Source organism: Triticum urartu, chromosome 3A (genome assembly GCF_056163025.1).
Source record: "Triticum urartu cultivar PI428250 chromosome 3A, HENAU_Tu73, whole genome shotgun sequence".
Classification (NCBI taxonomy): domain Eukaryota; kingdom Viridiplantae; phylum Streptophyta; class Magnoliopsida; order Poales; family Poaceae; genus Triticum; species Triticum urartu.
The window spans coordinates 277,483,123-277,555,211 of NC_141875.1; the positions used below are offsets into that span (position 1 = coordinate 277,483,123).

Below are 72,089 nucleotides of genomic sequence, written 5' to 3' on the forward strand. Positions count from 1 at the left end.
GCTCAAGACGTAGCATATTCCCAATAGGATTGTAGGCTAGACAGCTTGTTGGATGGTATAGAAGAAGAATTTAGTCAGTCTAAGTGACTGTGTACTTCAAGTGACATATATTGTCCCTAGCAGGATTGTAAATCATTTGTCATGGCGGACCTTTTCGCTTCGACCTCCGGACTCGATAGTCCAGAGTGTATCCGAATACCCTCTCAGTTATGTAAAAACCGGGGTACGCGTGGAAACCAGGCATAGGGGACATAAGTGCTTGAACAGACAAGTACCCAACTAGCTATGTTATATTACATGGATAGTAAGAAACATCTTCCAGGGAGAATAGTTCCATTAATGGTTCCTTTCCCTGGGTACGCATGCATTAATGTGGATGTCCGAACTGCGAAAAGAGAGGCAGGATATAGACATCTGGGGGCATGTATTGCAATAAGTAAAAGTCATCTTTTGTTCACCGACCGAATATTGCCTTAAGAACGCTAGCTTTCGGCTTCACCCAGTCTGAGGTCCACATCCGGCTGATCCCGGAAGTAACAATCGCAGAGGTGCTCCCCTTATGCCCTAGCCGAATTAACGGGAACGTAGGGCATAAATACAAGAGCCAGGCAACCCAGCTTGGCCAAAACTTAAGTCATATCGATGCATATAATGGCGAAGAGAAGGTACATGTGGAAAAGTAACACATGTGCAGGGGGCATAGAGCCCGGAACATAATTATATTAAGCTTCCGTATAAGAAGCCCCCAGGTATAATGAGCACGCCTGTTGCGTCAAGATTGTGTAGTCAAGACACATTTTAACCTTTTAAGGCCGTGAAGAAAAAGGGAAGAAAGAAAGAAAGAAAGAAAGAAAGACAGATAGCGGATATATATATATATAAAAAAGGCGGAGGTAAGGAGACGAACACAGAGTCCGGCACTAGGCGTAGAACCTTCGGAGTCTGGCCGCGTTCCATGGGTTTGGCTCGAGTCGATTGTCCGATGCATCCCGCAGACGGTACGCTCCACCGGTTAGAACTTTGTCAATGACAAAGGGACCTTCCCATTTGGGCTTGAGCTTGTCCTTTTTCTTCTCTGGTAAGCGCAGAATGGGTTCGCCAACGTTATAAGTTTTGGCCTGCACTTCTCTGCTTTGATACCGTCGAGCTTGTTGCTTATATAATGTGGAGCGGGCTTTTGCCACGTCACGCTCCTCCTCCAGGGCGTCTAAACTGTCCTGCCGATCAAGCTTGGCTTCTTTCTCTTCATACATGCACACTCGAGGTGAGTCATGAATGATGTCGGAGGGCAATACCGCCTCTGCGCCATACACCATAAAAAACGGTGTGTATCCGGTAGTGCGATTCGGCGTGGTTCGCAGCCCCCATAGTACGAAGTCGAGCTCCTCAACCCAGTGCGTATCTGATTCCTTCAAGGATTGCACTAATCTGGGTTTAATGCCACTCATAATAAGACGATTTGCTCGTTCGACTTGACCGTTTGTTTGGGGGTGATAGACGGAGGTATAATCGAGCTTAATGCCCATGTTGCCGCACCAAGTTTTTACCTTGTCGGCTGTAAAGTTCGAGCCGTTATCGGTGATGATGTTGTGGGGGACACCATAATGGTGTACAACCCCGGATATGAAGTCTATCACTGGTCTGGACTTGATCGTTTTAACTGGTTTGGCTTCTATCCATTTGGTGAATTTATCCACCGTGACCAATAGGTACTTTTTCTTATGGCTTACTCCTTTAAGGGGTCCGACCATATCAAGCCCCCAGACCGCAAAGGGCCAAGTAATGGGGATTGTTTGGAGAGCGGTAGGTGGCATATGGCTTTGGTTTGCAAAAAGCTGGCAACCGACGCAATGTTGGATGAGGTCCTGTGCGTCTGCTCGGGCTGTCGGCCAGTAGAAACCTGTACAGAAGGCCTTGCTTACAAGGGCCCGAGCTGCGGCGTGATGGTCGCCGAGTCGAGCGTGAATTTCTGCCAAAAGTTGTCATCCTTCCTCTTAGGAGATACACCTTTGAAGTACTCCGGTAGCGCTTTTCTTATAAAGTTCTCCCTCGTGGACCTTGTAGGCTTTAAACCACCGCACAATGCAACGTGCCTCGTTTGGCTCCTCAAGGAGTTCTTGCCTATTTAGGTAAGCCAAGAAGGGTTCTGTCCACAGGGCGATGACAGCCATAATCACGTGGGCCGAAGGTGTTATTTCGGTGGCGGAGCCTCCGATTACGTCAGAGTGCTCGGGAGCTGGTGTTGTGGCCGGATCCGGACTGTTGTTGCCGGTCTCCCCTTCCCACACCATGGATGGCTTAAACAGCCTTTCCAAGAAGATATTAGGTGGGACAGGGTCGCGCTTAGCGCCGATGCGGGCGAGGATATCCACCGCTTGATTGTTTTCTCAGACCACATTGTGGAATTCGAGCCCCTTGAACCGAGCTGACATTTTGAGGATGGCATTGTGGTAAGCCGCCATTTTTGTGTCCTTGGCGTCAAAGTCTCCATTTATTTGAGATATTGCGAGGTTCGAATCCCCACACACCTCTAGGCATTGAATGCCCATGGAGACTGCCATCCGGAGACCATGCAACATGGCCTCATATTCTACTGCATTGTTGGAGTCTGTGTATAATATTTGGAGTACTTATTGGACTGTATCTCCAGTGGGGGATGTCAGGACGATGCCTACCCCCAGACCAGCCAACATCTTAGAGCCGTCGAAGTGCATGATCTAATTGGAGTACGCGTCGTACTCTTTAGGGAGTTCGGCTTCTGTCCATTCGGCGACGAAAGCAGCCATTACTTGCGACTTAATGGCTCGTCGGGGTTTGTATGTTATGTCGAACGGGAGGAGCTCAATAGCCCATTTAGCAATCCTTCCTGTGGCGGTAATTTATTATGTCGTTGAGTGGTACTTCAGAGGCCACCGTAATTGAACACTGTTGAAAGTAGTGTCGTAGTTTTCGGGATGCCATGAAGACCATGTATTCTATCTTTTGATAATGTGGGTACCGTGATTTGCATGGAGTGAGGACAGTGGATACGTAGTATACCAGCTTTTGAAGCGGGAACTTATGTCCGCCCGTCTCTCGTTCAACGACGAGTACTACGCTGACAACCTGGTGTGTTGTCGCTATATATAACAACATTGGTTTGCCGATAGTTGGCGCGACCAAGATTGGGTTGCTGGCCAAGAGGGCTTTTATTTCTTCTAATCCGGCCGTGGCCGCATCCATCCACTCAAAGTGTTCAGTGCGTCGAAGAAGGCGATAAAGAGGTAATGCCTTTTCTCCCAGTCGGGAGATAATGCGGCTTAAGGCAGCCACGCATCCGGTTAATTTCTGGATTTGCTTGAGGTCTGTTGGGGTAGCCAACTATGACAGTGCTCGTATTTTAGCCGGATTTTCTTCAATTCCTCTATTGGAAACTATGAAGCCCAAGAGCTTTCCGGCGGGCACGCCAAAAACGCATTTTTCCGGATTGAGCTTGATATCATATGTTCGGAGATTGTCGAACGTAAGCCTCAAGTCGTCTATTAAGGATTCGATGTGTCTAGTTTTAATGACCACATCGCACTACTAGGAAAAGGGCTATAGATGATATGGACATTACTGGCGCACCGTGTATGTAGCAGTGGCGCACCAGATACAAGTGGACCGCCTTTTCAGTTTAAAAAAATAAAAGAAAATGATGGAAATGTCAAAAAAATAAAAAAAATAAGTTTCCCATGTGATATGTGGTCTAGTTGTTGGGAAAATTTACAAATATGAATTTCGACTTTATTTGCAAAATCTCTTTGGAATTTAGTAAAATGGGCATAACTTTTGCATACGAACTCGGATTAAAAAGTTTTTTATATGAATAATCGTCTACTCGAAAAGTTATATCCGAATTGAACCAGGGGAACATTTGTTCAACATCTTCAAAATCCCCAAAAACCTAACAGAACGAAAGATACGGGGCTTTTAAGATCTAGAGGGGGGAAATGAAAAAAAATCAAACTTACTAGTAGCGCACCATTTGCTAGGTGCGCCACTAGTAACAGAAAAAAATTGGTTTAAAAAAAATTGGAATTTTTTTTCAAAATATGATACATAATATGAACGGGAAGTTTGAAATATTTTTTCAAAATTTCATCATACTCATGAAAATGTACAAAGTCCTAGACATCAATAAGGTTTAATAGGATTAATATGATAGATATATCAACAAGTGCCTGTGAAGTGAGCTGGTGCTGGGTTGGATACAACTGTGAAGTTAAGTGTGCTACCTTCCGGGAAGTTTGACCATAGAGTGCGATTTGACTTGAGATTAAGCATATTGACCCGAGATTAAGCCATAGTGACCCGAGATTAAGAAAAAAAGAAAAAAATAATTTAAAAAAAAATTAAAAAAATTAAAAAAATTGTTACTAATGGCGCGCTACTATGTGGTGCGCCATTAGTATACCAGATACTAATGGTGCACCTGTGGTGCACCATTAGTCAAAAATTCTAATGGCGTGGTCCTAGTGGCGCACCTGTAGTGCACCATTAGTAGCCAAAACAGGTGCGCCACTAGCAGGCCTTTTCCTAGTAGTGTCGTCTACGTATGCCTCCACTGTTTGTGCTTCCAGGCATGTCTGAATCATGCGTTGATAGGTTGCACCGGCGTTTTTGAGCCCGAAAGGCATGGTGTTAAAACAGAAGGGGTTGTATGGGGTGATGAATGTCGTTGTGGCCTGATCGGACTCCGCCATCTTGATTTGATGGTATCCAGAGTATGTGTCGAGGAAACACAATGAGTCACATCCTGCAGTAGCGTCGATAATTTGATCGATGCAGGGGAGGGGGAAGGTGTCACACCCTAGCTAGTTCACGCATTAGAGTGTTGCATCATGTCTACTCTTCCAGAAAACTGAAATGGGGATGACAGAACCCCCAGCACCCCCTGGAAATAACTAGGGTTTACTAAAATCTTTTTCAATGAACCTGAAATGCCCTTCTAAAAAGTCCACCCTTTTTGTTTTGGGTTAGAACCTCTGACAAAATGGGTTCACATTTTTTCCAGGACACATAAGGTCATTGGATTAAATCATTACTATTTGCATTTGGGCAATTTAAATCCTATAAATATTTTAAAATGCCCAAATAATCTTAAGGTATTTTTAGGCTGTTGAGAATAATTTCAAATGTGCCTCTGAATATTTTCAGGTTTTTCCTAAATGGAATAGTACTTTTACTATTTCAAAACACAGAACAGGAACAAATAAAAATGAAAAACAAAAGTAGAAAGCAGAGGACTTACCTGGCGCTCACCTAGCAGGCCCACCACGCCGGCCCAGCCCAGCAACCAATGTAGCGAGCTGCTTGAGTCAGCTAGGCAGGCAGGCAGGTGCTCGACGCCGGCACCAGCACGCGCCACGCAGCTGCCTGCCACCCTGCTTCCTCCCCTCGCCATTCTGCTGGCCCGGGTGGATCACCCATTCCTCCCCCTAGCTCGCAGACACACCCCTTCCTCCCCAGCTCCTCTTCCTCGCTCTCCTGCACCATGGCCGACGCTGCCGCGCCCGCGCCACCATGAAACCCGCGTCTGCCGTCGTCCCCATGCCGCGCTGCCGTGTCCGTTCGCTCCGCAGTCGTCGTCCACGTCGAGCAGGCCGAGCCCCGAGCGCTCGCCCGCTCTGGAGTCGCCCCGACCCCGTCTTCCCCAACTCCGTCCGCCAAGATCGCCATCGTCGCCCCGCTCAGCTCCGGCCTTCCTCGAGCCCGCTTCGACGCTTGCTGCGATCGCTGTGAGCCCTGCTCCGTCCTCCCCCTCTCCGTTACCTCTCTCATGCACCGTCCGCACCGCACCATGCTCACCCGCACCTACCGCCACCGAGCTCGTCGCCGATGTGACTCCGGCCACCCACCGGCCACACTACTGTGACCAACACACTCACCGCACTCGCAGGAACCCATAGCACTACTCCACGCGCCTTGCCGTGTCCCGTAGCCTCGGGTTCGACCTCACCTGAGCTCCGGCAGCCGCACAACTTGTCGCCGGCGACGTTTCCGGCCACCCCGAGCTCCACAACTGCCATCAAACGATGCGGCTTGCTGCTAGCTACGAGTAGATGCCCTCCGCCGTCCATTTGGTCGCCGGAGCACAAAACCCACACTGCCCCACCGCGTCTGGCCACGGCAGTGGCTAAACGCCGGCGAGTTTGACCCCGTTTGACCTTGGTTGACTCCATGTGGGCCCAGGTTGACTCCCCCTGAGTCTATGACAAGTGGGACCGCTCTGCTAATTAACTTAGATTAGCACTAACTAAATTTAGTTAGTTAATTAACTACTGACATGCGGGTCGCACAAGTCAGGTTTGACCTAGGCCGGCTCCGTTGACCACTGACGTCACCCTGATGCAATGCTGACGCATTAATTCAATTACTGGAATTATTCTTATACAGGAAATTTTAGAAAATACTACAAACTTAAAAAATTCATAACTTTTAATCTGTAACTCGAAATGCAAAGATTTATATATGAAATTTGATCAGAAAAATTCAATCTTTCCATCTGTAATGGTTTCATGAATGAGAAAACAATTTAACTTTGCTGTTTTGGTGAAACAAGAAAATGCACTTATATGACTTAATGACATAAGCTTCCATTTGAACCCTTGATTCAAATGGACTCAAACCAACTTGTTTCACAATGCATTAGCCAGGACACTCCATATTGCCATGTCATAGCATGCATCATATTGTTGCATATTGCCATGTGATGATTGTGTTCTGTGATGTCTTTCGTGGTAGGTTCTGCCTCCGAGGATATTCTCGAGTATCCAACTGAAGGGCAGTACCCTACTACTACTCCATCAGGCAAGCAGCCCCATTGATCATATCGATACAATCCCATGTTCTCGCTCCTGCTCTCATTTACTGCATTAAGACAACAACGTTTCAAACTGCTGTGTGCTACGGTAGTTGAACCCTTATCCTCTACATGACCTGTCATTGCCACAGTAACTAGATGAAACCCACTAGCATGTGTAGGAGTTGATTGAGCCATGGATGTGTTTCCTACCTTGCTATGCCTGCTATGCTTCGAGTTGTGTCAGGTCTGGTTCATCTGGGTGATGGGCTAGAGTGAAATGATTACGTCGGTAATGTGAGGGATGTGTTGAACATGTTTTGGTAAAGGTATCGATGAGAGGCCATGTAGGAGTACATGGTGGGTTGTTTCATTGAGGCCGTCCTTAAGAATTGAGATCTGTATGTGTGATTTAAGAATCAGTTACTACCATGCATTGGGATCCTTAATTGACCCTCTCGGCTTCTTAACCACCCTAGTACTCTGTCCAGGAGTTGCAACTAGTTTCTGGTGTTTGTAGGTTATGTGTTGGCGGCCGTGCGTAGCGCTGACCCTAGGGGTGGGCTATGATGCGGTAGATACACCGTGGCACCCGTTTGGTGTCTCGGGAACCCTGTTCACATCATTCGGGGCCGTATGTGGAAACCTCGGCCGGACTACCTGCAGATGGAACCTGGATAGGCGATAAACCTGGACTAGATATTTGAGTGTTTAGGTAGGCTGTGGCGGACACCCTCGTTGGGCTTCCGCTTGAAGGTTGCCGAGTACATGTCGTGTAAACGACGGTAAGTGGTGCGAGCGTGTATGAAGAAGTACACCCCTGCAGGGTTAACATCATCTATTCGAATAGCCGCATCCGCGGTAAAGGACGACTTGGTTGCCTATACAGTTCATAGACAAGTTAATGGTTACTACTAAAAGACTCAAGATAAGTGTGAGTACCGTGGATGGCCCTCTCGTAGGATGGCGAGGGAGGATCCACGGTGGAGTATTGTGTTGGTGATTAGTGGACTCTGTGCAAAACTATTTTACAAGTGGTGTCTCGTAGGATAGCTTAGCCAAGAGTCAAAGCTGGCTTGCTGCAACAACTCCGCCACCTTCTTGAGAATGAGCATGTATAGTAGGATTTGTTGTTAGACTTGTTGAGTACCTTTGTACTCATGTTGCTTTAATTACTGTTTTCACACGACACCACCGCCCCCTCCGACGGGTTTTACGTAGACCTCCACGTCAATGAGTGACTTGCCACCCAGGTGGTGATTCTGGCCATGGAGGGCCCTATGTAGATAGATAGGCTTCGTAAAGCCTTCTTTCTTTCTAGTGTGTGTACTCAGACTAGTTTGCTTCCGCATGTGCTTGTATGCTTGTATGACTTGAGTGTCGGGTCATGTGACCCCTACTTGTATGAACATGTTATGTATGGCTCTCTGGAGCCTTTAAATAAAGTACTTGAGTTGTAGAGTTTTGTTGTGATGCCATATTGTATTTACACATATCGAGCATATTGTGTGTATGATTGAAATGCTTGGTATGTGTGGGATCCGACAATCTAGTTGTTTATCCTTGGCATCCTCTCTTATGGGGAAATGTAGTCTAGTGCTTCCATGAGCCATAGTAGTACACTATAGCCCGGTTTACCGGAGTCCTGCTAGCCCAGCACTACTCCTCAGGAGACTTGACTGGCCAGCATGTGTTTCACTTCGTTCCTGTGTCTGTCCCTTCGGGGAAATGTCACGCGGTGACATCCGGAGTCCTGCCTAGCCAGCTACAGCCCGGGTTCCCGGAGTCCTGTTAGCCCAGTGCTACAGCCTGGATTCATACGCTGCTGACCGACATGCTCGATGTGATTAATGGATGCCTGTCCCCATAGGTTAGTGCCGCTTTGGGTTCACGACTAGCCATGTCGGCCCAGGTTCTCTGTCATATGGATGCTAGCGACACTACCATATACGTGAGCCAAAAGGCGCAAACGGTCCCGGGCCATGGTAAGGCGACACCCGTGGGAATACCGTGCGTGAGGCCGCAAAGTGATATGAGGTGTTATAGGCTAGATCAGTGTGACTTGGAATCGGGGTCCTGACAGCGTTGGCATCAGAGCCGGACTGCCAGTAGGTTCGTTGAGCCAAACTGGTCGATGTCGAGTCTAGAAATGCTTTAGTTATATGTAGGGGAATTGATTGTGGGAGGGAACATAAGGCACTTTTACTCCTTTACCTTATGCCCTCTGTTCTGAGTCATTCTCTTCTCATTCTACGTGGGTTAAGAACTAGGCTCTCTTCTCTCTATCAGGTTCACGTGTTACTAATCCGTAGTAACTTATAGGATTGTGGGTTCAAGCCTTAGTTCAGTTTCTACTACTTTTAGTAGGTTGCCAGTTGAACCAGAACCTTGATATGATGTTTTTGAGTGGTTTTGCAAAATGTTGTGAATGTCTCAAATCTTTTTCTAAGCATTTATAACCGTTATGCTGTCCGATTTCTCCTAGAAAATTCTAATGCCTTTGCATTATTCTGTGCTTTCAGATGGCCACCCGTTCCCAGAACTAAGTGGTTCGTCTGATAAGGTGCCTCGATGTACCTGGTCACACGGCCATGTTGGTCCGAGTGATGGTCGAGACAGGTTACCGATGGTATCCGGAGTATACCGTCGAGGAGCAGTTCCGAGACTTCAATCAGAGCCAATACCTTTGTACTGTCAGGATGTACCCCTCTTATCCTAGATCCACTGAACCCCTTCACTGCTCTTATGGACTTGGGGTTACGATCGAGATGTCCGTGCAGGATGCAACTTACTCAATGATGACTATCATTCGAGCCAGAACTGCCTTTCTTCAGAACACCGATTTCCGCTACATGCCAGCCTCACTCCTTGGGGCACAGGGGTACTATCAGGCTTTGTACTATGACTCTACGCATGAGGATTCACTACTCTGCACCACTGCCGAGATGCTCGAGGACAAGGACCGCGAAAATCAGGCCTTGCGGATGGAGCTTTTCAACTCTCGTTCTGACCACTGGGCCACTTTGACCCGGTTTGAACCTGCTGTGTAGGCTGGATACATGGACATGAGGGACATGTACCCCGTGCGGTCCGGATTGCCAGATTGTATGGACTGGCGTGATGTAGGAGGCATCACCCCTCCTCGTGGTCCCCGTCTGCCACCGCTTGTTGGACCAAGGCCACATCCGAGTCCCTATGGCCCGCAAGCTCCACAGGACCGTCTGTTCCCAGATGATCATGTTCCGCTTCCAGGCTTTGGTGGTGACTTTTATGAGGATTACTACGGAGCTGTCTGAGCTAGTAGTAGTTTCACTAGTACTGTAATAGTTGTATTCTCCACAGTCCTGCGTGACCCGTGGGATACGACTTTGTGTGAATCACGCTCCGGAGGTGTAGAAAATAATGTATAGGAGCTTGGAATGCCTCTGATGAGATGTAACATCTTTCACCGTAGTTGTACTCCAGCCTGGGCTTGTACTAAACTATGTACGGTGTATATGGCCGATGGTATATATATGGCAGTTTTTATATTACCATGTCGTGCAATGAACATCTCAGCATTCCATGTTATCCATTACATTCCGCACTTCCTTGCCAAGATTGTGCCATCCTTGTCTAAACCATTGTCTTGTTTTTCCTAGGATGGTCAACACCTGCAACAACCCTGCTGCCCCGGAGCAGGGGGAAGCCAGTGCAGCTAGGGATGGGAATCTGCCTCACCCGCCTTCTCTGGCAGAAGTTATGCTGGAGGCAGAAAGAAACAAGCGCGAGACTAACCGCTTCCTAGAGCGGATTGAGCAGAACACTTCACGCCATCAGAGGAACGACTCGGTGTCAATCAATGACTTTATCGAGTTGTATCCACCAAAGTTTAATCATTTCGTCGAGCCCCTCGATGCAGATGATTGGCTTTGCAGCATCACCCATAAGCTACGTTCTGCCAACGTAGCCGAAGCTGATAAGGTTACCTATGCTGCCTATCACCTCGAAGGCCCTGCTAACCTTTGGTGGGAAAACTTTGAGGCTATGCGCCTGGTCGGCCAAATCACTACTTGGGCTGAATTCAGTGAGGCTTTCCGTGAGCATCACATCCCGGAAGGTCTCATGGATCGTAAGAGGGAAGAGTTCTGCAATTTCACCCAAGGCGGGCTGACTGTGGATGCATACAACCGTGAGTTTGGAAACCTAGCACGTTATGCTCCTGAAGAGGTATCCATCGTCACTAAGAAGCAGGCCAGGTTCCACAAGGGACTTAGCCCCGAGCTTCGCCGTGATCTTCGTCTGCACGAGTGCACCTCCTTCCAGAAGCTGGTCAATAAGGCCATCAGTGCTGAGACAGGTCAGACTGACTATGACGCTTCACGCTAGCACTCCCGTGATTTTGGTTCCTCATCCGGCTCTGGATCTCAGAAGCGCCGAGTGTGGATTCCAAGCACAGCGCTGCCACCCAGGTTCACCCCGAGGCCATCCTTTGAGGCGCCTCGCCCCAACCAGCAGTTTGCACCACCTAAGGCCTATGGTGGCCCCGCTGCTAATGCTGCTCCACACCCCAATATTGTGACATGTTTCAAGTGTGGAGAGCCGGGTCACTACAGTCGAGAGTGTCTCTAGAACAACAACCCCAACCAGTCCGGAAAGTCCGTTGGCCGTGGTAAGCCAGCGGGAAAGACATTCTACCCCAAGCTAGCCACCACTACACGTGGCCATGTCAACTATGTCTCAGCTGAGGAGGCTCATGATGATCCTAACGTCGTCCTTGGTACCCTCCTTGTTAATTGCCATCCGACATCTGTTCTTTTTGATACTTGAGCATCTCATTCATTCATATCTGATAGCTATGCTCGATTGCATAACACGACATTCTATGACATGCCCACTTCCATGGTAATTCAAACTCCAGGTTCCAAATGGCAAACTTCTAGAGTAAGCCATGGGAATGAAATTCTTGTTGATAGACTTGTCTTCCTTGCATCCTTAATAGCTCTCAAGTCCTCGGACATAAACATCATCTTGGGTATGGACTGGATGTCAGCTCATTATGCTAAGATTGATTGTGCCACTAGAACCGTTCAACTTACTCACCCATCGGGCAAGACAGTCAATGTCTTAACTCGAGTGGCCAAGCGCCAGCTTTACTCCCTAAATGCCAATCCCCTTCCAGACCTTGAAGATATTCCGGTAGTCCGAGACTACTCGGATGTCTTTCTAGAAGAACTGCCTGGTGTTCCACCTGACAAGGATGTCGAGTTCGTGATAGACCTTGTTCCAGGAACCGTCCCAATTTCTAGAAGACCCTATAAGATGGCACCCTTAGAACTAGCCGAGCTCAACTCGATGAGTCCTTGAAAAAGGGTTTCATCCATCCTAGTTCTTCTCATTGGGCTTGCCCCGTCCTCTTCGTCTAGAAGATGGATAGAACGGATCGGATGGATGTAGATTACCGACCTGTCAACTTGGTCACTATCAAGAACAAGTATCCGCTCCCCAGGATCAACGATCTGTATGACCAGCTCACTGGATCCTTAGTATTTTCCAAAATGGATTTGAGGTTAGGCTACCATCAAATCAAAATCAAAAACAGGGACATTCCCAAAACGTCCTTTGTTACTCATTATGGCCAATACGAGTACACCGTTATGTCCTTCGGTTTAACTAATGCCCCAGCCACCTTCTCTCGGTTAATGAACTCGGTCTTCATGGATTATTTGGATAAATTCATCGTGGTATACCTCGATGATATACTCATCTACTCCAAGAGTGAGGAAGAACATGCCAAACATCTAAGGCTGGTATTGACGAAACTTCGTGAGTATCGCCTTTATGCCAAATTCTCCAAGTGTGAATTTTGGTTGCCAGAAGTGACCTATCTAAGCCATATAATCTCTGGTAAGGGTATTGCTGTCAATCCCGAGCGAGTTCAAGCCATCCTTGGTTGGACTCCACCTGAAACGGTCAAGCAAGTTCGGAGATTCCTGGGCTTAGCGAGCTATTGTCGCCGCTTTGTCAAGAATTTTTCCAAGGTTGCTCAACCTCTAACTAAACTCCTCAACAAAGATAAAAAGTTCGAGTAGACCCCATAGTGCGAGTTCAGCTTTCAGGAACTGAAAAGACGCCTGACATTTGCTCTCGTACTGGTACCACCAGATTTCTCCAAGGACTTTATTATCTATTGCGACGCCTCGCGACAAGGACTAGGTTGCATACTCATGCAAGATCGTCAGGTAATTGCCTATGCTTCATGGCAATTACACCCACACGAGGAAAACTATCCCACACATGATCTAGACCTTGCAGCTGTAGTCCATGCAATTAAAACTTGGCGACCTTACCTTCTCCGTAATCGTTGCGAGATCTTCACTCATCACCAAAGTCTGAAATATATATTCACCCTACCGGATTTAAATCTCAGGCAGAGACGTTGGGTCGAGTTGATCTCAGATTATGACTTAGGGATAACCTACACCCCGGGGAAAGCCAATGTTATGGCTGATGCACTAAATCGTAAATCCTATTGTAGCAACCTGATGTTACAACAAGGTCAACCTCTTCTCCATGAGGAATTTCGGAAGCTTAATCTTCACATTGTTCCTCAGGGATTCCTATCTACCTTGGTGGTGAAACCAACCCTTATGGATCAGATCATAACCGCCCAGCGGTATGACAAGGGGATATCTCGGATCAAGCAGAACATTGCTAGCGGAGCTACTACGTGTTTCTCTGTGAACGATCAAGGTGTTGTTTTCTTTGAGAACCGCCTAGTGGTTCCCAAGAAACAACAACTACGGCAACTGATACTTAAGGAGGCTCATGAATCCCCTCTCACCATTCATCCCGGTAGTACTAAAATGTATCAAGACCTACGCCAGAGGTTTTGGTGGACTAGGATGAAGAGAGAAATTGCTCGATACATTGCTAGTTGCGACGTCTGTCATCGTGTTAAAGCAGAGCATCAATGGCCTGCTGGCACCCTTCAACCTTTGGCTATTCCTGAATGGAAATGGGATAAAATCAGTATGGATTTCATTACCGGGTTTCCCAAGACCAAGAAAGGGAATAATCCTATCTTCGTCATGATCGATCGTCTTTCCAAAGTAGCACACTTCCTACCTATTTGTGAGAGTATCACCGCTACCCAGCTAGCTGACTTATACATCTCCCGAATAGTGTCTCTTCATGGTGTCCCATTGGAAATTAACTTAGACCGTGGGAGTCTCTTCACCTCTCAATTTTGGGAAAGTTTAAAAAATGCTATGGGAACTTGTCTCTCCTTTAGCACCGCCTTCCACCCCCAATCAAGTGGTCAAGTAGAACGAGTCAATCAAATTCTGGAGGATATGCTCCGAGCTTCTGTCATCTCTTTCGGTATGGAATGGGAGAAATGCCTTCCATTCATGGAGTTCGCTTATAACAATAGTTATCAAGCTAGCTTGGGCAAAGATCCTTTCGAAGTTCTCTATGGAAGAAAATGTCGAACACCTCTTAACTGGTCAGAAACCGGGGAAAGACAACTCTTTGGCCCGGATATGATTCAGGAAGCAGAAGAGCAGGTTCACGTTATTCGTGAGAAATTGAAAATAGCCCAATCTCGTCAAAAGAGCCAACATGACCGCAAACATAAGCTCATGACTTATGAAGTCGGTGCGAAGGCTTACCTTCGGGTTACTCCTTTAAAGGGAACCCATCGTTTCGGTATCAAAGGCAAATTGTCTCCTCGTTACATTGGAACTTCTCGCATTCTTGCCAAACGAGGAGAAGTTGCCTACCAATTGGAACTACCTCCGCATCTTTCCAGACTCCACGATGTCTTCCACATTTCTCAACTCAGGCATTGCTTCACGGATCCTATTCGTGGAGTGGACCACAAAACGCTTGATCTCCAAGATAATCTCACCTATCGAGAATATCCCGTTCGTATCCTTGATCAAGCCGAGCGTACCACTGGACGCCATAACATCAAGTTTCTCAAGGTTCAATGGTCACACCACTCTGAAAAAGAAGCCACTTGGGAAAGGGAGGATCGTCTTTGACTTGAGTACCCCACCTTCTTCCCAACGGATCCTAAATCTTGGGACGAGATTCTTTTGAGTGGGGGTGAGTGGTCAGACCCTAGCTAGTTCATGCATTAGAGTGTTGCATCATGTCTACTCTTCCAGAAAACTGAAATGGGGATGACAGAACCCCCAGCACCCCCTGGAAATAACTAGGGTTTACTAAAATCTTTTTCAATGAACCTGAAATGCCCTTCTAAAAAGTCCACCCTTTTTGTTTTGGGTTAGAACCTCTGACAAAATGGGTTCACATTTTTTCTAGGACACATAAGGTCATTGGATTAAATCATTACTATTTGCATTTGGGCAATTTAAACCCTATAAATATTTTAAAATGCCCAAATAATCTTGAAGGTATTTTTAGGCTGTTGAGAATAATTTCAAATGTGCCTTTGAATATTTTCAGGTTTTTCCTAAATAGAATAGTATTTTTACTATTTCAAAACGCAGAACAGGAACAAATAAAAAAGAAAAACAAAAGTAGAGAGCAGAGGACTTACCTGGCGCTCACCTAGCAGGCCCACCTAGCCCGCCCAGCCTAGCAACCGCTCCAGCGAGCTGCTTGACTCGGCCAGGCAGGCAGGCAGGTGCTCGACGCCGGAACAGCGGGTGCCACGCAACTGCCTGCCGCCCTGCTTCCTCCCCTCATCATTCTGCTGGCCTGGGTGGATCACCCATTCCTCCCCCGAGCTCGCAGACACACCCCTTCCTCCCCAGCTCCTCTCCCTCGCTCTCCCGCACCATGGCCGACGCTGTCGCGCCCGCGCCACCGTGAAACCCGCGTCCACCGTCGTCCCTGTGCCGCACAACCGTGTCTGTTCGCTCCGCAGTCGTCGTCCACGTCGAGCAGGCCGAGCCCCGAGTGCTCGCCCGCTATGGAGTCGCCCCGACCCCGTCTTCGCCAACTCCGGCCGCCGATATCGCCATCGTCGCCCCGCTCAGCTCCGGCCTTCCCCGAGCCTGCTTCGACGCTTGCTGCGATCGTCGTGAGCCCTGCTCCATCCTCCCCCTCTCTGTTACCTCTCTGATGCACCGTGTGCACCGACCATGCTCACCCACACCCGCCGCCGCCGAGCTCGTCGCCGACGTGACTCCGGCCACCCACCGTCCACACCACTGTGACCAACACACTCACCGCACTCGCAGGAACCCGTAGCACTACTCCACGCGCCTCGTCGTGTCCCGTAGCCTCGGGTTCAACCTCACCCGAGGTCTGGCAGCCGCAGAGCTCGTCACCGGCGATGTTTCCGGCCACCCCGAGCTCCACCACTGCCATCAAACGACACGGTTTGCTCCCAGCTACGCGTAGATGCCCTCCGTCGTCCATTTGGTCGCTGGAGCACGAAACCCGCACTGCCCCACCGCGTCTGGACTCGCCGACGGCTAAACACCGGCGAGTTTGACCCCGTTTGACCCTGGTTCACTCCTTGTGGGCCCAGGTTGACTCCCCCTGAGTCTATGACAAGTGGGACCGCTCTGCTAATTAACTTAGATTAGCACTAACTAAATTTAGTTAGTTAATTAACTACTGACATGCGGGTCCCACTAGTCAGGTTTGACCTGGACCGGCTCCGTTGACCACTGATGTCACCCTGACGCAATGCTGACGCATTAGTTCAATTACTGGAATTATTCTTATACAGGAAATTCCAGAAAATACTACAAACTTCAAAAATTCATAACTTATAATCTGTAACTCCAAATGCAAAGATTTTATATGAAATTTGATCAGAAAAATTCAACCTTTCCATCTGTAATGGTTTCATGCATGACAAAACACTTTAACTTTGTTGTTTAGGTGAAACAAGCAAATGCACTTATATGTCTTAATAACATAAGCTTCCATTTGAACATTTGATTCAAATGGACTCAAACCAACTTGTTTCGCAATGCATTAGCCAGGACACCTCATATTGCCATGTCATAGCATGCATCATATTGTTGCATATTGCCATGTGATGGTTCTGTTCTGTGATGTCTTTCGTGGTAGGTTCTGCCTCCGAGGATATTCTCGAGTATCCAACTGAAGGGCAGTACCCTACTACTACTCCATTAGGCAAGCAGCCCCATTGATCATATCGATACAATCCCATGTTCTCGCTCCTGCTCTCATTTACTGCATTAAGACAACAACGTTTCAAAATGCTGCGTGCTGCGGTAGTTGAACCCTTATCCTCTACATGACCTGTCATTGCCACAGTAACTAGATGAAACCCACTAGCATGTGTAGGAGTTGATTGAGCCATGGATGTGTTTCCTACCTTGCTATGCCTGCTATGCTTAGAGTTGCGTCAGGTCTGGTTCATCTGGGTGATGGGCTAGAGTGAAATGATTACGCCGGTAATGTCAGGGATGTGTTGAACATGTTTTGGTAAAGGTATCGATGAGAGGCCATGTAGGAGTACATGGTGGGTTGTTTCATTGAGGCCGTCCTTAAGAACTGAGATCTGTATGTGTGATTTAAGAATCAGTTACTACCATGCATTGGGATCCTTAATTGACCCTCTCGGCTTCTTAACCACCCTAGTACTCTGTCCAGGAGTTGGAACTAGTTTATGGTGTTTATAGGTTATGTATTGGAGACCGTGCGTAGCGCTGACCCTAGGGGTGGGCTATGATGCGGTAGATACACCGTGGCACGGTGTACCGACTCACCCGTTTGGTGTCTCAGGAACCCTGTTCACATCGTTCGAGGCCGTATGTGGAAACCTCGGCCGGACTCCCTGCGGATGGAACCTGGATAGGCGATAAAGCTGGACTAGAGACTTGAGTGTTAACGTAGGCCGTGGCCGACATCCTCGTTGGGCTTCCGCTTGAAGGTTGCCGAGTACATGTCGTGTAAACGACGGTAAGTGATGAGAGCATGTATGAAGAAGTACACCCCTGCAGGGTTAACATCATATATTCGAATAGCTGCGTAGGTTGCCTATATAGTGGTGTCTATAACGACGGTAAGTGATGAGAGCGTGTAAAGGACTACTAGGTTGCCTATATAGTTCTTAGACAAGTTAATGGTTGCCGAGTACCACGGATGTTCCTCTCGTAAGATGACGAGGGAGGATCCATGGTGGAGTATTGTGTTGGTGATTAGTGGACTCGTGTGCGAAACTATTTTACAAGTGGTGTCTCGTAGGATAGCTTAGCCAAGAGTCAAAGCTGGCTTGCTGCAACAACTCCACCACCTTCTAGAGAATGAGCATGTATAGTAGGATCTGTTGTAAGACTTGCTGAGTACCTTTGTACTCATGTTGCTTTAATTACTATTTTCAGACGACAACACAGCCTCCTCCGACGGGTTTTACGTAGACCTCGACGTCGATGAGTGACTTGCCACCCAGGTGGTGATTCTGGCCATGGAGGGGCCTATGTAGATAGACAGGCTTCGTCAAGCGTTCTTTCTTTCTAGTGTTTGTACTCAAACTAGTTTGCTTCCGCATGTGCTTGTATGCTTGTATGACTTGAGTGTCGGGTCATGTGACCCCTACCTGTATGAACATGTTATGTATGGCTCTCTGGAGCCTTTAAATAAAGTACTTTGAGTTGTAGAGTTTTGTTGTGATGCCATGTTGTATTTACATATATCGAGCATATTGTGTGTATGATTGAAATGCTTGGTATGTGTGGGATCCGACAATCTAGTTGTTTATCCTTGGCATCCTCTCTTATGGGGAAATGTAGTCTAGTGCTTCCATGAGCCATACTAGTCTGCTACAGCCCGGTTCACCGGAGTCCTGCTAGCCCAGCACTACTCCTCAGGACACTTGACTGGCCGGCATGTGTTTCACTTCATTCTTTTGTGTGTCCCTTCGGGGAAATGTCACGCAGTGACATCCGGAGTCCTGCCTAGCCTGCTACAGCCCGGGTTCCCGAAGTCCTGTTAGCCCAGTGCTACAGCCTGGATTCACACGCTGCTGACCGACATGCTCGATGTGATTCATGTATGCCTGTCCCCATAGGTTAGTTCCGCTCTGGGTTCACGACTAGCCATGTCGGCCCGGGTTCTCTGTCATATGGATGCTAGCGACACTACCATATACGTGAGCCAAAAGGCGCAAACGGTCCCGGGCCATGGTAAGGAGACACCCGTGGGAATACCGTGCGTGAGGCCGCAAAGTGATATGAGGTGTTACAGGCTAGATCGGTGTGACTTGGAATCGGGGTCCTGACAGAAGGGATCCTTGGGGCAAGCCTTGTGGAGGTCCTTGAAATCGACACATAGGCGCCATGATTTGTCCTTCTTTGGTACCATCACCAGGTTTGCTAGTCAGTCCGGGTGTTTTATTTCTCTAATGAATCCGGCCTCGAGTAACTTGTCTAGCTATTCTCCCATGGCTTGTCGCTTAGGCTCTGAGAAATACCGAAGAGTCTGCTTGACAGGCTTGAATCCCTTTGGAATGTTTAGGCTATGCTCGGCCAGCCTGCGTAGGGTCCGTTGGGTGGACCAATTTGACTATTTCATCCACTGGTTTAAAAAGAGGTGGACTTGGGTCTTTTGTCAAGTATCACGTTGTCCCTGTCCACTTTGGAGCACAGCGCAGTTAGTTCTTCGGCCGCAAGGGCTTCGGAAAATGCCTTGAGGGCCAGTGCGGCGGTTTTATTTTCGGCGCGGAGTGCTATGTCTGGATCACTAGCGAGAGTGATGATTCCATTTGGCCTGGGCATCTTGAGCTTCATGTACCCATAATGTGGTATAGCTTGGAAGATCGTGAATGCCTCCCGCCCTAAAAGGGCGTGGTATCCGCTACTAAACGGGGCCACTTGGAATGTGATTTCATCAGACCTATAATTCTCCGGCGTGCTGAATACCTCATCTAGTGTGATTTTTCCCGCACATCGTGCCTCCCAACTAGGGATTATTCCTCTGAAGGTCGTGCTGCTTTGCTCAATGCGGCTCTTGTCTATTTCCATTTTGCTAAGAGTCTCCTCCTAGATGAGGTTTAATCCACTGCCACCGTCCATGAGCACTTTAGTAAGCCGGAAGCCGTCCACAATTGGACTGAGGACCAAAGCGGTTGGTGCTCAGGCTGTTCGGAATTGAGGTTCGTCACTGGCATTGAAGGTTATAGCCATGTCGTTCCATGGATTTATTGTTGCAATGTGGCATACTTTGGCGAGGCTACGGAGTGCTCGCTTGCGCCTATTATTTGAGGAGAAAGTCTCGAAGACTGTCAGTACTATATTATTATTTTCCACGGGATGGTGCTCTGTGGTATTGTTGATGACGAGGTCCTCGCCGCTCTTGGCCACCTGCCGGAGTATCCAACATGCTCTAAGGCTATGTGTTAGCATGGTATCCGGTGTACTATGAATTTTTCATGGTCCATTGAGCCATCCCTCCAATACGGTTCCTCGCCCTGTAGTGGGCTTTGGTTTCTTTGTAATTGGATCGGGTGACTTACGAGAGTACACCCTTTTAGTTCGGACGAAGGATTTAGTGAGAGCCGGAGGATCCCAGAATTTTGTTTGGGTTTTCCAGGTGTTTTCCATCGCACAGTAATTCTGCACTATGGCCGCCAAGTCAGCGAAGTGTACTATGTCACGGCTACTTATGGCGTTGAGGATTCCTTTGTACGTGCAATTTTTGCAAAAGAATGAAATTGCGTCTTCCTCGCGACAGTCCTTGACCTTGCTCATTACAAGGAGGAATCTGGCCCAAAAATGATGTGATGTCTCTTGGGGCTCTTGTCTAATGTGGGAAAGATCACTTATGTGAGGGTGGGTGGGTAGATTTAGGTCCAAACCCTGACCCAATCTGAGACCCAGGGGCAGAGGAGTTTTCAAGCTTGGCACTTCGGGCTTCGGGACGTTGCCCCATAGTTCTGGTCCGCTGTCCGATTCTAGTTTTGAAGCTTGGGCCATATCCTCCCATAGACGGGTATCCGGCTCGGAGAGCTCGGGAATCCGAACATAGTTTGTCCTAAAAATAGAGGAAGAATCGCTCCATCGCTCCTCCACCACCGCTATCTGATGGGTGACCGGCGGAAAGTTAATCTCCCTTTGGTCGGGTTTAAGCCCGATCTGATCATAGTCCGTAGCGACTCCCAAGGCGGCAATGTGATCCAAGAGCTCATTCAAGGAAGAGAGATCCATTGGATCCATCTGCTCGGTGAATCTCGAGTCAACGTGGAGGCTGTTTTTGATGACCCGAGATATCATCGTCGGTGCAATGGCCGAACGGGCGGTCATGACGAAGCCGCCTAGTCGGAGAGTTTGGCCTACAGCCAGGGCTCCCCCAGAGGTAATGTTGTCCTTGACAACTAGATGAACCATCAGGCCTTATCATGACGGCACAGTGGAACTCTCAATGAAAGAACCAATGTTGGTGTCAAAACCGGCAGATCTCGGGTAGGGGGTCCCGAACTGTGCGTCTAAGGCTGATGGTAATAAGAGGCAGGGGAAACAATGTTTACCCAGGTTCGGGCCCTCACGATGGAGGTAATACCCTACTTCCTGCTTGATTGATCTTGATGATATGAGTATTACAAGAGTTGATCTACCACGAGCTCGTAGAGGATAAACCCTAGAAGCTAGCCTATGATTATGATTGTCCTTGTCCTACGGACTAAACCCTCCGGTTTATATAGACACCGGAGGGGGCTAGGGTTACATAGACTCGGTTACAAGGGAGGAGATTACATATCCGAATTGCCAAGCTTGCCTTCCACGGAAAGGAGAGTCCCACCCGGACACGGGACAAAGTCTTCAATCTTGTATCCTCATAGTCCAACAGTCCGCCAAAGTATATAGTCCGGCTGTCCAAGGACCCCCTAATCCAGGACTCCCTCAGTCGACATCGACCTCCAGTACGTCGCCGGTCATCCCGGCATAGATCAGAAGGTTACCGTCGCCTAGTTGTGCATGCACCATCATGTCCTCATCTACCACTACTGCATGGCCACAAAGCCTTGCGACCGTTTCAACAGGTTTGTCGAGAACACCGACTACAAGTTTGCCATGGTGGAAACCACCGATGATGTAAAAGCATTCAGTGTTACGGGCTTCGCCTACAAGAACCTTGTCAAAATTCATGACCACTACAGTGTCTGGGGCAGCATGAAAAAGGACTCCCTAGTCGAACTCGCATCAGCCATCATCGACCCCTACTACGAAAAGATGAAGCAGGATGCCCAGAGAACAAGTCCTGTATCCTGGCACAGGCCCTGGATGCGGCAACTAGATGAACCTCACCTCAGGTTCGCGACCAAGAGCGTGTACACATGCTACGAGATGTACCGGCGGATCATTGACATGCGGAAGTGTCTCGTTAACCAAATCGACGAGCCCGGATCGAGCCACAAGTAGAGCAAGCATCACAAGAAGTAGATGATGATCAAATGATCGTTTATGCTAGTTAATCATGCATGTAATATATAGTTCACTTTATTGGTGTGTGGAAATGTCATTTGTGTAGTAGCCACCTATGTAACTATGCATGTAATAGTTTACTTTGGTGTGTGCAAATGCCATGCTTGTAGTAGCCACCTATGTAAGTGGATGTTTAATTTGGTTATGCAACCATATCCTTATAAGTGTGTGTATATATGACGTTGTTCTGTATGCAATCCCATCGCACAACACACACGTCTTATTAGCAGCAACCGTTTGTGTTATTATCGGTCTTCACACACATTTCGGCTGACCCTTCGGTTATTAGCAGCAACGACGGGTGCACTGTAGCCACGCCGGCCCTGGTCAGCATGTAGGTGGGGCACTGTTGCCACGCCTCGGCTGACCAAAGGAGTTGGTGGAGCACTGTTGTCTCGCTCACCCTTGAATGGAGACTTGTCCCATCGTACGACTTGGATGGGACGGGAGCTGACCCGTGCCGGGTTGAGGAATACGCCAACGGGGAGCTGGCTTGTTGGAGAAGTCTTGATATGCCGGGTTCGGCCGTCTTGCGCTAGCCGTTGGGGCCGGGTAGAGTAGTTTGGCCGGGTTGAGCAACCCGGCCAAGTGCGAGCTAGATTGAGGGGCGTTGTGGGCCCCGATGTTTTTGAAAAGGATTCGAGTTCCATTGCTTGCCCGGGGTTCATCCCCCCGACAGTAATCCCGGAAGCTCTGAAGGTCCACCGTCTTCAAGAGGGAGGGCCTTTGCAGTTTTCCCCCTAAGGAGGCGAAATAGTGACCGTCAGGTCCGGCAACACCCACTGTGTGCCGGCTTCTAGAAGCCGGATCGCGGCATGGGCGGGAAACCAAGGAGTCCGCTGAATCTTGGGTCAATCTTTTGGGCTCTGCACTAGTGCCATGTGGCGCTCGGGAGCCGAAGGGGCCTGACAGGCCACACGAGCAATAGGACAGGACGATGGGCTGGGGCCCGACACTGTGCGCCCTTGGCCCATGCGTGCGGATTTATTGCGGCATTCGCGAGTCGGTTGCCATTCTCGAGGTAGTTATTATGTGCGTATGTGCGCACTTATTGCTGGGAAGTGGGAAAGGCGAGCGCAAATGATCCCACTTCCCCATGTTTGGAGCCGTGGCTTATAAATTGGGGGGAGGGGGCGGCGGAAATCATTCTCGCTTGCACTCCACTGCCTTTTCGTCCTCCCTGCGCTTCTTGCGACCGCCGTGCGCTATGATGCCCACCACTTTGAGCAGAGCTTCACCGTCCATCTTTTCGTCTCTTCCTTTCTTTGCTTCACCAATGGCGCTCATGTCGGGCTCGTGGATGGGCTCATCCATCACCGCAGAGGACATCGTGTACCTCCGCTCCACTAGGCGCTTGCCGAGGGAAACGGAGGTCGCCGTGCGCCTCCCAGAGGGCGAGCGGGAGACGTAGCTGGAGGGGACGGAGCGCGTGGCCTTCGGAAAGGGAAGCCCCCGAGCGTCGTTCTGGGACCCCATAGTTTCATATGGTTACAGAAGGCAGTGATACATACATGCACACAACTAACTGTAAAACAGGCGGAGGAGTTCTGCGTCCCATGGATGGGTTGTTTCTTCGCCGGCGGTGTCTCTCTTGCGCTTGTTTCACTTGCGGGCGTTGATGAGGTAGTAGGCATTGTGGTCGCACAAGGCCTTGCTGATGATGAAGGGGCCTTCCGATGGGAAGGACAACTTGTGTTGGCCGGCTTGCTGTTGGACGAGTCGGAGGACGAGGTCTCCCTCGCGGAATGCGATGGTCTTGATCTTCTTGCTGTGGTAGTGCCTTAGGCTTTGCTGATAGATGGCTGACCGGCTAAGTGCCAAGAGGCGTGCTTCTTCCAGTAGGTCTTCGCCGTCTTCGCGGGATTCCTTGGCTTTGGCTTCGGCTTCAGTGTACATCATGACGGGTGGCGAGTCGAACTCGACGTCGGTCGGGATGACAGCTTCGGCTCCATAGACAAGGAAGAACGGGGTGAACCCGGTCGACCGGTTTGGCATTGTGCGGAGACTCTAGAGGACGGCTGGCAACTCGTTGAGCCAGCTGCCGGGTGAAGGACGAGCGACTCGACGAGCCACGGCTTGATGCCAGATAGAATGAGGCCATTGGACGACTCGACCTGGCCGTTGGACTGCCGCACACGGAAGCCAGGTCGAGGCGGATGCCGGAGACGGAGCAATATTGCACGAGCGTGACCTTGGCGAAGTTGGTGCCATTGTCTGTGATGATGCTGTTCGGGACTCCATAGCGCACCACGATATCCTTGATGAACCGGAAAACTGTTGGCCCGTCCAGCTTCTTGATCGGCCGCGCTTCGATCCACTTGGTGAACTTGTCCACCACCACCAGCAAATGCGTCATGCCACCTCGAGTGATCTGGAAAGGACCCACCAAGTCGAGTCCCCAGACCGCAAAGGGCAAGGTGATCAGGATGGTTCGGAGTGCTGAGGCCGGCTAGTGGTTGTGCTTGCTGAAGCGTTGGCATCCCTCACACTTGAGGACAAGCGACTCGGCATCTTGGAGGGCCGTGGGCCAGTAGAAACTACGGCCAAAAGCCTTGGCCACTAGGGACTTCAAGGCGGCGTGGTGCCCGCACTCGCCCTGGGGTATATCGAGGAGGATCTCAATGCCCTTGTCTTATTCGACGCAGCGCTGAAAACACCCATCAAACTATGCATGACGAGCTCGTTGTTGATAAGGTTGTAGGCAGACGCCCAACATTGCACTTGTCGAGCCTCGGTCTCATCCATGGGGAGAACCCCGTTCTCCAGGAATTCCGAGATGGGTAGGGCCCATGATGGGGCCGTCACCACGGTGAAGATGGCCACCACGGCGGCTTCTGGGACGGCAGCCCCCGAGCCGGTGGTGGTAGCCCCCGGGTCGGGAACGGCGGTGGACGGGTCAAGGAAGACGACGGTCGGGTCGAGTGTTGCAGCCCCCAAGCCAGGTTGGACAGTCCCCGGGCTGGGTCCAGCAGCCCTCGGGCCAGGTTCGGCAGTCCTCGGGTTGGGTCGAGCAGTCCCTAGGCCGGGTTCAGTGGTCCCCAGGCCAGGTTCGGAGTCCTCTGGGCTGGGTTCGACAGCTCCCACACCGGGTTCGACAGCCCCCGGGCCGGGTAGAGGCGCGGCCGGGTTGTCCGAGACGAAGATGGACTCGGAGTCCAGGGCCGGCTTGATGGATGGTTTGTGCAGGTGCTCGAGGGAGACGCCAGATAGGACAAACTGTCGGTATGAGCCTATCTTGGCCAGCGCATCGGCGGCTTCATTTTCCGCTTGCGGGACATGGAGAACTCGCAGCCGTCGAAGAACCAGGATAGCTGCTGGACGAGGAAGTGGTAGCTTGCCATGTTGGCGTTACGAGCATCCCACTCGCTGGAGCACTGCTCCACCACAAGGTCCGAGTTGCCGTAGCACATGATGCATAAGATGTCAAGTTCCTTGGCAAGCCGGAGGCCATGCACAAGGGCTTCATATACGACAATGTTGTTGGAGGCGGCGAAGTGGATCTGGAGCGCGTATCGAAGCTGGTCGCCCTTCGGGAAAGACAGCACGATGTCGACGCCTAAGGCTCGTTGCATCTTGGAGCCGTCGAAGTGCATGCGCCAGTGCATCGAGTCCGGCGGTGGCGGCAGGTACTGGGTCTCGGTCCAGTCGACGAGGAAGTTGGCCAGGGCTTGGGACTTGATCGTGGTGCGGGACTCGTAGAGGATGGTGTGGCCGGCTAGCTCAGTCGCCCACTTGGCAACCCGGCCAGAGGCATCCCAGCAACCGATGATATTGCCGATGGGGCCATCCTGACCACGGTGACAACATGCTCTTGGAAGGACTGCTTCAACTTCTTGGTGGTAAAATACACGTCGTAACACATCTTTTGGTAGTGCAGGTAGTTCTGGTTGGAGGCGGAGAGGACCTCGCTCAGATAGTAGACCGAGCGTTGGTCGGCTTGGATCTTGCCCGTCTTCGGCCGCTCGACCACCACCACTGTGCTGACCGACCACGAGGTGGCGACAATGTAGAGCAACAACGGCTCCTTCTCACTTGGCGTGGCTAGGACAGGTGCGGTGGAGAGCATACGCTTGAGATCCCGGAAAGCGTCATCTACCTAGTCATTCCATTCGAACGGTGTCGTCTTCTTCAATAGCTAAAACAGGGGCAAGGCCCTCTCACCTAGCCGGCTGAGAAACCGGCTGACCGAGGCCAAGCAGTCGGTGAACTTCTAGACATCATGCAGCTGAGCCGGCTTGCGCATGTGCTTGATGGCCTTGATCTTCTCCGGGTTCGCCACAATGCCACGCTCTGAGACGAGGAAGCCAAGTAGCTTTCCGGCCGGGATGCCGAAAACGCATTTCTCTGGGTTGAGCTTAATATGGTACTCGCGCAAGTTAGCAAAAGTTTCCTTCAGGCCGTCGAGGAGTGTGAGGTGCTGCTTGGTCTTCACCACCATGTCGTCCATGTAGACGTGGATGTTGCGGCCGAGTTGCGGCAATAGGTATTTCTGCATGCAGTGTTAAAACGTGGCGTCGGCGTTCTTCAGGCCGAATGACATGGTGATGTAGCAATACCCCCTGAAGGGCGTGATGAAAGACATCTTCAGGGTGTCGTCCAGGTCCAGCTTTATCTGGTGATAGCCGGAGTAAGCATCTAGGAAGGACAGGAGCTCACAGTCAATGGTGGAGTCGATGACTTGATCAATCCGAGGGAGGGCGAATGGATCCTTGGGACAGGCCTTGTTCAGGCTGGTGTAGTTGATACACATGCGCCAGGTCTTGTTTTTCCTTGGGACAAGGACTGGGTTGGCCAGCCACTCGGGGTGGAACACTTCCATGATGAAGCCGGCCGCCAAAAGCTTGGCGATTTCTTCACCGATGGTTCTTCTCTTCTCCTCGGAGAAACGACGTAGGGGTTGGCGGGCAGGCTTGCCATCCTTGCGGACATGGAGTTTGTGCTCGGTGTACTTCCTCGGAATACCTGACATGTCCTTTGGGGTCCATGCGAATATATCCCGATTCTCACGGAGGAAGTCGACGAGCTCGCCTTCCTATTTGCTGTCGAGGCGGGTGCCCACGACAACGTATTTGCTGCGGCTGGGGTCTTCCAGGTTCAGCTTGACCTTCTTGATCTCCTTGGAGGGCTGGAACGAGGCCTCGTTGGCCGACTCCTTGGCCGGGGTCGACACGGCCGGTATCTCGTAGGCCAGCGCGATGATTCGGTCGAGCAGGCGCCGCTCCTCGGCTATGATCAGTGACTCGGCCAGTTTGGCGCCGTCTCGGGCACACTCCAGGGACTTGTGGTAGTCACCAGTGATGGTGATGAGGCCCTTCGGACCCGACAGCTTCATCTTCAAATATGCATAGTGGGGGACCGCCATGAACTTGGCGAGTGCGGGCCGGCCCAGCAGTGCATGATACGCGCTGGATAGGTCCACCATCTCGAACCAGAGTGGCTCGCGTCGGAAGTGGTTGATGTCGCCGAACAGGACTTCGAGCTAGATCCGGCTGATCGGAGAGCAGGACAGGCCGGGTACGGTGCCATGGAAAATCGCTCAGGTCAGCTCCAAGTCTTTGGCCTCTAGGCCGAGCTTGGTCATGGCGTCGCGTTAGAGGTTGTTGATGCTTCTGCCGCCATCGATGAGGACCTGGGATAACTTGCACGTGCGATGGGGCGCGACTATTGTGACGCCCCAAGACCGGTGCTCCTGATGCCTTCCATGGATTCTGAGATCCGTCGTGTGAGTTGTTGGTTTGTTGCATTCATCCTTGCATCATTTGCATTGCATCATGTCATCATGCAACCCATTTTAAAAACTCCACTAAATAAATCGCCTGGATCTTTGATCCATTTAAATCGAGGGAATTCACATGGTGATTTCTCTTTATAACATATCCTCCCAATACTTAGGGAGCTACACTAAACTATTCCATTAACTTGGAATCACCCATGACACATTTGCATTATTCTTCAACTCTTCCTTTATCCGACTCAACTTCCTATCCTTCCTTTTCGACCTTTTAGTGAAATTGAGTTGCAATTTTACTTCTCCATAAATGTTCCAAATCTGCCCATAAATCACATATGGTGTGTAGGGTCACCCCCGATAATTTCAACCCATTTGGAGTTTATTTGAATGGGTTTTGAAATTCAAACTTGTCTGAGTTAAATCCAATAGGTGTGGATTTTACTTCCTCTAAAAGTACTCAGGCTAATTTTATCAAGTTCCTCGCATTTTTGTGAGTGCGGGAAAATAACACCCATGCCCAAGTTCTTTCCTAACCGTCTCTTTCTTTTTTTCTCTCTATTTCTTTTCTGCTAAAGAATAAAAGAGAAGAAAATAAGAGAGAGAGAGAGAGAGAGCGAGAGAGAGAAGAGCCCGGCTGGGCCTCCCACCAGCCGCAACCTGCAGCTGGACCAGCCTCCCTGGCCCACCTAACCCATCTTAACCCTAGGCCGACCTCCCTTGCTCGATCCCCTCGTCGCTCTCCCTCACCTTCTCCCTCGTTCCGCCACCCTAGAGACCACGCGCCCACGCCCGATCTCCTCACCCCCCTCCATGCCTCTGCTTCGCCCATCCTCTGCTCGCTCAGCCATGGCGCTCCGCCGCCCTTGTCTAGCTCGCGCCGGCGACCAGCAGCAGGTCGTTGCTCTGCACCGCCCCTCCTCTACCATGGCATCCCTCCTCCCATGCCTCCTCTCCTCCTCCTTCTCCTCTTTGCCACCAACCTGCCTCGACCTCGCCATCGGCAGCAGTAGCAGCAGGTGTGGCAGCCTCTCGCCGACGTCGCGCCTGAACCTTCCCCGTGCCTCGCCTTCGACCTCGGCTTCCGCATTCCATGGCCATCAGCGCCACCAACAGTAGTTTTAGGCCGTCCCCATCGCCGCCCTACTGCACCTTGTCTCCGGCCCTGCCCATCGGAGCCACGCCTCCCGGTGCCGGCAGCTACATCACGGGTCTTCCTCCTTGACGCTGCCACCTCGAGCCTCCCCATGCCGCGCGAGACCGTCGTGCCAAGTTCCAGCCGCTACCGCTGCAAGTCCCGCGGCCGTCGCCCCTGCATCGCGCCAAGTCCCTACATCGCGCCGCTGTTGCTGTTGAAGCCAAGTCCAATGGTCACCGAGCATGGAATTCGCCAAGTACCACTACCAATACCACAAGTACACCACCAGTAAGACCACACGGATGGTTGGACGAGTACTAAACGAAACGCCAAGTACCACGACGACCTTCGACATGTACCCCTACACCACACCGAAACGTCGAGTTCATCGTCGTGACCCCGAACATCTATGGAAACTTGTGCAACTATGAACGGGAACGACCACCATCGACCCCAAGTTACTCGGATTCGTCAAGTCCCTCTACGAAAATGCGTACCACTATCGCCGCCGAGATCGCTAGAACCTCTACCAACGACCCTGGAGCATGCGAGAACCTCTACTGGTGACCTCGGAGCGTGTACGACGACCGTCTCGAGAACGTCTACTTTCTCTACACCGCTCCGAATTTGATCCATTCTGAAAAGGCACGCTTCGAAGGTATAACCGCTGAGAATATGACCCGTGAACGAATGCATGTGTTGTATAAGATGCATGTTTGGATGTTGTTTCTTCTCATGAACGTTAGTTGTTCCCTCGTTTGACACCGCCGTCGGCCCGTGGGAACCCAGAAACCGGGAGTAGCCCACCATTTCTTGCGTGTTCCACACATCCGCACACTTCTCTTTCGCATCGGTATCTCAATCGAGTTACCGGAACCGATATCTTGCCGTGGCACCCTTTTGTTCCGCCATGGTGACAAATGCTTCATAAATATGCTCATGTCAACATTTTCATAAAACTTGCATATGTCATCCGCATCATGAAAACAATATTTAAAATGTGTAAAATTGTTGTTTGCTTAAAATTGCTAAATGCATATGGGGATTTACCGGAATTGTTGTTTATTGTTCCGGCCTTGTTTAAACTTGCTGAAAAGTGTAGTTTACTTATGCTTCACCTCTTGCCATGTTAACCAACAATTAATTTTGATGAGTACTTAAACGAGAGGGAACTAAATAATTGTTGTGGTGTTTCGTCAAGATGCAACTCATTGCATATTGAGCTCCACTTAATTTGTGGTGTTGTTTGTTGCACTTTTCCATGCCATGAATCATTAAACGGGATATACATCATACTTGATTGTGCATCATGCCATGTTTATGCTTGTTGGTTTACCATGTTGTTTGCTTCTTTCTGGTGTTGCTTCTTCTTGATAGTTCCGGTCACGTTGCGATTGTGAGGATCCGTTCGACGACGTTGGCTTGTCTTCTTCATGGAGTCGTTCTTCTTCCTAGCGGGATTTCAGGCAAGATAACCATCACCTTGGATCTCACTACTATCTTTTCTATGCTAGTTGTCTTGATGCTATCGCTATGTCGCGCTACCTACCACTTGTTTACCAAGCCTCCCAAATTGCCATGATAGCCTCTAACCTTTTCACCCTTCCTAGCAAACCGTTGTTTGGCTATGTTACCGCTTTGCTCAGCCCCTCTTATAGCGTTGCTAGTTGCAGGTGCAGTTGCAGGTTGTTCCATGTTGGAACATGGATATCATGGATATTTCTGGGATATCACAATATCTCTTATTAAATGCATCTATATACTCGGTAAAGGGTGGAAGTCTTGCCTTATGCCTGGTGTTTTGTTCCACTCTTGCTGCCCTAGTTTCCGTCATACCGGTGTTATGTTCCTTGATTTTGCATCCCTAACACGGTGAGGGGTATTGGACCCTCTTAACAGTTCGCTTTGAATAAAACTCTTCTAGCAAGGCCCAACATTGGTTTTACCATTTTCCTAATAACAACTAAGAGTTCCCTAGGGACTTTCCGGACCCCGAGGATTTCTTTACTGAACCCCCCGGGCCGATGCTCCTCTGAGTGTTGGTCTGAATCGGGTAGCCTGCGGGGCCACCTCGGAGAAACTCGAGGGTTGGTTTTACTCATAGCTTGTTCCATCCGGTGTGCCTTGAGAATGAGATATGTGCAAATCCAATCGGGATTTGTCGGCACATTGGTCGGTCTTGCTGGTTTTGTTTTACCATTGTCGAAATGTCTTCTACACCGGGATTCCGAGTCTAATCGGGTGTCCCATGATGGAGGATTGTTTCCGCGGATCATGAGCTTGTCATGGGCTAAGTTGGGACACCCCTGCAGGGTTTAAACTTTCAAGAGCCGTGCCCACGGTTATGTGGCAGATGGGAATTTGTTAATATCCGGTTGTAAAGGACTTGAAGTATACTCAATTAAAATACACCAACCGCGTTGTGTAACCTTGACTGTCTCTTTTTGGGTGCATTCGAGAAGAGAACACGGTTGGGTTATGTTTGAACATAAGTAGTTCAGGATCACTTATTGATCATTACTAGTTTGTGACCATTTGCGTAGTTTCTCATCTTACTCTTGTACTCGTAAGTTAGCTACCATACATTGCTTAGCCGCTGCTGCATCCTCACCACTTTACCCTTTCCTTACCCATTAAGATTTGCTAGTCTTGATACCCATGGTAATGAGATTGCTAAGTCCTTGTGGCTCACAGATACTGCAACAACAGTTGCGGGTACAGGTAATGCGATGATCTGGCACGAGTGCGATGCTTGATTGTTTGGAGTTCTTCTGCTTCTTCTTCTTCGATCAAGGGATAGGATCCGGGTCAGGGAACCTAGGATTAGCAGGGTGGATGTCGTTCTTCTTTTTCGTTTAATTTCATCCGTAGTCGGATCCTGCTCTTCTGTATGATGATTGCTATGTAATGATGTATTACTATATGAATGTTGTAACTTGTGGCGAGTGTAAGCATTTATCTTGTATTCTCATCTATTTAGTACATGGTATGTTGTAATGATATCCACCTTGCTATGCACTCGAAATGCGGTTGTTCCCCAATCATGAGTTCATCACGTGATTGGGATAGAATCGCATCTTGGACGATACAAGTTGGTATTAGAGCCTTACCGACCTTAGGAGCCCCCTTGATTGATCGAACCGCTACCGTTGTTGAGTCTAGAAGATATATGTTTTGAGTCTTAGGATTATTTATATCGGAGAGTGGGATTCTTTTTACTCCTTAGCCCCCTTCGTCGCTCTGGTGAGGTCTCCTAACGTAGATGTTTTGACTTTCCTCTCCTCATTTTCACTAAAAAAATAGGATCACGCGTGTATCTTGGGATCGTTCTGATATTATTATGACGAGAACATTGTTCTTGGTGCCTCCTGACATTTAGGGGTTGTGGCAGTGTCCCGGGGAGTTGAGCTCCGAGGTGTTGTCATCACAATTTTATCATTGCAGTTCTGGAATACCTGAGTTTGCCGACATTGAAAATCTCTTTTATGCAGTTAGTGGTGAGATAACCTCGATGCCACCTAGTACTGGGGAGGGAGTTCGGGAGTATTGCCATGTCTTGTATAACGGATGCTTTTCGAAGGTTGAGGTACACGATTTCCAGAGTTTTCTTGGTTATGTGTTGACGGATGGATACAGTTGGAGCGTAGGGCTTGTTAGTTGTGTGATATATATCGTACCTCCCTGTATCCCCAACACCAGATTGCATAACCAGAAAGTTTTGGGAGTTCTTAGGTGGGAATTCAAGTATCACGTAGGATATCTTTCCAACAGGCACATGATAAGATACGGGATATATCATATGTTTGTTTCTGGGTTATTCTGCAAGCCAAATCCTTTGCTTTGTTTTGAGTTGTGGTATTCGAGTTGCTTCTATGTCAAATGTTGATTCCATGCCTCTTTCTAAGCGGTGTTCTCATATTTCTGTGGGAGTACTAAGACTTCTTGATCATCGAGTTTGTCATGTTAATTCTTTTCCAACCGACGTGCTTCTCTTCAAGTGGATCCGATCATTTCAACATTCGCAAGATCAATTCTAAGTTTTCTCAATGGTGTTTTTTTCATCCGTCCCAAATTGCCTTCATTTTTCCCACCCTCCCACCCCTTTTCTTCAAGGACTCAGATTTCTTAATCAAGTATCCGTCTTATGGATGTGAAGTCTCTTCATTCTTTTCAATCAATGTTCTTACCTGGTGGTTTTCATGAAGATGCTTTACAAGTTCATCATTCTTCGTTCTCATTTTCTTCCCCAGTGGAGTTAATTCAAGATTCGGTATTGAGCATATTCCTTTCATTTGTCCAATGCTTTCTCATGCCGGTGCACCCCCCCCCTAATCGTTCACCTCTCCCTATTCATTTGTTTCGGAGTGCTGAAGATATCTCAGAAGGCTCGTCTCTTCATTCAAGATCCGTTTGTTGTATTTGGTGTTTCATGTCTCATTCAAACCATTTAATCCGACCAGCGCAATGTCTATTTCAAGCACTTATTTCCAATGGTGTTTTCTTTTGAGTGGGCTCTAACCCACAGGTCTTTTCCCAATATCTTACCTGACTCTTCTAATTATCAGGAGTGATTCTCGAATTCATTTCTAAGTTTGACGTAAGAATGAATTTTCATCAGTCGGATGTCTTCTTCAAGATCGCATTCAAATTCTTTTGATCGTTGGTTCAACCTTTCTATTCGTCATCATTGTTCCGGTGTGTCTCAACAATTTTGGTGGTGTTTATCGTCGTCATCCTCATCTTTGGAGACCAAAAGAAGAGTTTCTCTTAAATCTTGGTCCTTTCTCTTGGAGATTAATGGTTCTAGCTTCATACCATCCTCATAATTGTTTCCATTGTGAAAATTCTTTTCATACCCATCCGAAGCATTTCAGGAGTTTCTTTCTCTCTCGATCATCCGGAGGCCATCATTTCAGAATATTTCTTCGTTCTAAGTTTTCAACTTCGTTCTCCAATTATTCTAAATTGATGCCTCTTCGTTCCTCTCCATATTATTTTGGTGCTTCGTTCAAGTATTCCTTAATAAGTTCGTGTTCTCTTTGTTCTCTTGTATCTAAATCCCCTCAAGTATCTTTGTTTGTTTTCTAATTCTTCCCGGTGATTCATTCTGTTATCTTCATTCATTTCCAATTTTTACGGTAGTTCATTGAAGACCTTCCCAAGCTTGGCTATATCTCTTCAATCTTTTTAAGAGGAATAAGTAGTATGCCAAATCCATTGCTTGTCATCAATTTAAATTGGTGAAGGATACGCATAACAGAATTCTTATTCTTCTTTCATCAAGATGATTTAATTCCTTCTTCCGAAGTTCGTTCAGGATGCCAATTTCTCGGTTCTAAGATGTTCATCTTTTCTTTCCGGAGTTCCAAGTTCTCTCGGTTATATTGTCTTGAAGCTCCATTTAAATCATTGCAAGGCTTCACCTTGTTCTTTCAACTTCTCTTTTCTCTCTATCATTCTCTTTTACCGAAGTTCTCACGAAGGCTCAACATGGTGATTCATCAAGGATTCCTTTCATTCTTCCAGATTTCTCTCGAAGATATGATCCGCCAAGCTATACTCTAAAATTAAACATGGTGCTCAACACATGTTTTGTTTTGAGGTGTTCAAGCATTCTTCATCTTGCATTCAAAGTACAATTCGTTTACATTATCTTTGAGGTGGTGTTATGTCATTTTTCACAATTTCCTTCATGTTTCACGATTCAAAAGTTGTCAGGAATGAGATATTTAAACCCATCATTTTCTTCCTTGGAGTTATCTTGGTATAGATTTCACCTAAAAACTTCCATTGGGAATGTTGCCATTATGGTGCTTATCTATGATCCTACTTCCGCTTCTCATCTCGATGAACGAGTTTTCATCTCCTTGTTGATCTCAATCCAATTGATTGATTCCGTTAGTGGCTGGTCTTCACCTCATAATTTGGGGATGTTTTCCTTAAGACCATTGGAAATCATATCTTTTGTTGTTGATTTCCAACAAATCCGTTCAACCCTTCATAAGAGTGCTCTCTCAAGTTCAGTTGTGAGAGATGTTGGTTCTCTCATCTCCGTTCTTTTCATTCTATTCTTCATGCGTTCCAGAGGCATTGTGATGTTGCTTTCTACATCCCATCATCTTGTTTTGCCAAGATCATGTTCTTTTCATTGCTTATCCATTTAACTTGTGTGAGTTATATCCAACAGGCGTGGATTTTACTTCCTCTAAAAATCCTGAGGCTAATTTTGTCAAATTCCTCGCATTTTTGTGAGTCCGGGAAAATAATCCCCATGCCCAAGTTCTATCCTAACCCTCTCTTTATTCTCTCTATTTCTTTTCTACTAAAGAATAAAAGAGAAGAAAATAAGAGAGAGAGAGAGAGAAGAGCCCGGCTGGGCCTCCCACCAGCCGCACCCTGCAATTGGGCCGGCCTCCCTGGCCCACCTAACCCATCTTAACCTTAGGCCGACCTCCCCTGCTGGATCCCCTCGTCTCTCTCCCTCACCATCTCCCTTGCGCCGCCACCCTAGAGACCATGCGCCTGCGCCCGATCTTCTCACCCACCTCCGTGCCTCTGCTTCGCCCCTCCTCTGCTCCCTCAGCCATGGTGCTCCGCCGCCCTTGTCTCGCCCGCGCCGGCGACCAGCAGCAAGACGCTGCTCCACGCCACCCCTCCTCTGACATGGCCTCCCTCCTCCCATGTCGCCTCTCCTCCTGCTTCTCCTCGTCGCCACCAACCCGCCTCGACCTCGCCGCCGACAGCAGTAGCAGTTGTTGCAACCTCTCGCTGACGCCGCGCCCGGACCTTCCCCGCGCCTCGCATTCGACCTTGACTTTTGTGTTCCATGGCCACGAGCGCCACTAGCAGTAGTTTCAGGTCGTCCCCGTCGTCGAGTCCCTCGCCGCCCTTCTGCACCTTGTATCCGGCCCTGCCCGTCGGAGTCACGCCTCCCGGTGGCCGCAGCTGCGTCGCCGGTCTTCCTCCTTGATGTTGCCGCCTCGAGCCTCCTGATGCCGCGCGAGACCGCCGTGCCAAGTTCCCGCCGCTGCCGCTGCAAGTCCCGCGGCCATCGCCCTGCATCGCGCCAAGTCCCTGCATCGCGCCCCTATTGCTGTTGACGCCAAGTCCAATGGTCACCGAACATGGAATTCGCCAAGTACCACTACCAATACCTCAAGTACACCACCGGCAAGACAACACGGATGCTCGGACGAGTACTGAACGAAATGCCAAGTACCACGACGGCCTTCGACATGTACTCCTAAATCGCACCAAAACATCGAGTTCCTCGCCGTGACCCCGAACATCTACGGAAACTTGTGCGACTATGAACGTGAACGACCACCGTCGACCCCATATTACTCGGATTCGTCAAGTCCATCTACGAAAACGCGTACCACTACCATCACCGAGATCGCGAGAACCTCTACCGACGACCCTGGAGCATGCGAGAACCTCTACCAATGCCCTCGGATCGTGTACGATGACCGTCCCAAGAATGTCTACTTCCTCTACACCGCTCCGAACTTGATCCGTTCCAAAAAGGCATGCTTCGAAGGTATAACCGCTGAGACGATGACCCGTGGACGAATGCATCTGTTGTATGAGATGCATGTTTGGATGTTGTATCCGCCCATGAACATTAGTTGTTCCCTCGTTTGACACCGCCGTCGACCCGTGGGAACCCGGAAACCGGGAGCAGCCCACCATCTCTTGCGTGTTCCACACATCCGCACACTTCTCTTTTGCATCGGTATCTCAATCGAGTTACCGGAACCGATATGTTGTCGTGGCACCCTTTCGTCCCGCCATGGTGACAAATGCTTCAGAATATGCTCATGTCAACATTTTCATAAAACTTGCATATGTCATCCGCATCATGATAACAATATTTAAAATGTTTAAAATTGTTGTTTGCTTTAAATTGCTAAATGCATATGGGGGTTTACCGGAATTTTTGTTTATTGTTTCGGCCTCATTTAAACTTGCCTAAATGTGTAGTTTACTTATGCTTCACCTCTTTCCTGTTAACCAACATTTAATTTTGATGAGTACTTAAACTGGATAGAACTAAATAATTGTTGTGGTCTTTCGTCAAGATGCAACTCGTTGCATATTGAGCTCCACTTAATTTGTGGTGTTGTTTGTTGCACTTTTCCATGCCATGAATCATTAAACGGGATATGCATCATACTTGATTGTGCATCATGCCATGTTTATGCTTGTTGGTTTACCATGTTATTTGCTTCTTTCTGGTGTTGCTTCTTCTTGATAGGTCCGGTCACGTTGCGATTTTGAGGATCCATTCGACAACGTTGGCTCGTCTTCTTCATGGACTCGTTCTTCTTCCTAGCGGGATTTCAGGAAAGATGACCGTCACCTTGGATCTCACTACTATCTTTGCTATGCTAGTTGTCTCGATGCTATCGCTATGTCATGCTACCTACCACTTGTTTATCAAGCCTCCCAAATTGCCATGATAGCCTCTAACCTTTTCACCCTTCCTAGCAAACTGTTGTTTGGCTATGTTACCGCTTTGCTCAGCCCCTCTTATAGCGTTTCTAGTTGCAGGTGCAGTTGTAGTTTGTTCCATGTTGGAACATGGATATCATGGAAATTTTTGGGATATCAGAATATCTCTTATTTAATTAATGCATCTATATACTCGGTAAAGGGTGGAAGGCTCGCCTTATGCCTGGTGTTTTGTTCCACTATTGCCGCCCTAGTTTCCGTCATACCAGTGTTATGTTCCTTGATTTTGCGTCCCTAACACGGTGAGGGGTATGGGACGCACTTAACAGTTCGCTTTGAATAAAACTCCTCCAGCAAGGCCGAACATTGGTTTTACCATTTGCTTAATAACAACTAAAACTTGCCTAGGGAATTTCCGGACCCGATGATTTCTTAATTCAGTCCCCCCGGGCCAGTGCTCCTCTGAGTGTTGGTCCGAACCGGGCAGCCTACGGGGCCACCTCGGGGAAACTCGAGGGTTGGTTTTACTCGTAGCTTGTCCCATCCGGTGTGCCCTGAGAACGAGATATGCGCAGCTCCTATCAGGATTTGTCGGCACATCTGGCGGTCTTGCTGGTTTTGTTTTACCATTTTCGGAATGTCTTGTGCACCAGGATTCTAAGTCTGATCGGGTGTCCCACGATGGAGGATTGTCTCCGCGGATCGTGAGCTTGTCATGGGCTAAGTTGGGACACCCCTGCAGGCTTTAAACATTCGAGAGCCGTGCCCGTGGTTATGTGGCGGATGGGGATTTCTTAATATCTAGTTGTAGAGGACTTGAAGTAAACTCAACTAAAATACACTAACCGCGTTGCGTAACCGTGACTGTCTCTTATTGGGTGCGTTCGAGAAGGGAACACGGTTGGGTTATGTTTGAACGGAAGTAGTTCAGGATCACTTATTGATCATTACTAGTTTGCGAGCGTTTGCGTAGTTTCTCATCTTACTCTTGTACTCGTAAGTTAGCCACCATACATTGCTTAGCCACTGCTGCATCCTCACCACTTTACCCGTCCTTACCCATTAAGCTTTGCTAGTCTTGATACCCATGGTAATGGGATTGCTGAGTCCTCGTGGCTCACAGATACGACAACAACAGTTGCAGGTACAGGTAATGCAATGATCTGGCGCGAGTGCGATGTTTGATTGTTTGGAGGTCTTCTGCTTTTTCTGCTTCGATCAAGGGATAGGTTCTGGGACGGGGAACCTGGGATTAGCAGGGTGGATGTTGTTCTTCTTTTTCGTTTGATTTCATCCATAGTCGGATCCTGCTCTTCTGTATGACGATCGTTATGTAATGATGTACTGTTGTATGAATGTCGTAACATGTGGCGAGTGTAAGCCTTTATCTTGTATTCTCATCTATTCCGTACATGGTATGTTGTAATGATATCCACCTTGCTATACTCTTGAAATGCGGTTGTGCCCCAATCATGAGTTCATCATATGATTGGGATAGAATCGCATCTTGGGCGCTACAACTATTGTAGGGTTGAGGACGAGGGCTTAGCCACCCAGGTTTAGCATGATGGTCGGGTGGTCTTCCCGGGTCTAGGTGACAGGGCGCTCCGACCAGTGCATGTACTCTGGCTTGGCCAGGATGACGGTGTTCACCTCCTACCGGAGCAGGCGCTCGCTACGCTTTTCATCACCGAGGCTGGTGAAGACGACGTAGGTCGCGCTCTGGTCGGGGTAGACATCATCATACATCGCGCCGCCAGCTGGAGGCGGGGGAGGAGGAGGCGGAGCCGGCTGCCCCACTCCCGGAGCCGGAGCCGGAGGAGGCAGGATGTCGCCCCGCATGATGCGCTTGGTGGTGCTGCACTACCGAAGAGTGTGCGTGGACGGCCTCGCACCGCTGTGGTGCTTGCAGGGAGCGTCGAGCATCTCCTCGAAACTCATGGCGGGTGCGGGTTGCCACGTTGTCTTGCTGGTTTGCCGGTGTTTGGCAGCTGGCTCGGTTGCGGGTGCCTGCTCGGTGGCCGCGACGAGCCGGTTCTCGTAGCGCTAGGCCGGCTGGTCGGCGTTGCACTTGTTGTTCTGTTGGTTGTTCTGTTGCCTGCTGATTTCATCGGCCTGCTTGGGAGGGGGAACCAGCTTCGCCTTGCCGGCTTCGTCCAGCGCCACTTGGATCTTGATGGCGGAGTCGGCATTGGCGTACTTGTCCGCCGTCACCATTAGCACGGACGTGGTGGCCGGCTCAGAGCGCAAGAGCTTGTGCTTGAGGAGGGTGCCATCGTGGCACCCGCTGATGAAGTACTGGATGGCCTGGACTTCATGGACTCCCTCGCAGCTATTCTGGAGGTCGGTCTAGCGCGCGAGTTTCCGTCGACCCCTGCACGCACATGGTGAGCTGGCTGGGGCGGCCGGGTCACTTGTAGGTGCCGGTGAAGTTGCGCACGAAGGCCTTCTCGAAGTCGACACACGTGTTCATGCTGCCCGCCGGTAGGCTGTTCAACCACGTGCGGGCCGAACCCTGGAGCATGAGCGGAGCGTAGCGCATGGCGAGACGGCAGTTACCGGCCATGATGCCGATGGCGATGGTGTAGTCAATGAGCCAGTCCTCCAGCTTGACGGTGCCATTGTACTTAGGGGTGTTCTGGGGGAGCGTGAACCCTTTGTGGAAAGGCTCATCCCGGATGCATGGGCCGAAGCACGCTAGAACAATGATGTTGTTCTCCTCCGGCTCCAGGGAGAGGGCGAGCTAGTGGAGGCGGTGGCGGGCATCGGCGTCATCAATGGTAGGTGGGCCCAGCCGGGTGGTGACCGCACTGCGGGGGTTCGGGTCGGCTGAAGACGGACATCGGCCAGGTTGTGCGGGAGGATCACGTCGGCGCCGGTCTTCCGGGGCTGCCTCGTCGCCCAAGCCGCCGGCAATCGTCGGAGCGTGGTTGCGCCTGGTCCGGGTGCGGCCGGAGTGCGCTTCGCCGGGTGGCGAACACGCCGTGTTCTGCTGGTCCTCGGGACCATTGGTGTGGATCGAGCCAGACCCCGCCGGCTTGGCGAGTTGGTTGAGGCGGTCCTGCTGCGCATTGGCCATGTTGAGGAGGTCGTTCACCCGCTTCAGGCGGCTCTTCAGCTCCTCGCCGGCGACCTGGTCCATGCCGACTGCGGCCACTTGGGCGGCACGCATATTCTTCATGGGGGTCTCGTAGAAGGGAGGGATTGCACCGAAGGTGCGGCCGATCGTGCCGCTCTGAGTCCGCACGTCGGTGACTCGGCTTGGCTTGGCCGCGGCGGGTGTGAAGCCATAGGCGGTGGTGCGCTCCAGCTGAGCGGTGTCCAGGCGGCGCTGCATGGTAGCGAGCATCTCAGACAGGTCTAGCAGGTGCTAGTGGTCCTCCTCGTGCCGAGCCCGGGTCTTGGCGCCGTTGGAGGCGTCGACGTCAGTGGTGATGGGAACGCGAAGGCTATTCATCGTGGCGTGAACAGGTTTGGCAGGTCGGTGCGATCCGCTGCGGCCCTGGCTTCAGTGGCCTTCCTCGCCGCGCTGGACGAAGTAGAAGCGTCGGTGTTGGTGACGAATACCTCTGCGTAGAGGTCCATTCCCCTTGCGGGAGCGTCGTCGCCGTGGGAGATGGGGGATTCAGAGATGTCAAGTACATTGCTGGGGTAGTCATCAGCCGCGGGCGCATCGAAGATGCGCGGCGCGGCGAAGGAGGCAGTGAGCGCGTCCGTGACGTCGTCCGCCAACATGACGGGCTCATCGGAGTCGGAAAGGAGCCCCGTCTGGAACATGTCCCCGGCCGGAACCTCGAGTCGTCCCATGATGAGCGCCAACTGTCATGGTGGGCGCACGACAGATGCCAAGGGATGGCTAAAGAGAGGAGGAGGCTCGAGGGCACCGGTGGGCTCCAGAGGCGAGGTCGGCATGAGTGAGTGTGGGGCGCAAGACATGCCCAGGTTCGAGGCTCTCCGGAGAGATAACATCCCTAGTCCTGTCGAGTTTGGTTTATATGTACCAGTATAGAGTTGCTCCTCGAGATGTATGGAGGAAGAAGGAAGACAAGCCAAGGCTTAGGCTGCTGCCTCTCCTTATGTGTGTGTGTGGCTAGTCTGGGTCTGGTTGATCTTGTGTCTGCCCGTATGCATGAGGGCTCCTGGGGGGTTTTATACGTCAACCCCCCGGGATACAATGGTAATGTTACAAGGCTGTGGGGCCGGGTTGTCATTGTCCACGAAGCCGGTGCTGGGACCCGCCGGGTGTCAGGCCTCACCGGGTTCTCCGGTCGTGGGCCTCGAGCGCCAGGGGCGCTATTTGCCGTCTTGTCGGTCGACACGGAGTGGCCAGGTCGAGTCTGCTATAGTGGCGCACCATCAGGTCGCCGCTTGCTAGCATCAGCAGTGAGGACGGATGCACTGTAGCCACGCCGGCCCTGGTCAGCAGGTAGGTGGGGCACTGTTGCCACGCCTCGGCTGACCAGAGGAGTTGGTGGGGCACTGTTGCCTCACTCACCCTTGAATGGAGACTCGTCCCATCGTATGGCTAGGATGGGACGGGAGCTGACCCGTGCTGGGTTGAGAAATATGCCAAGGGGAGCTGGTTGTTAGAGAAGTCTTGATATGCCGGGTTCGGCCGTCTTGCGCCAGCCATTGGGGCCGGGTTGAGGGGCTTGGCCAGGTTGAGAAACCCGGCCAAGTGCGAGCCGGATCCGGGTTTCGTTGCCTTCCTGGGGTTCATCCCCCTGACAAAAGTGGTTGAAACTGTGGATGTGCGGTTTGATGAGACTAACGGCTCGCAAAGAGGGGACCTGCCAAATGTGCTAGCTGAAGCTACACCGAGTGAATCTATCAAGCTTATGGGTACTAGAGAAATCATACTTTCAGAGGAACCGGCTGAAGAGGAAATCCTCATTTCTGCCCCTAATCAGCATGAAGAGACTGCTCAGCCTGAAGCCAATGCTGAATATGAAGACAATGATCAGCAAGGGCAAAATCTTCATCTAGTTCATCCTCGAGTTGCAAATGAAGTCCAGATTGATAAGATAATTGATAGCATCAATGCACCTGGTCCACTCACTCGTTCAAGAGCAACACATCTAGCAAATTTCTGTGGGCACTTTGCATTTGTCTTTATATCCGAACCCAAGAAAGTTGATGAAGCCTTCATGGAACCTGAATGGATTCAAGCTATGCAAGAAGAGCTTCAACAATTTGAGCTGAACAATGTACGGGAGCTAGTAAAGCGTCCAGATCCTAGCAAGCACAATATCATCGGCACCAAATAGATCTATCGCAACAAACAAGATGAGCATGGTCAAGTTGTCAGAAACAAGGCCCGTCTCCTTGCTCAAGCTTACACATAAGTTGAAGGGATTGACTTCGATGAAACCTTTGCTCCTGTGGCTAGACTTGAAGCTATTCGCATACTACTAGCCTATGCCAACCACAACAACATTCTTCTTCACCAAATGGATGTAAAGAGTGCCTTCCTCAATGGAAAAATTGAAGAAGAAGTGTATGTTGCACAACCACCTAGCTTTGAAGACCCAAATCGTCCTGATATGGTATACAAGCTCAACAAGGCACTGTATGGCCTCAAACAAGCCCCTCGCGCTTGATATGACACACTCAAAGACTTCCTATAGAGAAAATGCTTCAAACCTGGTTCCCTAGATCCCACTCTCTTCAGGAAGACATATGATGGTGAACTGTTTATATGCCAAATCTATGTGGATGACATTATCTTCGGCTGCACTGACAAGAGACGCAGTGATGAATTTGGGCATATGATGCAAGAGAAATATCAGATGTCCATGATGGGTGAGCTGAAGTTCTTCCTTGGTCTTCAAATCCGCCAGCAGAGAAATGGCATCTTCATATCACAAGAAAAATACCTCAAAGATTGCCTGAAGAAATTTGAAATGCAAGACTGCACAGGGTACACGACGCCAATGCCAACCAAAGGCCAATTGGGCCCCGACGACAATGGTAAAGAATTCGATCAAAAGGTATAACGCTCCATGATTGGTTCTTTCCTCTACTTATGTGCATCTAGGCCCGATATAATGCTTAGCATTTGCATGTGTGCCTGATTCCAAGCGGCGCCAAAGGAATCGCATCACTTAATTGTGAAGTGAATTCTTCGATATTTGGCTTACACCCCAACAGTAGGATTATGGTATCCAAAGGGATCAGAGTTTGATCTAGTTGGATTCCTGGATGCTGATTATGCTGGTGACAAGGTTGATCGCAAGTCCACATCAGGCACATGTCACTTTCTTGGATGATCTCTTGTCTATTGGTCTTCAAAGAAGCAAAACTGTGTATCACTCTCCATTGCTGAATCTGAATATAATGCTGTTGGATCTTACTGTCTTCAGCTTCTATGGATGAAGCAAACTCTCAAAGACTATGGCATTCACCTGAAGCATGTGCCACTCTACTGCAACAATGGAAGCGACATCAAGATTGCCAATAACCCAGTTCAGCACTCGAAGACAAAGCACATTCAGATTCGTCATCACTTTCTCAGAGATCATGTCATGAAGGAAGACATTGATATCATTCACTTCAACACTGAAGAGCAATTGGCAGATATCTTCACAAAGCCCTTGGATGAGAAAAGGTTTTGCAAGCTGCGGTGTGAGCTAAATATCTTAGAATCCTGAAATGTCCTGTGAATGGACACACATCCTAACGCTTATGCATGTTGATGACTTAGATGTGCAACACACGAAGTAACATATATCTTCAATTAATGAAGACTTACCCTCTAATTGTGAATCCATTAACGCAGAAATTGACTTTGGAGCGCCACGATAATTGGCATCATGATTGCATTATCTTCATATTTGGTTTGTCTTCAACATTGATTTGTCTTCAAGGTTTATCTTCGCAATGTTGATTTGGTCTTTTCCGATATGTGTGTGTGTGTGTGTGTTATGTCCTCTACAACATTCACTTATAGCTATGTATTCAAACTGGCCATTTTCTGAACTAAGTAAATGTGATCGGACCCTAACCCCGTCTATGCTTCTACCTCAAATTATGTCTATCTAGTCATATGCATTCTATTGAAACGTGTCAAGTGTCTTCACTGCGTCCTTGTCAGCTGAAGATATAGAGACACACATTTAAAACCTACTTCTAATGCTATATTTCTTTTGCCTTAATATCACAGAAGCCCGAATGACCACCCGACAAACCAGGTGTGCGTGGGAACATGGAACAACTCTCAATGAGTTGCATGCATGCCATGTGTCCATCAGATGTGAACCGCTAGGGGCACCTACGTAATTGCGCTGGACAGCCCTTTACCTTATAAATACACACCCACGAGGTCATTATATCCTCTTCCTCCTCACCATCTCGCTCAAACCCTAGCGCCACCGCTAGCTCGCGTCGATGCTGGAGATGAAGCGCTTAGCTGCCGCGACCTCTTTGACGCCGTCCTCACGCCGGGCGCAGACCTCGTCTTCTCCGCCGCCGCCATAGGTGTCTTCCGCCGCCAAGTTAGGGCGTGGGAGATTGGACTGCTCAGCATCCATTCTGCCTCATCTAGCAGTTCTTCTGTGGTAAATAAATCTCACTTTTTACAGCTTTTTTGATCTATCAAATCCATTCACTTCAACCAAAAGTGGTTTCTACACCTCCAAATCTGGATCTTTCTCTTTCTGAATCTCATATCCTGCAAAGTATGTTCACTTATGCTTCATAACTAGTTAGATTCCTCACTTGTACTTATTCATGGATTCGTACAAATCTTGAACCAACTCACTTCAAATAAGCGAATGTCTTTGCACTATGAGGTCAATGTCTTCAAACTGATTTATATTCAAAATCTTCTGAGAATGCATATGACCTCTTCCCCTTCCCTCACGTCTCTGTTGCTGTCACAGGTACATATCCGTGGGAGAATCCCTTGGTTCTCATAGTCTACATTCATTTGCAGAATACCTACAACATCACATTGACTCTCCTGAAGCCATTTCTTCCTTGACAAGTCATCGGAAGCCTTTCATTGTTTTGAAGCCTCTCTGTCTGAATATAATGGCAACTGAGAAATCTGCAAGGAAGGGTGGCAGGCAGTGTCATGGAAACGCTACTCTAGATTTGCCTCCCGATCTGTTTGAACTATACAAGTCTACTCCCGAGGAGAGTTACAATCAGCGCAAGACCAGAATACAGTGGATCCGAAGATAATGTGCTGAACAGTGGTTCAAATATAACTTTGTCACTCCTGGATATGGTGAAAAGAATGCTACCAAGCACCCGTGGGGCGATATTCCTTACAAGAATCTGCAACCCAAGTCGAAGCCTGAAGCTATTGCCCAAGGCTTCTATCCATGCATGGTCAGAGGACCTCGACCAGAAAATGCCGACCCATCATCTCTTCTATGGTGTTGTGACAACAGTCTCTTCAAGCGCAACTTTCAGTTCGCAAAGGAGTCAGCTGCCAAGAACAGGAAGGAGCTCGGAGTCCACTTCAACCCTGGTCCGTCTGCTCCAAGGCAGGATGGCACACGTGACTGTCGGTGTTCTGGGAACGGGGGTCCCCATACTTGCCTACCTGCGGCCCGCAGCGTGGCTCCCCCAGCGGCCCCGTACGATCCATCTTCACTAGCAAACACCCAAGACCCTCGCGAGGGGCCAAGCCTCGTGAGGAGAATGACGCAAGACCTCCTCAGGGGCGGCCTCACCAGGCTGGCTCGCGAGGGGCGGAGAGATCATGGCAAGGCGAACCTCGCGAGGTTCCAATGACGTAAGCCATGACGATCAAGACAAGGAGGGCGCCAGGCGGGCGCCAGCAAGCGCAGTGTCCTCGTTTCCTCTTTGGTGCTAAGGAGGCAAGCGTAGGAGAGGATTTCCAAGGCATCAGACAAAGGTTTCCATATCGGTGCAACAAGACAGAGACCAGCAGACGGCAGGACGGCGGTCACCGTGGAGCCCAAGATGGCGTCACCACCAGAGCCTTTGCACTACTAGGAAAACGGCTATAGATGAAATGGACACTAATGGCGCACCACGTGTGTGGTGCGCCATTAGAATATAGCAATGGCGCACCACATACAGGTACGCCATTAGTAATATATTACTAATGGCGCACCTGGTGTGCGGTGCGCCATTAGAAGTTTTGACAAAAAAATTGTTACTAATGGCGCACCGTGGGTGTGGTGCGCCATTACTAGTTGACATAGTAATGGCGCACCACACCCACGGTGCGCCATTAGAAGTTTTGAAAAAAAAGTAAAAAAAATAAAAAAAATTGTTAGTAATGGCGCACCAGTGGACAGTGCGCCATTACTAGTTTTTAACTAGTAATGGCGCACTGTCCACTGGTGCGCCATTACTAAGTTTTTTCCAAAAAAATTCAAAAAAAGTTTCAAATTTTTTTATTTTTTTTTCAAAACTAGTAATGGCGCACCGTGGGTGTGGTGCGCCATTACTAGTTTAACTACTAATGGCGCACCACCCCACGGTGCGCCATTACTAGTTTGCCCGGCTTCCACCGAATGCCCCGCCCCCCCCCCCCCCCCCCCCCCCGTGGACCGCCTTTTAAGTTTAAAAAAATAAAAAAATGATAAAAATGTCAAAAAATAAAAGAAAATAAGTTTGCCATGTGATCTGTGGTCTAGTTGTTGGGAAAATTTACAAATATAAATTTCGACTTTATATGCAAAATCTCTCTGGAAATTTGTAAAATGGGCATAACTTTTGCATACGAACTCGGATTAAAAAGTTTTATATATGAAAAATCATCTACTCGAAAAGTTACATCCAAATTTAACTGGGGGAACCCTGTTAAACATTTTCAAAATCCACAAAAACCTAACACAAAAAAAGTTACGGGGCTTTCAAGATCTAGAGGCAAAAAAATTCAAAAAAAAGGTTTTCAAAATTTTTTTAATACGTAATATGACCGGGAAGTTTGAAATATTTTTCAAAATTTCATCATAGTCATGAACATGAACAAAGTCCTAGACATCAACAAGCTATAATAGGATTGATATGCTAGATATATCAGCAAGTGCCTGTGAAGTGAGCTGTTGCTGGGGTTGGATAGAACTCTGAAGTTAAGCGTGCTTGGGCTGGAGTAGTGTGAGGATGGGTGACCTTTTGGGAAGTTTGACCACGGAGTGCGATTTGACCTGATATTAAGCATATTGACCTGAGATTAAGACATAATGACCTGAGATTAAGAAAAAAACGAAAAAAAATTGAAATTTTTTGAAAAAAAATTAAGAAAAAATCTGAAAAAAAATTGAAAAAAAATTGTTACTAATGGCGCACTTCTATGTGGTGCGCCATTAGTATACCAGTGGTGCGCCATTAGTATACCAGATACTAATGGCGCACCGTGGGCCATACTAATGGTGCGCCAGCGGTGCGCCATTAGAATACCAGATTCTAATGGCGCACCACAGGTGCGCCATTAGAAAAAAATTCTAATGGCGTGATGCTAGTGGGACCTTTCAGGAAGTTTGACCACGGAGTGCGATTTGACCTGAGATTAAGCATGTTGACCCGAGATTAAGACATAATGACCTGAGATTAAGAAAAAAACGAAAAAAAATTGAAATTTCTTGAAAAAAATTAAGAAAAAAATCTGAAATTTTTTTTGAAAAAAATTGTTACTAATGGCGCACTTCTATGTGGTGCGCCATTAGTATACCAGTGGTGCGCCATTAGTATACCAGATACTAATGGCGCACCGTGGGCCACACTAATGGCGCACCAGCGGTGCGCCATTAGAATACCAGATTCTAATGGCGCACCACAGGTGCGCCATTAGAAAAAAATTCTAATGGCGTGATGCTAGTGGCGCACCAGTAGTGCGCCATTAGTAGCGAAAATAGGTGCGCCACTAGCAGCCCTTTTTCTAGTAGTGTTGGCAGGGGAAGACTACTTTTGTTAGGATAACTTGTACTAGTTGTCTCCCTTCGAATTTGGCCGTTGTGGGATCCCTTCCCGCTCAATATTTGGGAAGAGGACTAGGGCCTCTATAAATAGGACTAGCCACCACCATAGCTAGGAGAGAGGACCTGGGGTGGAGGCATCTCATCTTGGATCGGAGCCATTCCATCCTTAGCCTCACAAGTTCACCAAGCACAAGAACACCTCTCCTCAAGAGTCTGTTCTTCCATTGTAACTATTCATCCTCAGCCCAAGAACCAATCCACCACACCACACTGGAGTAGGGTATTACACCACAACGGTGGCCCGAACCAGTATAAATCTTGTGTCTTGTGTTCTTTGGGTCCGTCAAGCTAGGTCGTGAGATCGTTGAGTGTGTGAGCTAGAGAGGGGGGAGATCTTCGTGCGCACCCAGTGTTCGAACCTCAAGGGTTTTGCTGGAACCCGAAATCCGACATTTGGCGCGCCAGGTAGGGGTGCGCCGAAGCCTTCTTCTTCGTCGATCCATGCTTCGTCGCTCCACCAAGCTCGTGGCCGACGCTCCCCGGGCTGCTCTCGCCGCCCGCGTCGCTCAGACAGCCCCAGTAGGCGGGCCTCCCCGCTGTTCTTCGTCACCCGCCACCAACGCCGTCACCGGTCCGGCGGCAAACGAGCAGCAATCCTCTTTGCTGCATCCCTCCATGCATCGTGACGGCCACACCGCCACCCCGTCGCTGACTCTGGCCGGCTCGTCATCTCACGCTCGTCGTGCGCCCATGGATGCGCAGGCCGCGCTGCTCATGGCACACCAGCTCCTGCGCTACCATCCAGTCGACGACCTCTACAAGGACTTGCTGGACCGCATCGCCGAGCTCGTCAGCGCCGCGGGAGGCTCTCCTGCATCGTCCCTCTCACTGCCTCGCCCGCCCCCAGCTGCGGGCGATGTGGCTCACGGAGCACCTCCGCCTCCTCTGCAACAAGATGGCACCCTTGCACCAAGGCGTGCGGCTCAGCGAGCACCTCCGCCTCCCCCGCATAAAGACGGTGTCCTCGCTCCAAGATGCACGGCCCAGCGGCACGACCCACTACGCCACGTGCACGCGCACGAAGAAAGAAGCTGCCAAGAGATTCCCCGTCCAGAAGGAAACGCGCCACCACTCCCAGCTCCGCTATGCCAGGATTGCTTGCTATGACAGAGCCATGCGCCGCGTGCCGTGGCAGCGCAGGGGCACCACGACAAAGCTCTGCCTCCACGACGGACCCTAGTGGCCACGACGGGCTGTCGCGCCTTCGCTCCTGAGTTGCGCAACGTCGTTTGGCCGGGCAATTTCAAGACAGATATGCCTCCTCGCTATGACGGCACCCCCGAACCTTCAGAGTTTCTACAGCTCTACGAGCTGAGCATCGAAGCAGCCAACGGCGACGAAAAGGTCATGGCGAACTGGTTTCCCATGGCTCTCAAGGATGGTGCCCGCTCATGGCTCCTGAACCTACCCCCAGACTCGATTTCCTCCAGGATGAGATGCGCGACTGCTTCATAGCCAACTTCCAGGGCACTCGCGACCGCCCCCCGGTCGCGGGTTACCTACGCCGCATCAAGCAACAACCAAGAGAAACCCTGCAGAAATACATCCAACGCTTCAACAGCGCGTGAATCAAGATGCCCAAGGTAACGGACGAGGCCATCATCTCGGCGTTCTCCGACGGCGTCCGCAAAGTCAAGATGAAGGAGGAGCTCGCCATCCATGAAGAGTTATGCATGACCTTGGAGTTATTCAACATCGCGACCACGTGTGCAAGAGCTGAGGAGGGGTGCCTCTCCCTCCTTGAGCTCCCTGCTGCGGACCCAGAGGAGAAGAAGGCCAAGGTCAAGGACATGAAGCGCAAGGGAGTGGCCGTGCTCGCGGTAGAACCAGACACCAAGCACGGTCGAGATCTTCCCGAGTCGTCCAAGGGAAGCCGCATGTTCTGCGGCTTCCACAATGTGCGCACGCACAACACTAATGATTGTCAAGAGGTCGGAGCCATTTGAGATGGACGCTTAGGTCGACGCCCCGAGCACAACAATCGGGGCTACGGCCGAGGAGGTGGACATGGTGGAGGACGTTGGGACAATTGTGGGCCCCGCCAGGAGTGGCGCGACCAACCTCGCGAGGATCGTTGGTGGGATCCACTACAAAAAAAAACACATCCATGACATTTTGGGCCGAACGAAATTTTTTTCTGTCATACATATGACACTTCTATCACGATAATTGTGACAAAACCCGGTGTCATCATAGATGTGGTGGGCTCCTTCTTCTATGACAAAAAATCATGACAGAAAATGGGCTTTTCGTCCTGGGCGGGCCGGAGACGCGACTGCATGACATTCTTTGGGCCGTCCATGACGGAAAAAACCATGGTAGAAGCGAGGGGAGGAAAATTTCGGGGAGTTCCCGGTTACGGTGGGAGGTCGGGGGCCGAGCGATGCGCGTTTCTCTCATACACGTACGCGCGTGTGTGCGAGGCGTTGGCTCTAACTGAACCCGAGTGAGGCGTTGGGCTCTAACTGAACCCGAGCGATTGCACTACAGGCTACGCATTACTGAACCCGAGTGATCGATCGATGGCTGTTAACTGAACCCAATCGAGCGATTCCTTCGCTACTGCTGCTAACTGAAGCCGATCAATGGGATGAACAGTGAGCGTTGCGGGGGGGTTTGGATGAATAGTGAGCGGTGGCGTTGCCTCTGAATGAACAGGACCCCGTGGTGTGGTGGAGGGCTGGATGAACAGTAGACGTTGGAGGGGTGCCCGTGGAGGAGTGGATGAACAGGACCCCGTGGTGTGGAGGGCAGGATGAACAGTAGACGGTGGAGGGGTGGTTGAACAAGACCCCGTGGTGTGGAGGGCTGGATGAACAGTAGACGGTGGAGGGGTGCCCGTGGAGGGGTGGTTGAACAGGACCCTGTGGTGTGGAGGGCTGGATGAACAGTAGACGGTGGAGGGGTGGTTGTACAGTAGCCTGTGGAGTAGCGCGCGGTGGAGGCTAGATGAACAGGAGCCCGTGGAGGCTAGATGAACAGGAGCCCGTGGAGGCTGGATGAACAGGAGCCCGTGGAGGCTAGAGGAGGTCGACGGTGGAGATGAACAGTATCCCGTGGAGTCCCGTTTTGCGGTACGCGACACCCCTCCCGATGAACAAGACCCCCGTTTCAACCGTAGCGCTCCAACACAAGTCTGTTTCGTCCATTTTGCGGTATGCCACACCCCTCCCGATCAACAGCACCCCCGTTTCGACCGTAGGAGGTCCGTTTCCTCCGTTTTGCGGTACGCCAGACCCCTCCTGATGAACAGGATCCCGTTTCGAACGTGGCCGGTCGAACACAAGGCCGTTTCCTCCATTCTGCGGTACGCCAGGCCTCGTTTCCATCGCCTGTTCCGTCCAAGCCCTCCTGATGAACACGATGCATTCCGTTGCCTCCCCATGAACACGACGCATTCCGTTGCCTCCCCATGAACACGACAACGATGCTATTTCTCCGTTCTGACCCAGCCATGTACATGAGCCCTGGCCGTACATATGCGCGAGTAGGCGTTCGAGACCCCACCCGTATGTACACATACGTGGCCGTATTTTCTTTCTTCCACCCTGGCCGTTGTACGTATGTGTAAATGCTACGTGCGTGCCTCTACTACGACATGTGCGCGCCTCTACTACGACACGTGCGCGCCTCTACATCGACTAGTATGTACGTACATGTTCGTGACCAGAATGACAATGCTACGTACGCTTCGACCAGGTGGGTCCCGACTGTCAGGCACTTCCTTGCCTGCGAAGATGTAGCTGGTCGATCCTATCAGTCAGGTGGTGAATCATTTTTTTTGCCCGGACGCACTTCCTTGTGTGCGAAGATGTAGCAGGTGGGTCCCAGCAGTGAGGGGGAAATGTTTTTTTTCACGAAATACGATGGCCCGTCCGGTGGGTCCCGCTGTCAGGTGGAGGAATAATTATTTTGCACGTAATAAGGAGGCACTTCCTTGCTGCAGCGGTGGACCCAGCTGTCAGCCTCTCCACGTACAGTCCACGTCCGATGGAAGCCGTTCCTTGACCACGTTGACCATGCCGCACCGAGAGAACCATGGCGGTGGACGCGGTGAGGCCTAGGAAGGGGACGACGCGGAGCCGGGGAAGACGCGGCAGTGGATGCAAACGCATAGAGGAGTACGAGGGTTCACTGGTTCGCTGCGGTGTGAGGCTGCCGTCGCCGCAGAATAACAGGGGGTGTGGGTGAGTAGATGGATGGCCTGGCCAGCGGTGGGAGTAGTAGGGGCGGTGAGGCCTCTGCCGCATCGCAGCCGGCCACGGGAGGCAAGAGCACGAGGCACGACCGGCGCTGGTTTGGGCGGCTGGAGCAAGAAGACCAGAGGTTCAAGAAGCACTATGGCCGTTGGATGGACATCGTACGGTCACTGGAGCTAGAATCGCGCATATTGACTAAGTTGACAAAGCCCTCCGTCCCCGTCAACTTAGTAGGCCCACAAGTTAGCCTGCCACTGTACTGGGTCCCAGCTAACAGGGGGAGTATTCATTTTTTTGTGCGTAATAAGGAGGCACTTCCTTGCGTGCGAAGATATAGCTGGTGGGTCCGAGCTGTCAACGGCGGTACCATTTTTTCGCAAAATACAGAGGCCCTTTCGGTGGGTCCCTAATGTCAGGTGGAGGAATCATTATTTTGCGCGTAATAAGGAGGCATTTCCTTGCGTGCGGCCGTGGACCCAGCTGTCGGCCTCTCCACGTAATGTCAACTTCAGATGCATGTCGGTCGTTGACCACGTTGACCAGGCCGCGCCGAGAGCACCAGGGCGGTGGACGACGGCGAGGCCTAGGAAGGGAACGACACGGAGGCAGGGAAGACTCGGCAGTTGTTTCCCACGTGGAGGGGAGTACGACTGTACGAGGGTTTACTGGTTCGTCTGCCGTCGCCGGAGAATAACAGCAGGTGTGGGTGAGTAGAGGGATAGCTAGGCCAGCGATGGGAGTACGGTGGGTCGGTGAGGCTTGCGCGGCAGCAGAGCCGGCCGCGGGGAGGAGGGAGCAGGCAGTCCCGCCAGCGCCTCTTTGAGCGGCTGGAGCAGGAAGAGCAGACATTGAAGAAGCACGACGGCCGTTGGATGGCCATCCAACAGTCACTGCTTGTGCGTCAACCTTTTTTTCTAGGAAAGCCTGAAATCTGTGGAAAACAGCATACAGCCCATTTGCTAATTCTTAAGGTTTTTTGGAGCCCATATTCTTTGTGTTAGCATTATAGCCCATATTGTGGCCACGGTTAAAAAATTATATGAAATTTTGCATATTTCGGTGCGGTACGAACTGTTTTTAATCCCGAAATTTCGACTCACATTCAAACTGATTTAACAAATAAATGTATATCAATATAAAATCCAACAAATTCTCCACACATAAAAATTAATGTAATTTAAAATCTCAAAATGAAAAAAAAGATATTTGAAACTAATTGTCGGTTTGATGTGTTTTAAAAATGTACAGCCCATTTCTCCTTACTGATGGGCCATTTTCTCGGCCAGCCGAATGAAAGCTCTCCTCGTCTTGAAAGATTTGCAGCCCAACAGGCCTGACAAAGCGACTTACTTGGCAAATCACAAAAAAACTGGGTTGTGGCCGTGGACCCAGCTGTCAGTCCATTTGTTTTTTAGTCCATTTGGTGGGCTGGGTGAAACAATGATGTAGCATCTATGCAGCCCATTTAAATCCCATTCGCATTTTTCTCGAAAGCCGCAGACTTGCTGGGCTGGGTGAAAATATCATGTTGGGCTAGACGGAGAAATGTTATAAAAACATAAACATATGATTGCACGTTAGTAAAATCTTTGCAAGCTTATGTACGCAATCACTAGGAGTTAACTTGCCAAGTTATATATAAACAATTATAATTATTATTTTTTAAGAACTTTCAACTTACAAAATAAAATATCATTTTAATTTGATGAGTTAATAGTACGTGGGGTATTATTATTTTTTAGGCTAGACGTGGTACAGTTGAGTTGGTTCTAGGGGAAAGTACTCGGAGAAAACTCAATTTACATCGAAAAAGAAAGTGGGAGAAAATTCAGAGACCTACTGGGTCCACCTGAGGAGGGGAATATGTTGGAAGGAAGGAGATTCAAAGCACGGCAGCCGAGTGAACTAGTTTTTTTACGGACAAGTGAACTAGTTACATACATAAGCAAATTGCCACTCTAAAAGCAATCAGGTTAATGGGTTCTTAAAAGAAATATTTCGGACAAAACAGATAATTACGACACATAGGCTAATGCATGAAACACTCACATGATAAAGGTGCTTATAAACAGATAAAGTACAACATCTAGACCTTCCTGGCACGCTTGATCATGACGTTGCGGCTGTCCGTGTACTCGTCGGTTATGGGAAGCAGACATGCCCTCATGTCCAAGATCTGCATGTACATGTCGTAGCATGCATATGCGCCCTTGGCCGCGTAGGTTATGTAGGCTAGATTCAGAGGTACCTCCCACGTGTTCAGGTCGTCTTCTTTCATCTTGGCGTATCAGGGGTCGATGATGGTCTCAGCGAGGTCAACCACGGAGTCCTTCTCCTGCCCGTTGCTGATGATCTTGTATTGCTTCTGGATGTCGACAAGCCTGTTGCACCAGATGGCCGAATCGTCGCGTTCTTCCTTCTCTCCACCGTAGGGAAGGTGAAGTCAGGGCTGCCGATGAAACGGGTGAATGCTCCAGAACCTAGTGCAGCCATAGGACTGAGGCGAGGCAGAGCTTCACCGAGTCCGTATCGTTGGTGTACATCACATTCAACTTGGTGCCGCCATAGGACTGAACGGCGAACTCAAAGGGGAACTCCTTGCTGAAGTCCATATCCAGCAGGCTCACCCCTCGGATCGCCATTGGAGTCTCTTCAACTGAACGAGTGTGTAGGCGGCGGCAGTAGTTCGTTTTTCAGCTCTTGGGGAACTGGATTCAACAGTAAGCTGAGTGTGTACAGGAGACAACAGTTACTACCCCTCCCTCGTCTGCTGCACGCCCGGCAGAAGATGCACCCTCGGCCACAGGTCGGTTCACGAGCGGGCCTGTATTGGTACTGTAATAACAGGAGTTAGTGGTCACTTTACTTAAATTTAATTAGCTTTAATAGAAATTTGTACTTAAAACAAGCAATGCATTCGCTTGTTCTATCAGTGCCACAGGATCAACATGCGCAACAATTAGAATTATTATTCTCAGGACGCACACGATCATCACATTTGTCACACTTTCACAAAAGATAATACTACCGAGTTTGAACTGTTTGTTATGGTTGTTGTCCTCTGCATCATCATGCCGTGTTTCCCAGCTTGCAAGATTCAGAACCAACAAATAAGATCCAAATAATAAGTACAACAAAGATGCCTATACATCTCATTGATTCCCAGCTTGCAAGATTCAGAACCAACAAATAAGATCCAAATAATAAGTACAACAAAGATGCCTACACATCTCACTGATTCCCAGCTTGCAAGATTCAGAACCAACCAATTAGAGCCTTTTGATAAAGTGAATATCGGGATTAAATCCATCTTGGCTAGCCATGTTATACAATCAAAGAACTTGGCGAATGCTCTTGACCATCACAACATCTGTAGTTGAGTATTCCTGTTCGCACATCATGTTTGCACAGCACAAACAAGGAGACAGGAGACCATGATGTCGCTTTAATAGCGGCCTCCTTGAACTCAACCTCTAGCTCTACTTGGATGAGGTCTCCCTGGAGTTCCATGATTCAATTCATGTGCCTTTTTCTGCAGTTCACTTGAAATGAAGCAAAGATTGCATCATTCAGCTAGCAAGAAGTACTTGCTCTTGTGAGCTGGCAGGTTCTTCTTTAGTAGTTGCACTAAAATTGAGGAACATTAAGGTTGGCTGTCCGGCTCATGTAAGGTACAACTATAATTTTCTTATCCTTTTGTGCAGTTCCACTAAAATAAAGTGCCATTGTGGTGACAGTGATGGCTCCATCTTGCAAAGGCTAATAAAATGTTGCACGAGATTACCATCAGAACTTGACGGAGATTTTGGAAACTCCAATCACCATTTTGTGTAGTTCCACCAAAATTGAGAGATGTTGCCCACGTGACATTTTAGTTGAACTGCACAAGACACTCATTCCAAAAAGAGTGTTTTCTGCAGTTCACCAAAAGGTCACAATAGCAACAAGGTGAAATGGATAACCCTATCTGCACAAAAAGATAGAAAGTAAACAGTTGCTGGTCAATAAGAATATACGAAACATATACAAAATGAAAAGAAGCATCTTAATTATGTTCATGGCAATCACGCAAGGACAATAGAAATTTTAAAACGTCAACGATGCTTCATGTTACTAGAAGCATTACGATCAACAATGAGATTCCTCAAATATGGGATTGCTTTAAAGGTGGCATTGCTTGTTTACCAGACACAGTAAATCAACAGCAGCTAAAGAGTTGGTTTAAGGGCATGGGACCGTGGGGACAGGAAACCAGGACACTTAGCAGCGTAAAGGAGAAACTTACTTATCATACTGAGGAAAACAGCAGGAGTGCCATTGTACTATGTGAAGGCAGCAAATCTAATCCTGGAGACCTTTTACTATGTGAGGGCAGCAAATCTAATCCTGGAGACCTTTTACTATGTGAGGGCAGCAAATCTAATGCTGAGACCTTTTACTATGTGAGGGCGGCAAATCTAATCCTGGAGACCTTTTACTATGTGATGGCAACAAATCTAATCCTGGACATACTTTGTTGACTTGTCCACCAGCCGCCACTTTCTATCCTTTTTTCAACCAATAATAGATCTGTTCCTTATCCGGTTTGTACTGCGTTTTCCCATTATTTCCCTTTTCAACCAAGAGACCGGTTGGGTATCCGGTGTCTACTACTTTCACCATATTATTTCCTCTTTGAATCAAGTCCTAGATTCATGCTACCACTTTCCCCCCTTTCTTCATTGTTTGAACAAAGCCCTGGATTCAAATGCATGAAGTAGCTTTACCTCTAATAATACTTAAAATTTAGGTGGCTTTGGAAGAGCTGGTGGGAGTAGAAAAAGATGCACATGCAGACACGCGGGGAGCTGGGGTAGTAGAGCAAGGCCGCTTTCGAAGAACTTATACGTGAGGGTCGCCGGGATGTCAGCGGCGGCAGGTCAGATTTGCGGACAATACGGCAGGGAGGAAGAAGGGTCGGAGGACCTCCCGAGCCGGCCATGTTTTGGAGAGAACGGCACGGGCAGAGGATCGGGCCCCTTCGGCAACTGTGGGTTTCCTCCCTCGGCGGCGATGACCGCGTGAACGATGCACCTTTTAGTCCTCTACACACACCGGCCGAAGGGATCCGACCGGATCTATGACCAGCGATGAGCAGAGAGAAAATGCCGCTACCAATGTCTTGTTTATATCTAGAGAGGATGAGAGAATGAAGAGAGCAACCCTAGTAAAGCAAGCGCTCAGGCCCCTGCGTCCATATATAGTGGAGTGATTACCTTTTTCTCTCCACAACAAGCGTTTCAATTTGTGTACGTGGCATTAAAGAAAAGAAACTCTCTATTTAAGGTGACTACTGTACGACTCCTACTTACTACTAGTAGTACTACAGTATTGTTCACTTGTGCTCCCCGCCCCTCCATTCATTGAACAACCCCACGGGTGAATAAACATACAGTAAGTACTGTATTTATGTAGAACGAACAAGCTCGAACTGTTTTCGCGTAGTTAAAAGTTGAGGGCGGGGCTTTTCCCGGGCAGTACGCGCGGCAGTTTTCGGGTAGGGCCAGAAGACTATTTTAAGTTTTTTTTAAAAACTTCCAGACGGCCACATAGCATGGAGCCGACCCCAACGATTTTAAGCTTACAGGCACGGTACATGCTATCCTAGACTACTATACACATGAAACTGCCACACGAGCGTCCGGGCTGCGCTTGGCTCATCGCCTCTTCGGGAAGTCGAACAATGATGGAATACTACTGCATTGGAGGAGTACTATAGTACGCTTCTGGCCATCTGACACCGATTGAACTGCTGCATGTCCACCACGTGCGGGAGGGGGAGCGTGTAGTGAAAGCTTCTCCTAGTCTTGCCAGCCACCACGCTCATGGGCGAGGGAGGGAAGCTCCTGCCTTTGCGTGTATGACAGGTGGGCCCTACAGGTGTGTGGCCAACCTGTCATACAGCCAAAGGCATGTGCAGTTAAGTCCGCGAGGGAGAGGATAATCAAACTTCTCGTTGATGTACGAGTTGACGCGACACATCAAAGCACTTCACTCGATATATTTCAATAATTTGTGTGTGTGACTCCTAGATGCAGAGGCCGGGGGTCATCATCCTCCTTTTCGAGAAAAAATAGATGCGTGTGCGAGAGGAAGAGTGCATGCGTGCACCTCTTCTCTTCCTATATAACGTACTACTAAACTCAGAGTACAAGTTTTTGTGGGTGGCACGATGGTGCGTGTGAGAAGTCCCGAGAGATAGGTTTAATGCATTAATTGCAATGCATGCATGCATAAAGTACATGCATTGGTCAATTTTCTCTTAATACTTGCATGCAATGATTTAATGCACCTTGGAATCTGAACATGTGTTGGGGACAACCAAATTGAGCCTTATAAAATGGAAAAACTAAAATTTTGAGATAAGTCCTATAAAACCGGAAAGGAGGGAGTAGAAAAAGAAGTACTCCATCCGGGAATAGTGCCGCACTTCGAAACTAGAACCGTTAATAAATTTTGAGATGGCGTCTCGTCACATTCCAAATTACTCCATGCTATATTGAATTGCAAACCTATTCACACCGATCACAACCTAAACGGTTTCCCACTTAGGAGCGTATTAGTACTCGGTTATACATACTAGTATGCCATGATGACTGCACATTTCTCCTCAACTCCTTATCCACAAAAACAAACAAGTCATTCAGCATCCTTCCCTTGCGTCTTCCATGGCCAGCGTGAGTTCTGGGTCGAGAGATTGCCACCAGGGAGAGGCGAGCATGGAAGCGGAAGCACGAGAGATGTCTCGCCTCGATGCGAGAGCAGCCAACATGTCCTGCCGCGCGGAAGTAGCAGCACAGACGTCCCGTCGTGCTGCTGAAGCAGCACGGAGGTCCCGCCGCGCCGTTGATGCAGCAAACTAGTCCAGCCACGCCGCGGAAGTAGCAGAGATGTCCCGCCGCGCCACGAATGCAGTAGAGATGTCCCGCCGCGCCGCGGTGGCCTGGGAAAATTTCTCGCGGGCACGCGACGACTGTTACAGGCGCATGCATGCGATCGTCCATAGCCAGACGGATCAGATCTCCCGCTCGGCGAGGTTGCAGGACGACATGATAGCCTCGTTTAAATAGGCTACCGGCGTCATCCGTCAACTAAGGGAGGGCAATGAGAGGCTCCGGGCCAAGCGCGACCTGCAGAGAGAGAAGATCGTCCGAAGTGCAGACCTGCAGGAGGAGACTAATGCCTTGTTGAAGAAACTTATGGACGAGAATGACATACTCCTCAACGAGCGCCAAAGGCTGGTGGAGGAATCCGTGGATGTTCTCAAGCAGCGTCTTGAGGACACGAAAGAGCTCATTGCCACTCGCCGTGGAGACTAGTTTCCGGGTTTCTTTTGATGTAATAATCGGTTTAGGATGTGTATTGTGTCGTCGATTGTGAAATGTTGGGTTCTAGCACGGATGTTAGGCCTTTGTTGGCCTCTTGGGATGTTGCGATTTCAATCTGGTAGCTTTTAGTCCTTTGTGTTAGGCTGGAGTTGTGCTGAACTTCTTGTGAATTGTGGTGCTTTTCAGTAATGAAAATTAGAAGGGGCAAGCCCTTCTTTGATCAAAAAAATTTAATTGTCCTTATATATTCATCAGTCTTGCTATAAGTCATAGTAGATGCTATATAGGTCCGTAGGATCTTACGTTAAGATCCATTCTTTCAGATTTTCTTTTTTCACTCTTAAATATCAGTCGAGTGAGACATAGCCACACCATTAAACAGAGGCTCGGGTGCCATTAATGGATACCTTGGGAGAGAGGTGGACGGCAGATGGAGGTCAATGGGCTCTCCTCCCGATAAGCACGCGCAGGGGTCTGATCGCATGCCTCTCGTACTCAAATAGCTACCCTGCATGTCGCCTCCTAGCTAATAAAAAAGGGGACGCGTGGCGGCACGTAAATGGTACTAGTAAGTAGAACGCCCACGGTTTCAATAATACTTGTGTTTCCGATTGTAATGTGACAACACTTCTTCCAAAATGACTTTGTTGATTGTTAATGTGTGTGCCTTCGCAAATCGGACTGCAAATTTACCACAGCATGTTGGTGCCATGTCATGGCACCAAGCCAAGTTTCATTATTTTCATGCGTGTTTTGGATTTACAGGATTAAAGAACTAAGTTTCTCAATGTTTCCAACCCAGCCACGACGCCCAGAATTTTGAATTTCATTCCCATTTCTTGCATGGAACCTAGAAATTTACCCGAGGACACACATGTGATTTTTCAACCAACTTTGGTGCACTGGAACATGTGCTTGTCAAATTTGAATTATGCACACAAAGGTGACACGTTCCCTCCCAGAACCACGAGCCTTCTTGAGAGAAGCTCCGATTTGCAAGAAGCTTATACCAAAATTTGTTCCTATTCGACCAATTTTTTTACCACAGCATGGTACTACCATGACATGACACCATGCCAAGTTTCATGATTTTAAAACCGAGTTTCTCAATGTTATCGACCGAGCCACGATGCCCAGATGTTTGAATTTTATTCTCATTTTTTGCATGGGACCTACTCCCTCCTTCCATCTATATAGGGCCTAATGTGTTTTTCAAGACAGCCTTTGACTATTGACAAGATTAATAGCACATGAGATGTATACTATGCAAATTATATTATTGGAAGCTCCTTTGACATACAAAATTGAAGGTATGCTTTGTGTAAGTTGCATGTCATATATTATTGCTCTAACGTTTGGTCAAAATTAGCCTCGAAAAACGCATTAGGACCTATATGCATGAGAGGAGTCGACTTCGAGAGAACGTGTTTGTTCGAGAGACACCGAGGAAGACTACTATATATCGATGGTGCATGTAGGCGGGAATTAAACTAAGGGATGGTCTTATTGGTTTCGGGGATATAGGGGAAGAGTGAGAGGCGAGGGGGGGTAGCTAGAAGGAGATTGTTAAGTGTGAGTGTGTGTTTTACCCATCTAGGCAGAAGTTATGTGCACAAAAGAGGAGAATGATTCGATGTGGCGTTAGGATTGAGGGTAATTAACTATGTATGGAGACATAGAGACCTTGAACGTGCATGTGTGAGAGGTATACATGTATACGTGGGATGTGTGTGTGTGCGCTCGCGCATGATCGAGATAAAAGAAAGAAGACATAAGTCATAAGATCAACGACATGGGAGAGACGGATCGGTATGACAATATGCATGCATGTGAGAATGCATGGAAGAAGTCCCGACAATTGAGCATGTGTTTTTGTCTTTAAGAGATAGTGGCATGGGCTGGAGCATGCATCTATGGCGAGCAGAGGGAGTTAGGCGCAACGATTGTGCAAAAGAGACCAACCTATAAATGCATATGTATGGAGAGACATATATAGTGTGGGTGATAGGAAGCAAGACTCCATGCGAGAAAGAAATGTTGATGGAGAAACTACAGATAGATACAGAGATGGAGATGCTAGCTAGAGGGACATCCGCTAGTTTGGGTGTTGGAGATGACCGTCGGGTGGTTCAAAGGGTGAAGTTATATATGTGTGTGAGAGGGCACTTGACTGCATATAGAGAGAAACATATGTAGTGTGCGTGATAGGAATCAAGAGTGAGGGCGAGAAAGAAGGTTGATGGAGAAACTAATAAATAGAAAGATAAAGATGCTAGCTAGTGTGCGTTAGAGATAGGAGTCGAGTGGATCAGAAGGCTGGGTTATGTGTGTGGGTGTGAGAGAGATTGAGAGAGGGTGTGTGTGAGTCTCATACAAACAGATATCAGAGAGAAATGAGATCCAGAGAGACGGAGTTTTGTGTCTGCGAGAGAGAAAGATATTTCACAACAAGAGTGATAGCTAGAGAGACATACGAGGGAACGCAAGATATGTCTAGGGAGAGAGGGTGTGTGTGAGCGACATATAAGAGAACAATGGATAAATATGAGACCCTGGGAGACAGAGTTAGTGTTTGTGTGTGAGAAAGAGATATTGATGAGGAAGAGTCGTAGGTTCTCATATCTAAGGAGCGAAAGACATCTGAGGGGTGTGCGAGTGGCACACATGGGAATAGTAGAGAGAAATGAGACCCCGGGAGACAAAGTTTTGTGTTTGTGTGAGAGAAAGAGATTCCACATGGAGAATCATAGTTAGAGACACATAGCAGGGAGCGAGATATACTTGGAGAGAGATAGAGTGATGAAGGTCGAGGGAGAGAGTACCGTCAGTGTGTTACGAAGATAAAAGATCATTCTCGACATACAGGTAGCACGAGAGATACCTGAGAGACGATGAACGCGTATAGGTCCAGAGAGATAGTCCTATATAAGCATGAGTGATAGCTATATGAGACGAATATCTGGATTAAAGGGGATTCAAATATTTAAACTGGAGATCACGACATCGATAATATCATAATGCAAATTGGTGTATCAAACATGCATATTCATTTGAATTTGGGCACCCATGTAATGTTATATAGTTTATCAATATTGGTGATCCATAGATTCTTCAATTACAAACAATGCATGGTTTATATGCAATTAATGTCTAAACGGGATTACACTATATGTTGCGTGTGTGAAACACATTATACATGTTTGAGAAGTAAAAAAACCCACATGAAACACACATTAATTGGAGACAGTTAGCGAGGAATGCATACATTGGATTTTAACATAATGTGGTTTCAAATATTTGAAAATCCAAATTGATGGATACAACCTTATGAATCTGAGATCATGCCATTTGTAAACCATATTTATGTATAAATTGTGTTGTGCTTTTGAAAGTATATATAAAAAAATGATGTATATAGAATGTTATTCCAATTGAAAATGGATCTCGCCCAGAAAAAAATAGAATACAAACGGTATTCGAATTGAGTTGGCACGGTAAACGTGCGCTCTGCAAAATTTGAACGAAGCAGGGAAAGTCGCAGTAACCGCCCGGAACCAAAATCTGCGAGATGGAAATCACTACTGCCTATCGCTGCCACGCAAAGCCTATATGCTGGGTTTCTATAGGTTTCGATAGGGGTAGGTTTGTAATTTCACCCAAACGTGACGTAACCGCCTCTCACCCGGATTCATACAAGGTGGGCGCCAAAACACAGTGTGTCCTCGGCCGAAATCGACTCCCTCCCGATTCATATTCATACATGGTGGGCGCCAAAAACAAATTCTCGTCGGCAAATATTCGGTGTATGCGAGATTACCGTCCTATCCCCGACCGACTAGTGTTGCTGTGATGTAGTAGAAATTTGAAACGGGGGCTAAGTTTGTAAATTTCCTCGCATTTGAGACAAGCGCGCCCTGAATACATAGTTCCCCCTTCCTCTCTACCTCCCTTTTCCCCATTCGTACTCCGTGGGCGCCAAAACACCCTCTCCACCCCACCCTCCTCCGTCCGCCGCCGTCCGCCACCCCATCCACTGGCGTCCTCCTCCACCATGCCGAAGCTGATACCCCGATGTCGCCGCCATTACAAGAGATCGACCTCTCTCATCCATGGTTTCGGACCGGGATCCTTGCATCCCGTCCTCTCGCTTCATCCCCGCTGTCGTCCACCTTGCCGGCGCCGCTCCTACGACCGTCTCGTCCACCGCGCCCCGCCGCCACCGACTACCCTCCTAGATCTGCTTCCACGCCGCCGACAGCCATCGCTACCGCAGCACCGTCAAATTCTTAGCAGATGCCTACACGGCGCCGGACCAGAGGCAGTACTCTTTCATATCAGCTCAACTTATTTATCGCAGCAAGAAAATAGATCGCCACTGCTTTACTCTGATTTCTTGTCTTGGTTGCGAAGTTGCCTTTGTCCGGTTTGCACCTTCAGATCCGCCATGGCACGTTCAACACCATACTCACAATGCTTATGGTTTTCCCCTTTTATATTCCACACTAGTTAAATCACAGTAGACTAAATTTCGAAGTTGGGTCAGTCGATTTTTCAGAGCTCGCCGGAGTTCGCTGGTGCGATCGAAGAGGCTCGGGTGGATGTGGGGCCTCGCCGAACGAAGAAAACTCGACGCGGGTGGGGGTTGGGGTGGGGGTGGGGGTGGCGGAGGAACACAGGCGGTGGGGGCCGGTGGTCCGGCCGGCGGCCTGTGCGGTGTTCTGTATGGAAAGAATCAGAGACGAGGAAGAAGAAGGGTTAGGAGACGTAGGATCTTCATCCAACTGCCTGAAATGGTCGAGAGACAGCTAGGAGTTGCATTCTTAATGCGCTCTGGTTCATCATGTGTGGCCACTGCGCAACCAACATTTTATTATCCAAAATATGCTTGCTCTTCTTTACCATGTTCCTCTTCCATTCTTCTTTAATATGTACTCTCTCTGGTCCTAAATACAAGTCTTTGTATAGATTCCACCATGGACTACATATGGAGCAAAATAGGTGAATCTACACTCTAAAATGTACCTGGATACATCTGTATGTGATCCATAGTGGAAATCTCTACCAAGACTTATATTTTTGAACGGAGGGAGTATGATAGTAGTACAGTATGTTCCTTGTACTGAAGATGAGCAGGGACATTTGCAGTGTAGAGTTCTATACGGTCGGTTGTGATGGACACTTTGAGCCTCTTTGATTCGTAGGATCTTGTAAACATAGGAATAGGATTTGTAGTGGCCTGCCCACTTGAATCCTATAAGAATAGCAAGGAAATGCGGGGAGTTGTGTCGCCTTTGAGAGTTACATTAATATTAACAGTACCGCACCTTCACTTGAAGAGAGCTAGTATCCGAAGCCTTTTTAGCCATACCGGCAATACTAGCACATATATTCCAACAAGTTCCACTTTGCTAATTTTACTCTGATGCTTAAGGTTTTCCCGTTATATCTACACTATGATCTGTGTAGCTGCTTTGTGTCGCACTAGCAACAGTCCACTCTTGAAGCTAAACACTGCAATGACTTACAAAATTGGCACCAAGGCATTGAGTGCCATTCTGGATGCAATGAAACTCATACGCTCCCCACCTGTTGATTCTTGTTCAGAATATCATCCTAATGACTATTCTAACCTCGAGGAGTCAAAGGCAGATGGCCTGTCCTGTTCACCCATCAAGGTGCCTATTCTAATTTGGCAATGTTTTATTGATTGTGGGTATCTTGCATATGTTGTCTTGCATTTCTTCTACTTTCTTGCACCGCCATCTGCTTAGTTTACTCATCATATATGTCGAGATGCCATGTCCATCCATTATCAATACATATTCCATTATTCGTCATACCATGTTTTTTCACTCAAATGCTATTCTTGTGCATCAGACATCAAAAAGGAAGAGGGTGATTGCCAAACCTGAAGGAGCACCAGCAAAGTCCTTGAAAAACATGGTGGTGCCGGAGAAATGTAGGACCGACTCCAGCAGACTATACCCATACTTCACTGGACACACCACTAGCCCCACCACACAGGACCTGCACTCCAGCAAAAGGTATACCGATTTCATTTGCCATAGCACCAGCTGTACCACAGAAAGATCCCACTCCAGCAAAAAGTACAGCAAGTCCACCGGCCGAAGACCTATCCCAACTGCAGAGACGGCCAATTCCAGCAGATTGGAACCCCATTCCATTTATTCCCAGTTTAAAAGACAATGCTTTCAATGTTGTTAGGGACTACGTGCATATATTCCCATCATGGGAAAATTATTGTGAATACAAACACCATTTTCACATCTTCCTGTCCAACCTACGTGTAAGTGCTATTATTCATGGCTATTATATTCCTGTTTTCTGCTGATTGAACACATCAATGATTTACATTACATTGTTGTAACTAGGCGAGGGTCAATCTGGATAGTCATGACGAGCAAAGCTTTCTTGTGCTTTTCAAGGAAGCATTGCAGCAATATCGGTGTTACCTCAGGAAATCACACTTTGATGGCAAGTCTATAAACGAATTTCTGGTGAAGTCTCCTGTGCTAAATTTAGAAGACATTGAATGGAAAAACCTTGTTATGCACTGGTCTCGTTCCGAGGATGAGGTACTGTCTATGAAATAACATGACAATTTGAACTTCTACTTTTCCGCATGTGCCTTATGGATCTTTTTTGCAGGAAATCTACTCGAAGAAGAATTCCGGTTTGACAAGAACGATAGGATATCTCAAATATGCTGCCCGCTGCTTTGCTCTTGTTAGTACATGTTGTCCTGTATCACTGTACTTGCATACATACTTGGTTCATTATGTGACAGCAGTATGCACGATAGCTTGCTTATCAATTGTTTGCTCCAAATTATCTGATCTGTATGAATGGTTACATTAGTGTAGAATATATCCAATGCCAATATTTTTTAGCTCTGCATTGTTCTTATAAGTACATGATGTCCTTTATCAGTGTACTTATAATGACAGGTAGTTATTCATGTACCATCACTCTGCAGCTTATTTTCCTTTGCCCTCCATTTTCTACACATCAGATCTATATTTACTCTTACCATAAGGTTGGTACTGAATAAGTTTAGCTGTGCATTGCTCTGGGCTGTACCTTTTGCCTGTATCGCTGCACTTACATTTATAGCTACTTGGTTATGTAGCATCACTCTTCATCTTATCTTAAATATTCTCCATTTTTTCGTATATTATCACATCTATATTTACTCTTAACAAAATGTAGAATAAAGGCAATGCTTTTGAAGAAGATTCTGTGGTAAAATTCTTGAATTGCCCCCCCCCCCCCCATCAGCATGGACAAGGCCTTTATAGAGCCCCTCTTCACCAATAATGTAAGTTTGTCCATCTCAAGCCTTCAAACTTTGTTGTATATATTTGGTTAGGCATGACTGCAACAACTGTTTATTTTTGGTGTTTGCATCAAATTGCTTGTTTAAAGTTTATTATATGTAGTTCATAAACAAAAGTTCGTCCTTTCTCAATTTAAGTTTTCAGTTGTACAACCAAGTTCCTTCTTCATACCATGTAAATTAAACTATACAGAGCAAGTGATCTTCTTTTGCACTGCGTGTATGCTTCTGTTCTTCATCTGTAATCCAGTGGTGTGGTGAACCTACCCACTACAGCACAATGTCATATTCTGCAATGTCTTAACTATGAAAAATGTCATATCATTCTACTATTATTTAAACCGTCTCTTTATTTGCCAATCTGAAATGGTATAAATTGATAGCACACTAACCATTGATACTTTTGAGTTCTTGATCTGTAATCCAGTGGTGTCGTGAAGCTGCCAACTCCTTCACAATGTCATTTCCTGCCATGTCTTGACCTGAACATACCATATTGTGTTAATGCAAATTTAAACTGTGTCACTTTATTCGTCAGTAAGAAATGTGATGAATTGTCAGCACTGATACTTTTATGTGCAAAACCTGTCATCTGTCTGCTTGTTTATCTTTCAGAGTGAGGAAGATATAAGTGTTGAACAAGCGCAGTCTCATCATCTTGCTCAGCTGCTTGCGCTGCAGCTCCCCAGCAGGGCTAACCTTTCTTGAACTCTATTGAAGTGCTGTCGGTTTTGTATATTATTTTGTCGGCGTGTTTATTTGCACTGGTGGCGATATTTGATGCCCAGTGTATGTAATCTGCTGTCTGCTTGTGCTTTATTATCATAGTGGCGAACTTTGATGCATAGTGGATGTAATATGCCATAATTTCTTTATTGTATAGTATAGGTTTTTTCTTATTCACGATGCTGCAGTTATTTTACTTTATATATATATATATATCCCGTCTTTGCAGTAAACTGGCCAAACCGTAAAATTACGGTACATAATCGGGCCGTCATGCAATCATGATGTAGGTTGGGCCTGAAACGTGCCGATCAGCTCACGGGCCGGCAGCAGCCCGAAATGAACCCCGGCCCATGATTGTGCGAATCAAATCACGGGCTTTTAGCAGGCCAAAATTGTCTGGGTCCTTGTTTGGCCCAATCAGATATCGGCTGCGAGCAGCCCAGATGCAAACCGGGCTGTAGTTAGGCCCAACTATATGATGGGCTTTTAACAGGCCAAAATTAATATAGGGCCGAAATGTTAAACGGGCCCTTAATAGGCCAAAACTAATATCAGGCCGAATTACTAAGTGGGCCTTTAGCAAGTGGGCCCAAAAGCATAGTGTCCAGTTGACGGGCCGAATCTGATATGGGCCATAATTGAGCCCAAAGCCTCTTAAAGGGCCGGACCTGATCTGGGCCGTAATTTGGCCCAGAACGTGGTAGGCTTTTAACGGGCCGGATCTCATATGGGTCACTGTTAGGCCCGGAGCATGGCAAGCCATTAATGGACCGGATCAAATATGGGCCGGCATTTGGCCCAAAACATGGCAGCCAGTTAATGGGTCGGCCTACTAGGGTCCTCAAAATCTTGTGGGCCTACAGCTGGGCCGGCCCATTAATGTCAGCGAAATCTCGTGGGCCTTTAGCTGGGCCGGCCCATTATGACCCGCAAGAATCTTGTGGGCCTTTACCTGGGCCGGCCCATTATGGCCCGCAAAATCTTGTGGGCCTTTAGCTGGGCCAGCCCATTATGGTACGCAAAATTTCGTGGGCCTTTAGCTGGGCCGGCCCATTATGGTCTGCAAAATCTTGTGGGCCTCTAGTTGGGCCGGCCCATTTAAACTTGTTGGGCTGTGCCACGTGTCGACATATCATAGGCGCCTTCTGTCCAGTGAGTGGATGACATCTGTCCCGACAATGAGCCGACACGTGTTTCCTCTAGCCAATGATGATTTTACACGTGGAAAATCCCCATTGGTCGGGGCTGTTAACGGGTTATCGGATCCAAAACCCGACCCGATAGCTTAACGGTGTTCCGTTATGGTGGATGCCACGCGTCGGTCACCCTTGACGAAAGCACTTCTGTGACGCGCGATTTATCGTCATTTAAGTGGACACTTCCGTGATGATAATTTCGGTAATGTCATGGAACACTTCTACGACAGCACAGGTATGACTATCTTGATTCTGTCATAAATTTGTCATGGATGTACATGCATGACAAAAAAAGTGACCTACTGTGACAAACACGTATCATCAGGAAGTGTATTTTTTTGTAGTGATCAGCCACGTGAGGGCGCCTGGAGGGACCAGCCTCGTGATGACCGTCCTCAGGGGAACCCTGGTCTCCCTCCGCTGCCGCCGCCAAGAAGGAATGACGACCATCAATAGGACGAGGGGGCTGGGGGCTTCCAAGAGCCGCAAGCTATCGCCTGTATCTTGGGCGGAGCTCAAGCCCCAGCTTCTCAGCGAGACTTCAAGCAGTTTGCTCGCGAGGTGAACGCAGTCCCCCCCAAGCTCGAAGCCACGCACCCGCTCAGATGGTCCAAGTATGCCATCACCTTTAGCTCGGCAGACTAGCTCAAGTGCGTGGCAACGGCCGGCGTTCTGCCGATGCTCTATTCACCCATCATAAGAAATGTCCAAGTCACCAAGACCCTCATCGACGGCGGCGCAGGGCTTAATGTCCTGTTCGTCGAGACTTTTGAGAGCCTTCAAGTGCCATATGATCAGCTCCAGCCTACCAAGCCTTTCTCAGGAGTGACTGACGGTTCTACCACCCCGATAGGGCAAGTTCGTCTCCCTGTCACCTTCGGTCAGCACGACAACTAGCACACCGAGCTCATCCTCGGGTACCTAGCGCTGGCCAAATTCATGGCAGTCGCCCACCATGGCTACAACGTCCTCAAGATGCCCGGAAGTGGCGTAATCATCACCATCCCCTGTGAAGAAAGAGACGCGGTGTGCTCCCTCGAGCACGCCTCCAAGCTGCATCACTCGAAGACCCCTACAGCAACGCAGCACAGTACCCTCCTGAGGCCAACCCCAATAAGAAGAAGCAACTGCTCCACACTAGACCCCAAGGGAGCGGCACCTCCAGCAGCACCACTTCAGGATCTACGCCCGCGCCCGGGGCGTCTCCCTCCCTTGCATAGGGAGGCGCGCCCGGTGCCGTTCTCGGGCAGGGCTCGGGGGCTCTCTTCTGGAGGGCCTCAGACCTGGCCAGCATCACGAGGGAGGCGCTCATGCACCATGTGGAGGCGTGCTTCACAGCACGTTCCCCCCAAGAGGGCGCCAGGCGAAAAACGCCTGGCGCTCAGGAGTTCATCAACGAGGCATCTCAGGAGCTTCAGGAAGCAAGAGCAATACGTGGCGACCGTCGCCCACCTGGCGTTGCTCCCCACCCAGGCGAGGGTGGTGAGCACCGCGTTTGCATTGACATCCTAGGGCTCAACCGGGCCGCATCTCAGGAGCACTTCTGGCCTTCGCGTGTTCGACGTTGCGAGGGTCCACCTCATAGCTACATTCGCATGTCATTCGGCCTGCCGAGTGTGGCTGCTGCCTTCCAGCGCAACTTGCTGAGCGTCATGGCGGGTCAGGAGGACATGCATCACGTAGTCCTGGCAGAGATGGAGACGGTCCTCCGGAGGCCGCCCGAGCCTTCGGAGCCTCCCAAGGCTCAGGGCCCCGGTGGCTCGTGAGGGGCGACTTCTTTGCTACCCGTCTTCAGCTACCCCAACACTCCTTCGGCAACCAAACCAGGTGACATCTTTCCAAGTTCATTTAGCTGGGAGCACCCCCTGGGCTGCATTATTCCCAGGCCGCGTGGGTCCGTCCCTGCGGCATGTACCTGCTTGCATCTTCAGTTCACTCTGCTGGGAGCGCCCCTCGGGTCCGACCCAGTGCCATGTATCGTTCCTGCGTTTACCTGAGCCAGTTTGCTTCTCATGCATAATCTATCTATGGTTATCACCTGCTTGATTGTCACCCACCAAGGGAGCCGCCTGCCGATTGTCTTTCTTCAGTATCCTTCGCATAAGAAGGCTAGGCATGGCGTCTGTGCTCAGGCCCGTCCCCACAGCATCGATAAATCCAATGGCTGAGCTCTGTCTGGCGGGCCGGCCCTGATCACGTCACCTCCTGGGGTCGTTGGTGCTTGGCCTGCTCGTACGATAGCGTCAGGAAATCCACTCGGCGTGGGTTGTCTAACCATCTCGCAGGAATGCCACAGCCATCACGAATCATGACCAGGCGCAACCCACCTTGAGGTAGGGCCTCGTGAGTCCCGCGCTGGCTCATGAGTGCCCAGATACACCTCCTCCAGCCCTGCCATGTAAGTCACGTGTCAGGGCGGGCTTGTACACGCCCCGGGGGCTCCACTTAGAGGGAGTCGCCTCCCACGTACCAGTGGACGCACCATGCTTCGCGCTGGCAGTCGACACTGCCGAGGGGAGGCTATGCCCGTGCAAGTGCGGAAGGGCCATGGTCTGTCCTGGTGATAAACAACTGAGGGCGGCCTCACGGCCGTCCCAACCTCAGGGAGCCTCCGGGCTCCGTGTCTAGCCTCATCGCAACACCTCCCCTTGGGAGAGTCGCGCGAGGAGGCTGGGCATGGGGGCTGCGCTCGGGTCACACCCAAGCGTACGCCACCCCGCCAGG

General features: G+C 49.1%; 3 protein-coding genes across 3 annotated transcripts; all 3 read right to left on the minus strand.

The window, feature by feature from the left end:
* Positions 1 to 23,838: 23,838 nt before the first annotated feature.
* On the minus strand, positions 23,839 to 24,231 carry LOC147979449 (uncharacterized). Its single transcript, XM_087515209.1, has one exon. It carries the CDS (start codon positions 24,229 to 24,231, stop codon positions 23,839 to 23,841), a length of 393 nt encoding a protein of 130 aa, XP_087371335.1.
* A 1,235-nt stretch (positions 24,232 to 25,466) lies between these two features.
* LOC147979450 (uncharacterized) lies at positions 25,467 to 26,302 on the minus strand. Its single transcript, XM_087515210.1, has 2 exons — positions 26,012 to 26,302; positions 25,467 to 25,967 (listed from the first exon to the last, which is right to left on the minus strand). Exons 1-2 carry the CDS (start codon positions 26,300 to 26,302, stop codon positions 25,467 to 25,469), a joined length of 792 nt encoding a protein of 263 aa, XP_087371336.1.
* Positions 26,303 to 27,268: 966 nt separating this feature from the next.
* LOC147979451 (uncharacterized) lies at positions 27,269 to 27,658 on the minus strand. The gene has a single exon (XM_087515211.1). It carries the CDS (start codon positions 27,656 to 27,658, stop codon positions 27,269 to 27,271), a length of 390 nt encoding a protein of 129 aa, XP_087371337.1.
* Positions 27,659 to 72,089: the final 44,431 nt, after the last annotated feature.

What these genes read in the sequence shown, in the direction of transcription:
- LOC147979449 (XM_087515209.1), bottom strand. Translation starts at nt 24,231, where the DNA reads ATGCCAAACCGGTCGACCGGGTTCACCCCGTTCTTCCTTGTCTATGGA.
- LOC147979450 (XM_087515210.1), bottom strand. Translation starts at nt 26,302, where the DNA reads ATGCTCTCCACCGCACCTGTCCTAGCCACGCCAAGTGAGAAGGAGCCG. An exon ending in TGGTCAGGATGGCCCCATCG is followed by an intron (nt 25,968 to 26,011) that starts GCAATATCATCG and finishes CGGGTTGCCAAG; the next exon opens with TGGGCGACTGAGCTAGCCGG.
- LOC147979451 (XM_087515211.1), bottom strand. Translation starts at nt 27,658, where the DNA reads ATGGTGGACCTATCCAGCGCGTATCATGCACTGCTGGGCCGGCCCGCA.